The following is a 72,089-nucleotide window of genomic DNA, read 5'->3' on the forward strand; positions in this document are numbered from 1 at the left end:
CATAAAGCTGTTGTGTTATGCCATTATGGTTTGCTTAAGTTGAGACAGCATCTATGACACTATAACCGTTGTTCAACATGATTGCAAATCGTAGAAAAATCCAAACTTTATCGTTTACCCTTTCATACAGTTATATCTACTTACACGAAACTATTGTTATTTTCCCTTAACGATCGCGCGCACATCAAATACAATGCAAAGTCAATATTGAACTAATTTTGAAAATCAACATGATTGAACAACGTCTGTGGGTTACATTTGGATGATGTGAGGGAATTCACATTGATTGTCATAGTTGAAAGCAAACGTTGTCAATAGATATAACAAGCTAAATTGCATCCTTTTATGATTTCTTTGAAATAAATATTTGAATTCAATAGCCACATAAGAAGTTATTAAACATTATCGAGTTCCATGGTACAAATCAATGAACAAGTTGAGTCAGGCGTGTTTGAGAAATGTAAATGGCAACACTTGTGGAAAGTGTGTGGGTTTTCATATTCGTCGAGTGACATGACGGAATCAAATGACACGGTTCTTTCATAAGCAGGGACATCACCAGTTCTTGACTCTTCTGTTTGTGAACACCATGTGGTATGATGACTTCGCTCCCCTTTCTAATAATTACGAAGAAGCATTTTTCAGCTAACAAATGTACCCGTGATATTCACGGGTTAGAATAAATCTTCAGCAACCCATGCTTGTCATGAGAGGCGACTAACGGGGTGTGGTGGCCAGGTTGATGAATGTCATCGTATTCCAATTGCGTAGATCGATGTTCATGATGTCAGTCTCTGGATTGACTGGTCTAGACTCGGTCATTTACAGACCTCCGTAATATAGCTGGAATAATGCGGAGTGTGGCGTTAAACAACAAACATAAAGCAAGGATTCAAAGCTATGATTTTTAATCTATTAACAAATGAGTGAGTGAGTTGGGTTTAACGCCGCTTTTAACAATATCGCGGCGTGTCAGCTTAATGTGGGAGGAAAGCCCGAAGTGATGCAGGTCTAAGACGTTTACAATTTCGGTGAAACCCACGAGCACGGTATGGTGCGGACAAACCTCGAAACATAATCGGTGCGAACCGGGATTCGAACCCACAATCATAGGTTTCTGGCGTGCCCAAGGTACGCAACTCTGCACATCGAATCGCGGCGCCTTAGACGAGTGGGCCACCCGTGCCCCCTATTAACAAATGCAAAAGGAATTTTATTGGTTGTTAATTTCAGGCTCGTTAGAATGACGTCACTTCCGGAACGTAGCTATCTTATTGATATATCAAAATATAATGTGCCTTTATTACTTACCCATTGAAGATACCACTGTTAAGAATTATACAGCTGTATTACAAATTGTATAAGAACATCACGTGCGTAACCTAAACAATCCGTAACTTCTTTCTTAAATAAGCAAACGATCATATCAGTGAATCCGGTGAAATGAACAAAGCGAACTGTATATTGCAAAGTGGTTTTGTAAGATTGCGTATCTTTTAGGCAAGAATCTTACAATGGAACATTCAATCTCTTTGATTTTCGCCTTTCTTTTTTTGTCAGTTAGTACCGGCAAATTAATACTGGAAGCAAGTGCTGAATATATAAAATTTAAACTAAAGTATCAAATATTTATAAGTAAATTATTTTTTGACACCAAAGCCTCATAACACCACTGTTGCTGAAGTGATGTATGTTTGAATCACGAACATAAAACCTCAGTCTGAACGAAGACATATGGAACCTTTTAAGTCCAGTGGCGTTCACTATAGGCATCCAAGATAGTAATGACTTTTGTTTGTTTGCTTGTTGTTTAACGGCGCACTAAGCAATATTCAAGCTGCATAACGGCGGTCTGTAAATAATATGTATGGGCCAGACAATCCAGTGATGAACATCTGGAACATGTTCATTTTTTGTTTATTTTTTGTTTAACGCTGCACCCAGCAATATTCCAGCTATATGCGGCTGTCTTTAAATAATCGAGTCTGACCAGACAATCCAGTGATTGAGATCATGAGAATCTATCCACGCATTTGGGATCGGTGACATGCATCAACCAAGTTTTTTACCTTCGGTGGTGACCACTGCAAATTCATCTTAACTAGTAGCAGGCAGCCCTTGACAAACCGTTATCTCCATTACTTATCCCATACAGCGATTTCTAACCAACTATTAAAAGTTGTACTCGGGATCTCATGCAAAAGAGGTGGGACACCCAGGTAGGAAGCAATAAACTTCACGAATTAAAACAAACAATCGGTCAGACCTACTTAGGTTGTCATGTCATTGTTATTATAAACTGACTTTATTGAAGATTCTGTCCAGGCGGGTTAAAGTACTGTAAAATTATTGTCCCCCCGTGTCACACGTAATCCTATCATAATCGATGTAACTATCATCAACCAGTGTTTTTAAGCCAACTCATTGCTGAGTATTTTTTCATATTAGCTAGCATTGTGCACCAGTGGCTAAAGTGATGACGTAAATCCTGCTGGGGTATCATGAATTAATTAACTTGATCTCGTTGCTATATGCCTGGAATAATGCCGATGCGACCTTAAGTTTTAACTCACTCACTCACTAACTAGTATCTGTAATAAAGAATCTGAAACTCAAATTGAAATGGCAAAATTTGTCGAAATATCAAGTCTACGTCCAAGAAATCCATTTGAATATTTGCTGGAATAAATAACATTTACATTATGATCGTTTTGTAGGAACAGCTTTATGGTTGCCATCTTGAATATGTATCACATAGGTCCATACCATTCAAAGTTCTAAAATCGACTTGACCATTATACTGTGAATCTCTTAAAAAAGTGAGTGTTATCAGAGTTGTATTCTATGTGATTGTGGACAGGGAGATCAATAATCAGCCTACATCAAATTAATATGTTTATATATGTTTTTCAATGGTATATAACACATCGAGGTCAGTGAATAACACACATGGTGAGAAACCAAATCCTGAGAAACCGCATACATCTAAGCGTTGTTCCGATGAAGCTAAGCCGAAAACGAAATATTGGGTATCCTACTCTGATATTATAAGAGTAAATTTGTTCCAAATTTTGCAAAAGATTTTCAACCGGTAACATCGCATGGTAAGAAGTACTTCTAGAGATGTACTGGAACATGTGTTAGAAGATTATAGTGGAATCCGGCACATGTACCTAGAACATATACCGGATTAAAGGTTTCCGCAAGAACAATTTGGTTTTGTCTGGAAATAGGACGTTTGATTTCCCATAGGCTGGTCCATATTCACCCAATACCAAATATTGATACATCATTGGAGAGACACTTATATATGGCTTCCATTAGTATATCACCCTTGATGATCAGTGGATCACTAGTGAGATGACAACCCCAAAGTTAATCATAAATATACTAGTCTATACAAAGTTTAAAAAGGTGACCGCCTAAAAGACGCTTGGATTCAAAAGGGTATCTGGAGAGAATGTGTTCTTGTTTTCAAGACCTGCACTTCTGAAATTTAGTCTCATATGATTGTGGCCTAGCCATTCAATTAAATAATGTATAACCATCTCAGGAATATTTTCATTACAGTCATTGCAAAATGGAGAGATCTTATTAACAATGATGCTGTGATAAGAATCTTAACAATGACCAAGATGGAGTCTTGTAATACCGACTTCCAAATAGTACAAATGTCAGCCAGACGACCAGCATTCCATAACCATATCTTGTGGTAAACGAATGTGTTATAATAGATTCAAAATATCATGGTATGTGTCTGAATTCGGACAGTGTTATTTCAGGATGTTATAAACACATTTTGCATGTGTATCTGCAATTTCATTTCTCTGCAAATAGAGAGATGTATTAAATAAGCCTGAAATAGAAAATCATAAATCTAATACACCCAGATTGGACATGGAAGAAAATGCGGATGACGTTTGCATAATGTTCAAACAGAGAATCCTGAAAACCAGCTTTTATTATTTTTGGACTCTTTCTTCTGCTGACTAATGAATTCTGATCACAACATAGTCCAGGTTTCTGAAGAAGCCATAGAGAAGTATCTGTAGGTGCTGAGGAATCAATTCTATGCCGTCAAAGGCGTTTCTGAACACTGAGACCAATCATAAATGACATATTCACACACAATCATCAGCAACATCAACATTTGAATTGTTTCATCTTGAGATAAATTTCGAGAGACGTTTCATCAATTGGATTCCGAGAGATGTCAGAGCATTCAATAGGGAAAGCTGAAACTGGCGTTGTTACATAGTTACAAAGCCTTCACATGAATGCTGCCAAGTTTCCATATATGAAATTTTGATGCAGACATAAAAGCTGGCAACCGTAATGCACCAAACTTTGGGGGTCAAAGTGGACTGTTTCCTTAGTGTTTTGTTTGAAATGGTAGCCAGGATATGTCAATAATATGTCTAATTATTTTAGTTGCTCACAGAGAGAAGAAAGCGTGCATTTTAAAATTGCCATTTATGAATATGCTGATTAGAAAACTTGGTTTGAATTTCAGTGAAGACTGGGAAGTGATCCCTACCTGAAGCATCGTCTTGGAACACGCCCAGTTACATTTAATGTTAATGAGGAGGATATCATCGAAATGTGTTTAAGTGAGAACACACCCATAGCCATTAATATCATATAATCGTTCACATGAGACTTTCCAGTGCTGTATGCATTGATGACTATGATTGAATAAGTTTCGTCAAAGTAAACCTTATAAGAGATTTATAGAATAGCCTACGAGTCAAATGTCAAATCATGTTTGTTTACAAACGCAGACGTAGATCTTGTTTTACGTGAATAAATGAAAAAAATATAATGTGAAATCATGTTGTTGATATGAAACTATGTTTCGTGTCTTAAAAATGTCCACTCAGTGAGATTGTAGCTGAATGAATGGCGTGGATTCGTGAATGAATGGGATGAGAAAAAATAGTTCCGTTGTCCAATAAAAAATGATCTTTGTTAAACTGACCAATGAGCTTCGAGAATCACTAACTGCACACTGTTCAAATATCAAAAAGTTATAACACTGCATATTTGAGCCCATATGGGTAATAATTGGGATTAAGTCATTTATAAAGCATATAATAAAGTATCGTGAAGGAAGCAATATTTCAAAGTCAGCATTAGAAGCCACACACACAGTGTAGATTAATAGGTTCGACAAGGCATCATCAGACAATGGCACCGATGGCAACGCAAAATTTTAGCTCGGTAACCTAAGCCATATTCGTCCATATCACTATGAGTGTGTGAGTGAGTGAGTTGGGTTTAACGCCGCTTTTAACAGTATTCCAGTTATATCGCGGCGTGTCAGCTTAATGTGGGAAGAAAGCCAGAAGTGATGCAGGTCGCAGACGTTTACCACTTCGGTGAACATATCACTATGAACCTGTGGTTAGTCTAAATAGTCTTTGACAGCAGCGAGGAGAGCGAGGTAGATCTATCGAGTTCACACGGAAAGACAGGGAACACAAACTGGTATTAAACGCTATACATGTACGTGGTGGCATTTAGCTCACTTACGCCTTCTCCTCGTCTTGAGATTTATTGGAGAGAGACACAAACGGAATGAAACTGATAAAGACAATTTTATTTACAACATATAAATAAAATAAAACTGACAATATTACACTAAACAAATACCTGCCACTTTCACCATTTTTCTTTCTTGAAACAGCTTTTTGTCACAGAACAACACAGAGCGTGACTGAAGAAAACTTACTCCCTCCCTATCGAGTGTTACCTTGAATCAGATCAGCAATGTGGGCGCCATAATTGGTGCCCATGGTTGTACTTTGCCTAAATGTTTGTCCCCAAATGTCATATAGATGTTATGTATAAGAGTGACTGAGAGCGTGGTTTGTCCTGAACTACTGAATGCAGATCCAACTTTACCTATGGTCTCCACGTTAGTGACAAATGCCCAGTGGTCCAAGGAATAACGCTTCTCCTTAAGTTTGCCTTGTAGGATAGTAGTGTATAAAGTTGGAAAGTCTAGTGTTTTGACATAATTGATTTTAGTTCTTCTCTGAGAATGCAATATTCAGGCACATTCTCTGAGTTTAAGAGAATCCACATGGTATAAATTCCACTTGTCTCAAATACTTTCTTTGAATGCAAAGAATGAAAGTCATTCCTTGCATGTATTAAGGATTATGGTCATTCCTTAGACAGGTATTTGGGGGTATTTGCTGGGCCCGGCAATATAGCTCTTGTACGGATTATATAATTAGTTTCTCAGAAATCTGAAAAAAATAGATTTACATCCTATTTGAAATATAAAATTAGTTCACACCAAGACCACACGCATACTATATCAATAAAATCCAAATGATTTAAATGCAACTAGAACAGACTTGTGGTGTAAACACAACAGACATACCTAATGTATATGGAATAACTAATACGAGAATAAGTTACATTGTCGTTGAGAATTGAATACGAGACAAGATTAATGGTCAAATTGCAAGTACAAAGTTCAAAATATTAACAAACCACACTAAAGTTACCACATACTCACTGTCGGGTAAGGTACATGCTACATACATAAATAGCTGAAAAATAAGTTCTAATGATAAGATCTTTGACCATTCCCGAAATTGGACTTAATACTGCGAATACTTCGACTCTGACATTTACCAGACTGACTGTATGCAACCTTACATGACGATACATGTATGAACAGGCGAATAATGAGTGAGTGAGTGAATTATTATTTAAAGTCACAGGGGCAATATTTCAGCCATATCGTGAACAAGTTATAGCATATATAAAAACTGTCGTCAAAGGACAGTACAACAACTAGCAGGAGAATAATGAGTTAAAATGACAATACTGCTGGCTAGTTGAAATAAATGATAAAATTCAATGTGTACAAGTGTGCGTTGAGTGCCTAATGGAATGCAATAATTGTAACATCTGAAAGGTACTCAAAAGGTACCTACTATATTATATAGATCATGTGATACTTCTACCCTCCAACGAAGGCTGTTCAAAGTACAGAAGGCTATGCTGTGTATATGGAACAACAAAAGTTCCTGTGACATTGAATAAGATTTAATGCAAAGTTATGTTTTTTACTTAATCTGAAACAATTTCGGTTTGCTACAGATAAAAGACTCCTGTAAGTGTTCAAACGGTTTAACTTGCCATACTGACTTCAGAAAATGCGTGATTTCATAAACAAAACCATGAAGATGCCAAAATGTCAATTTACAAATAAATAGCGTGTGTGTCCACATCTTCGTCTCATGGAATGGACCAGGCGTCGCAAAAAGTCCCGTGTGATATCTGTCCACATCTGCTGGAGCATGTTTCGAAGTCCTTGGAGTGTCTGTGGAACACGTGGTTGGCGATACATCTCATCCCACATGTGCTCAATTGGTGAGAGATCAGGGGAGCGAGCCGGCATTCACGTTGTTTTGTTGAAGAGAATCCTGAACAAGTCAAGCAATATTAGGCCGGGCGTTGTCATGTTAAAAGATAATGCCTGGACCATGACGACGCAAAAACGGTAGAACAACTGGGCCGATGATCTCGTCGCGGTAGCGCTGCCCATTGAAATTTCCCTCTACCACTATCAAACGGGTCCTCTGTCTTTCTTGCCGCCCCCGAACCGATCTTCTTCCATGACACAATGAATGACGTAACTTTCACCTCGACGTCGGTACACTCGATTCCGTCCATCGCTGTGGCTGAGGTGAAAACGAGACTCGAATAGAACTTGTCCCCATTGCATGGCCGTCCAGTGTAGACGCTGTCTGCACCACTGTAGACGTGCTTGACGGTGGTTTCCTGTCCCCATGGGACGTCAGGCGGCTCTTCTGGCGACAATTCCTGCACATCTGAGGCGACGACGTTCGGTTTGTGAAGATATTCGTCGAAGGCCAGGGATGCTTCTTGCAGTCACTGTTGCTGTCTGGAATCGATTTCGTAGGTGTGCTGTTCGAATCCAGTTGTCTTGTCGATTATTGGATACGCATGGCCTGACATTCCGAGGATGGTCTCTGTTTGCATTCGTCTGTTGCCAACGTTGCCATGAACACCAAATGGTGTTTCTATGGACGTTGAATTGTCTTGCAACATCCAATTGACTCGATCCTGCTTCAAGCATACCAATGGCTCGCAAACGCTCATTTTCGGACAGACATGGCATTTCGTAATGTTGAATAATTGCGTAATTTTGTCGTTTTTCTGGGGTAGTTGTTGTCAGCACGATGATAAACAATGCATATGGAATCCCGTTAACGCACATGTTTTTATACACATTCTTGGGTAGTGAAATGCATGGGGCTTGCATAAAAGTCAACTTTTGCATGGAATGCATGCTTTTCTGTAGCAGTTGCGTTTAATTCCATACATGTACTACAATATTGAAAATCAAACTTTACTTGTTTGAAAAATACACTTAAATATTGGTGTCACAGTGACTTTTGTTTGGTATATTTCGAAGCATATATCATCATGTGAAGGTATGTATTCTTTGATAGTAATCCGTCAGATACTTTGCATGTGACATTGGTGTTCTTCAGGTGCGTATCATATGCCTCCTTCTCTTTACTCTTTTATAAACGAACTACAAACTGAACTACAGACATGTTGAGTATATATTTGATGAGTGGGTGTAATAAGAACTGCAACAACTTTTCGCAGATACCCTAGCCTCATTGGTGTGTAAGTGAGTAATGTATTATGCCCCATTCAACAATATATCAACACATATCTAGTGAGTGAGTGAGTTAATATTTAACGTCACATCGGCAGTATTTCAGCCATATCGTGACGACACATATCTAGGAACGAATTGCCACTCTGTTTGCTGTTTGTCCCATCAGGATTGTACTGTTCTGCGATATCAAAAGCAATCATATTAGTGTGTATTCCATCACACTTCGGTTCTTTTCGGCAAACACAAACATACCAAAACCGATAGAGCTGTAGTTTAGTGAGTGAGGCCAGGACAGTTGAGTCGGGTCCGATGTCTTGTACTGAACTGATGCAGGTTGCGGCTGCCCTGTAGGGTTGTATCCGTCACATGTGGTAAACCACCACCCTGACTGGTGTATATTGGCACAGTTGCCATTGTTGTCGTTGTCGTTGTCAACATCATAAGTGGAAAATCTAGCTCCTAGAAACGCAGACAGCCCATCAATCGCTGGATTGTTGTTGCCACCGGGTAATACAGAGGACGAGAACGTGAAGTTATAACCATATTTCTCACTGCTCACCTGAAATTAAACATTTTCCGTTTCATACAAGGATCAGTATTGATTAATGTTTTGCGCCGCACTCAGCATGACAAGACAATCCAGTGATTGACACCATGAGCATCGATCTACGTAATTGGTATACCACCCGAGTCTGACCACCCGATCCCGTTAGTCGCCTCTTAAGACAAGTATAGCAAGCACGGGTTGCTGAAGACCTATTCTACGTCGAATCTTCACGGGTATCTGACGACTAGTAATAGAGTGCACTTAATATAGATGTTCCCTGGACTACCAAGGGTATGTTAAAGATATACGTCGTCAGGCGTCATCGTATGTGTATTCAAGTAAATTCCCGTGTGATCAGTTTCTGTTTCAAGCTATATTACTTGAGCAGCTCCGGCAATATAAACGTTAGCCCTAGTGACCTATGCAGCCACCAACAGCACAAGCGTCTTGCTTTGTCTGCCTTTTAGAGCTTCTTATTATGTAAGTCAACGTTTCTTCTGTTAAACTGAGTTTGCTAAAGTAGTTGGTAAGATACATTTGAAGCCATTCCGTTCCATATTTATCTCCAACTACCGGATGGTTGGTGTTGTGTTTTCCTGGAAGCCAGTGTTGTGCTCAGGATTACCATAATAAGGTTAGTTTGTGTTTGGTTCATATTTATGTATCTTGTAGATGTGCCTGTGTATTTATTTTTTATAAATGAGATGCATTAACTTCAGCTGGAGTAATGCTGGAACATTTTCAATTTCATGGGTATCAAACTTGCTGTGTTGAAAACCTCCTAATTTGAAGATTATCTTCAAAGTCGTATCTGTTTAGAACCCTGCTTTAAGTACCTGAAAACCAGTGTAGAAATACTTCCTCCACACAAGTATCCCATCTTCTTGAAATAATATAAAAACCCGCATGCTGTGTGGGCGATTGTTAGTCACATGATACATCATATCCAGTCCTGTCCAAAAGTTGCCTGAAACATAAACAAGACAAGTATAACTTGATGAACGGTGAATATCACTTGATCACAACTATGACAACACCAGTCAACTGAAATAGCCGACAGTATCGCCGATGTATTGCCACTTTATAGGATAATATATATATATATATATATAAGGTCAGGAGGGTGAGATTTCTTTTTTTATCCAATACCATTCAGAAAAATTCATAATGGCAACATGTTTCTAAAGCTAGTTTATGTCTGAAATGATCTTCAAATTACATGTCATAGTTTTGCTATATCATGATGTCCTTTTGAGACATAATTTTGAACTTAATTTATCTCAGATTTCCCTGATCAAAGCGTTTGAATAATTGATATTTAATTCTTAAGAATTGCACAAATTGTTCTCAAGTAGTTGATTATATAAAATAGAATCATTTAGGTTACACTCTGACATTTACACATCGTTCTAATGCTTAAATTAACCAACCATTCAGTGATAAGTTAAGCCATATCTCCTTCGTAGATATCACTTGATCACATACGAGGTATGCTTCATGCTGAAGCCTGTGTAATGCACGTTACGGACTAGTAACACAGTATTTACCAGTTTTACTGAAGTTTCCAAATCCATTTTTGTAGTCTTCCCATGGACGGGTGAAGTTAACGTAGTCACTGTTAAAACGTCGCTTAAGGAGCTGTGTCTGACCTTGTGGCATCCTACAAACAACCTTAAAGGCCCGTTGAGAATTGTTAGGATGGATGTGAAACACTTGAGACTCTGTAAAGTCTCTGTAATGATCCGTTGACGAACCCTCAGAGCAATCTGTATTGAAGGAATAAGAATTGACTGGGACTAAATAATAAACATTCCTGAAAAAACATGCTTATGCATTTGGGAAAAACATGCTTGACAACTGCCAACAGACTTGATAAAAACATACATCGGCACATAGCCATGCTTTGTTCGGTTTTGATCTTCAACTTTGCGCCAGTGTTTTCACCAGCTGACTCGCCACTGTACGTGTAGATTTGTCAATCTAGCGCACAATAACAACAAACCATTACTCCCGGTAAATAATTAATATTTGTACCGTCGATTACGAACAACAAAACAAATTCTCTTGACCTTCAGCTTTGAGTTAGTGTCAATCCAAATAAGAAACAATTGCTAACACCACAAAAATGGATAAAATACCTTGCATTAGTCGTTCACACCAAGCACCAATATAACCACCATAGCATCTGCAGCCATAGCTGTCATTCAGAAAGATTCCGTGGTAATGACAACTTGAGTGGTACCCCTGGTGCATAAAAAATGTCCACATTCAGAAAAAGGAACCTTAGAATACTTGTTTACACTCAGTTTGTGAATGGGTTGCAAAGAAAATAATTACAATATTTTGTTACTTAATTCACTGATTAACTGAAATAATTTGGCATGTCATGTCATGTTACTTAATCGCAAGTGTAATCGAATGGATATCAATGTACTTACATTGAAATGTCTGTACTGGTTGTCGCATCCTGTACTCAACAGTCTCCTCTCACTGTTGTGATAGCATGTTACATTGTTCCCGTCACCTGTAATGCTAATCGACTTGCATCTCTTATCCCTGGCGCACATGACTCCACATAGAAGAACGCTGATACCGGTAATGGTGTGGTATATTTCGTGTGCTTCTGTTGGGTCGTAACAAGATTCAACACGGAAGAATTTCATGTGTGGACGACAGACCGTCAAGAATGTAAATATTAGAATAATCAAAACGTATATTATTTCTGACATTTTGACCAATCTCAGTACACGAAACTTCTGTTATTTGTCCTCGAATTCCACTCGCACTATAATCCAGATGAGAGTTCTGCAAAATAACAGCTGCATGTCACTTGGCTGATTTCTTTCAAAACACTATCTCACGATCTTGCAAAAATAAAAGCGACAAACATTATCCATAATTATTAAAAATATCTGCGAAAAGCAGAGTCGATTGTACGCTTCCGACGACGTGTATCATGAACATGTGTTTCTGAATCACTATCAAATAGTGATGAAAGCATGTTTTCGCGAGAAGGCGAGCGTATCATGCCCCACCGGTAGCACCCTTATCCAACATCGTTGTATCTATTGTAGCTACAGTGTTTTGGCGCTATCTATTATGGATTGCTGATGGATATCAAGAAGGTTACATATCAGTACTTTTAACTGATTCTGTGTTGGCGTAGTCATTGATTGTCAGAGAAGATTACAAACTTTGAGTCTGGCATCAATATTTACTTATTTTAAGACAATCGGGGAATACTGGAGATCTATTTGCCAAATTGTAAGGGAGGGGTTAAAAATATCAAAATCTTCTCTCAATCAATTTTACTGCCTACAACAAACTACAATCGGTCTTCAGGTGGGAGGCATATTCTGAAATAGGCTACTTAATATTTCTATATACATGTACTTACAGACGAACTTAACAGAAAGGCACAATTCTGAGGCCCATGTATCCTATGCTTCTTGTAGGAGCCAACTGATGAGGATGGGGTAGTAACATGTGTGATCTGGCCAGTTGCAATTGTGCCCCAGCGGCAACACTCGTCGCTCATGATTCCACCTACTGATCTTTCTTGCCAAGACTCGAATATATAAAAGACACATGATATAAAATTATCGTGGATTTTGCCTTTGATCATTTGATCTCTTATTTTAACAGAATAATCTCACAGGCGGTTTTACTGAGAGAAAAACAGAACCGTCTTTGAAACTAAAACCCAATCTGATGCCTGGAGGTTTTACCATTTTTATTGTTAAACCCCTTTAAGAGTAAATTACGTAAGACACATCTTGATACCACTGCTCTCACCAATGTCGTTCTTCATTTGACTGTGACGGAACTTGATTCTTACACACATATACTGTATCACAACCTGGGAGAAGCTGCTAATTTACAAGCAGCACTGACCTTGGGTTTCCTTTCAATCATCATTTAAATAAACGTTTAAGGTATTAGAGATTTATTGTACAGTTTTGAATGGTTTGTTTTGCATTATAGATCTTTGAATGCATGATATGAATACAATAACACGTCAACAGTTGAAATTGCTGACTCACAGTCTAGAATAAACAATTGAAGCTTTGATGAAAATAAATCATATGTTTTCTTTTTACAAACTTTAAATTCAACATTCATCAATCTGCAGAAATAAACTTTTTGTGTTTTCAGAGGATTACTGAGCTATACATGTACAACTACATGCATATGTATTAACAAAGATTAGTGTAATTTACCCTTTCCTGAACATGATTCCTGATTTGCAGGTTTTCTTTAGTATTTGATTTTCGGAAGAAATTTGGAGCAGAAAAATTACATTCACAAAGCACGAAAATAATTCATAGTTGTCAGGGACGTTAATATATAGTTGATATAATCTATTTTAGTAGGTTAATATTTATAATGACCAATGAAAATCCAGGGTAACATAGATCTTCAGAAATCCGGTGATTGACATCATGAGCATCGATCCACGCGTTTGGGAAACAATGACATGCATGAACCAAGTCAGCGAGTCCGACCACCTCTTACGACAAGCACTGTCGCCTTTTACGGCAAGCATGGGTTGCTGAAGACCTATTCTACCCCGGATCTTCACGGGTCCCATCGTTATGTGATCGGATTATCGAACATGTTACATTATAGTTGTAGCTTCTCCATACCAAACCATCCGAGTCACCTTCCACTCACAACAGGGCTTCATACGAATGAAAACTATCTTCATTGATATTTGTATGGAATGGGGCAAGACTGATTCATTGACCAGATTACATCTCAAACAAATTTTATTAGATATGATTTACTTAGATATGTTGAAGTGAGTGACAGCAATTTCTTTACACAAGCGTTGATGATAGTATTAATCTTATTACTACATGAAAGGCAGTAGATAATAAGAAAGGGTTGCTTGGTATAGCAGGATATAGACAACATGTGATTGGCCTTGAAGGCCAAAGATGTAAACATAAGGACAAAAGTTCATAATCAGCTACAAAGAGATTAGAAACACGTGCAAGGAAACTTGTAGGCCAAGGAGAACGGTTTACTGCAGGCAAAAGCAGAATTCAAAACGATGTTGGGCCACGTTTAAAAATTAACCACTGCTGAATATATTTTCGGAATCTTTTCCAATCAGCTAACAACGTTGATTGTGTTACCGGACGTGACCACCGTCAACGCAACATAGTATGAACCAGGAGACACGGAATTTAAGACAATTAACTTGGGTATACTCGACTCTCCTATCACAAGAGTGTAAAAATATTAGATAGCATTAAAGTCCAAAATAGCTGACGGATATCATAACGTAATTACAGAATCTTTACAAATACTTTACCATAAAATACCTCTATATAAGCTGGGGGCAAGAAATAACTGTAGGGATAAACCTTTACTCAACATACATGTATGTACTGTCTTTTTACTTAGATTATCAACAAAAGATGAATCATTTTGGTTAGAAGATTTCTCTAACACTGACGAAACACAATCGCGCTTCAGACAGGCATATCAAACCTTGGACAATATTTTAATTCTAAATTCTCTAATTCAGCGAAACCTACAGCCAATCACGGAAAAACACTATATATATTGCAAGAAATAAAAAAGATTAATGGGTGTACGGAAACTTTTCACCATTAAGATTTGCGTTATGTTATGCTGAATGGATGTACAGATTTTCTATGGGAGTACATCAATTAGGAGATAAATATTTCGTTTTGAAATTTCCGTTCATCCATTCAGCATAACATCACGCAAATCCCATAAAACGAAATATTTATCTCCTAATTGACGTACTCAATTTAAAGTGGTTGTCGCATCCTGTACAAGATGGCAGTTTACATTGTTCCCGTCACATTTAATGCTTATAGACTGACAGCTCTTATTCCTTCCTCACATAATTCGACATTGTGGAGCGCTGATACCTGTAATGGTGCGTAAAGTTTCGGGGGTTTGAGTCGGGTCGTAACAAGATTCCATACGGGAGAATTTCATGTGTGAACGACAGCGTGGCATCAAAGCCAATAATAAAATAATCCAAACGTACATTATTTCAGACATTTTGACTCCTTTACACACACGAAACAATGGTTATCGGAGTTGACGTGCACCACACTAACAAATGTGTGTCTATATACCTTACTGGAAACTTGAGCTCACACGTACGAATCACTCGGCTGGTACTAAATCAAATCGCCTTAGATTACAACATCTAACAAACTGGCAACTATGCAAGGGACGGTACTAAAGTACGGAGTTTGTATCTTTAGTTGTCACCGTGATTATGACGTTGCATGGAAACTTAAACACCATAAATACGTTTGTTGAAATCTGTAAGGGTTATTCCACATGTTTGCAAATGATACAACAATCTAAACGTTATGGTGTTTTCTTTACGACAGTTGGCCTACATACACGAAACTATGGTCGTTCACTCTTCAAGTTCGCGTGAACCATCATGCTAAGTTAGTTATTGGGAACAAACAGTGTTACTCGGATGGCACTATCATGATTCACGTGACCTTCCCATGATCTAACAAACAACATTGTGGGGTATGTTTTGCTGAGAGCAGCATATCAGCTACATGTCATGAAGGTCACATTATTGATATTGTGAGTGCATTGTCATAGATTTGTCTGTATCAATATATAAAGCAAATTAAAATACATCTTTTTCTCGTTTTCTTAAATATCAATACTTGAATTCAAATACCATATTAGAATTTAAGAAACATAATCAGGTTGCCTGGTACAAATCAATGAACATGTCTGAAAAGGAGTGTTTTGGAAATGTAATGCAAATATATGTGATTTTTTATATTCCAAGACCTCATATTCTCCCGATAATTGTTTAAAGGGAATCAAGATGTATTTTACGTGTTTTGACATTCTTCAATTGAGTGACATGATGCAAAGAAATTATGTTGTTCGTTCATGGCTTTAAGACAAGCCGCGATATCACCAGTACGTGACTCTCGTTTTTTATCACCGTCTAAAATATAAATTAGGGAACGCCATGTTGTATGAGGACACGCACGACGCTTGCCCTTGGTAATCTCCTCCATCTCGCCTGAAGAGTTACACAAAGCTAGGCCACGTTGGCCGGTGTTGTGCAATTAATGTAATGAGACGACATTACCTTAATGTCGATTTTAGGCCTGCCAAGCCAAAGTTTCATTGCATACCCACCCATTCAACGGTACTTGTGCCACAGTCAGTAATTACACTTTTTGATTTGCCAAACATTCGGGCAATGTGGGATATTGATGTAAATCATGTTAGTCAGAGTGTTTGAAATGTGAACAGATATTCCGTGACAATTAAAGATTTTTTTCAAAGGAATGTAACATAGTGGTAATACACAATAAAATAGGGTTAGACGGGAACATTTAGACATCATGCTAACGCTTAACTCCATCAAACAATAAGTGATAAGTAAATCAATATTCTCAGCTGAATTGCATTAGTGAATGAGAGTTCCCCTACACACACACTCTTTGACTTCTGTGCGCACGTGTTCATGCATTATGTGTAATTTCATTGTGATTAGATGTTGCGTTAAGATACAACGATAACGCAACGGTGTGGTAAAAGTACATATCAATGATAGTTGCATTCAAATCAGAAAATGTACAGAGAAAAGTTGTAATTTTTTATGAACATTATTTGTAACCTCGTAACTGTCCTGATAAGTAATTATATCCAAAGATATTTTCTTGTTCATCCACATGATTCCTATTTGAGGTTTCTCTTGTTCAAAATCCTTTTTTTCAGTTTCGTTTAGTTTCTGTGGAGTCAAGTTTGATATGGATGTGATGTTGCTATCCCTGTCTGTGTTGAGGAGCTTCGGCCTGGTTCCAAACAAGAAAGATGAAATATCCCCCCCCCCCACCGGCAGCTGTCTGTAAAGTAACCACAAGTAAATGTGCAATTCTGTATGTAATGAGTCAACAGTTGAATGTTCTTGAAGAAGCATACATTGTTTACCCACAAAAGATCCACCATGGTCGCATCCATATGAAATGGAAAGTAAAACAAGTATGTTTCTGTGGGGTTTATTATGGAACAAATGACAAATTACAAGAAACAATAACGAAATGAGATACAATTCTTTTCAAACTTTGAAAATACCTGCAAGTTACTCTGGTCAGTCTGGAAACACCAATAGGACTTGGTTCAATGGTCTTGAACAAAAGGATTGTTTTGAACACATGAAATATCACAATATCACTGTGTAATTGTCAGTGGTAGAGTCCTCTGCGTTGTCGATAATCTTGAATACAATGACAATGGCAAGGAGTTCATTAAACATGTCACTTCACAGATAGCCAGATTACTTTTTGATCTGACCAATATGTCTCCAACGTTCCACTTGTTACTCTGTGAAGATTTGTGTATATGTGGTCAATGCACGTCATACTGTCTGTTGTTGGACCCTTAATTAGTTGATGATAGTCAGGTGGCAAAGCTAATGGTTCATGTTTGTTTAAATCATGGTTCATATCACCAATGACAACTGCATATCTGGTAGATAGCTGAAGGATATTGTCAGGAGTACCTTAAGTGTAGTTTAAACTGTTGGTGGCTTGTAAACACCTACAACTGTTACGTAAGGCGGGTCTCCTGGTTCAAGATTCATTATTTCAATGCCTCTCTGGTTGTAGTCTATCACAGTTGTTGGTTTGGTAGCAAAGGCAGCCATTCTATGTGGTGGCCATACTTCAGTTGATGTAGCTTTGTCATCATTCCTGTAGAGGTTGAAGCCTGGAAATAGGTAACTCTCATTAGCTTCTGTGGGTCTGATTCTGGTTTCTAACAAGAGAAAGATATCTGTTGACTTGAAGTTTCTATCGTGCAAATAATCTGGGTAGTGACAGTGAAATGACCTTGCGTTGAGGTAGGCGATGACACACCCACCTGACAGGGAGTTTATTGGTGTGCTTGAAAGTGTGTATAACGCAGAGGTCCTAAGCCTTTCCATTTCTTGCTTGACATCTTCATTAACTGACATCATTGTTTTGAGGTTACGAATATGCAGACCTTCTAGGGATGTCACGCTGCTCAATCCAACAAAGTGTGCATGTTGAAAGAATGGCTTCTTAATTTTGGAACTACACACGGCAAAGTCAACAACAACTGAAGACAGAGATTCTCCCTGAGCCCTATGGAGTGTCTTGGCAGCAGATGGTCTTAATGGAAACTGTGTTCTCATAACATCTCCATTACGTCCAACCTTGAACTGTCTTGAGACTGGTGCAATGGGTGTCCAGGTGTTGTTTACATGACGTGTGTACAGATGACGATTTTCTTGTCTTGTCTGTCGTCCTACTTTCTCTTCTGGAAACTCTGTCCAAGTTATTCCTCGATTGGCTTTACCAGATGGTGGAAGATTCAAATGTTTGATGACTCCGCTTGCTCCATTTGTCAGTCCATCTGATGTATTTATGTTGAGACAAATGTCAAACTTTAGGTCAACACCCAGCTTTAGTTGACTATGTAGTTGCATTGTCTTGGCAGGGTTATCTGGAAAATGCTGCATTATCTGCAACTTCTCGTCTAACATCACCCATCACTACATCATGAGATCCACAGATTTGCTTGGGCTTTGCTGACCTTGCATATGCATCATCATTCCATACAGCAACCCTGGAGTTTTCCATAAACAAATGTGGGGCAAACAATGGATAGCTTTCGTCAAACTCATTGCTGAGTCGGGATTCCAGAACAGTGATATCTTCAGGTGTTTGGTTTCCTTCTCGTAGCCTGTTTAGTAGTTCAGCAAAATGTCGAATGTCTTTCTGACGCATGATTTCTGTTAACTTATAAAGTTTAAAGTGTTTCTTCCATAAGTTAGTTGCAAGGACATTTGTGCCATTTGGATCATTAGTGAACAGGGAGCAGTCAAAAACTGGTTTAAATTGGAAGAGATCACCAAAACAAATGACAGAAACACCAGCAAAATATTCTGATGAGCCCTTGATGTCTTGAAAACGTCTGTGTATCAAGGTGAAGAGTCGCAAGCCAACCATGGAAATTTCATCAATAATTATGAGTTTTGTTTCACCAAGATCACAACGCTCAGTGTTCAGTTTCTCAAAATTTGGGGTATCCATATTAAACCTTTGGTTTGGTAGTACCTTAAGTGCTGACTGGATCGTATTGCCTGAAATGTTGAATGCTGCCTTTCCAGTAGGAGCCATGATGAGAACATGACGTGTGTTGTAGTCAGTGCCAGGGAGCGAGTTGTAGTACGTCATGGCTGTCCGGTATGTCTGGTAGATTGCTGTGAGAAGTCGACTGTTACCTACCCCAGCACCACGACTGAGGAATGTATAGAATGGCTTTTTTGACATTTTTATTTGAAGATGAATGTCATTGAAGAACTCCCGCTGCTTCTCATTCAATGATCTTATCAAAGCCCTGTGATCTTTGTGACATTTCATCAAAGGGCATCATGTCCCTTTTGTCAGCTGTCTTGATCACACCAAGATCTTGTCTCATGTCATACTGTGCCATATTTGCTGGGGGGTTAATGAACATATGATCATCACTTGGTAGTAATTCACTCTCTTGATCTATTTGGTTTTCATGTTCAGTACTTGGGGCCAGGTTGTTTCACTATTCTTCTATTGCTTCAGTAGCTTGAACTTCTGCCAGGTCAGCTTGAGCTGCATGGGGCTCATAATTTTGTAGCTGAAGAGCAATCTGTTCTTGAAGTTCTTTGTATCGTTCTTGGAAAGAGTTACAAGAGCCTATTAGAGAGTCCTCATTACGCCAGTTGGTGTAAAGCATGATGTGTTCTCTTGAGAATTCTTCACGGTGAGTGTCTTGATTGTATCAGACAGATCTCAATACTCTTGGGACCTTCCGTGTAGAGGGTAATTTCTGCCCTCTCTGACTTGCATGGTTCTGCCTAGTAGTATCTTCAATGGTCTCATCAAATACTTGCTGGTCTTCTGTAGACTGGTCTTCAGTGGAAACATCTTCTGCTGTTACAGTTGATGCTGGTTTGTTTGACTGTGCTGGCGTGTCATACGATGATGATCAATCAGCTAGTGTGATTTCTTCAAGACTCTGATAGGTCTTCTACAGACTTCAAAAAGCATGTCCTTTCCTGATGTGGAGAAGTCTGAACAAAGACAACTTGCCTTTGAGACTGTCGTAGAGGAACTTGTAAACAGGTGTCCACAGGTACAGCTTCTTGAGCAGAGATTTCTACATTATTGGTGAATTTATTCCCAACGAAGCTGACGTGCTCTCGAATGTTACTTGCTTTGTCTCTGGCTTCCCTACATGCACTGTCGAGCAGTAGACTCATTCCTCGATGTGCTGTTGAGATATAGCCAACGATGTACATCGCACAAGCATAGATGTCTAGGATGAACTGTGCATCCATGTTGGCACGCCATGCAGACACACATGATGATATATATGGATTCATGCGAATTTGATTTGGAGTTCGTTGCAGAAATACTGTTGCAGATAAAAATTGATGATCTAACTGCCAAAATATATTGTTCCTTTGTAATGCTTAACCTTGCACGGAGCAGTTCTATTGTAATGTCCTCCCATATTTAATGGCGTTCAAGGTTTTGTGTATTGCTGTGTAGGTTTTTTTTGTGGAATTCAGCATCTGGTATTTCACCAAGTGGCACTAAGACAACAGTTTTTTTCATTGGTGGTTGAGGGTAGTTGAATCTGTATGTATGGCGGGTTTGGTTGCAGGTTCTGGAATGTCTGTGTGACTGAAGGTCTGTTTGAGGATGGTCTGCAGAACAAGATATGATCTTGTCAATGAAGTCTGTTACAAGTTTTGCAGATTCTTCATTATGTTCATCATACTGTGGTGCACCTTCTATCCATACCAACATATGGATATGTGGTGATTCACGGTGTTGGTACTCCACTCTGTAGAAGTAGTCCTGTACCTTTCCACCAAGAGGATGGAGGTTGCTCTGCATGAATTTCAAGAGTGCTTGCACGGAGAAATGGAAGTACCTTGATGCTGTAGCAGGATCACTCTGAATCAGCCTGCACTTGTTAGGCCAAGTCAAGGATCTTAATTCCTTATCAGTTGTTTCTTTTTGATCTACAGTTTTGGACAAGATTTTCAAAAGGTGAAGCCAGCGGGTTTCAGCGGGAAGCTCATGAAGAAAGTTGCTGGTCCCAAAAAACGAATCATGGCAAAAAGATCTTTTTTGGGTTTCTCGAAGTATGGTGGTGGGCTTCTCACTGTTCTTAGCACTCTGTATCCTTCATGAAGATGCATTAGACGGGATATTGCTCCTTCCTTCTTGAGATTTCTGATTTTTGCCCTTACATTTCCTCAGTGCAACTTGCATTTTTCCAAAAATGTGCTGCATTTGTCGTTTCTTGGTTCTAAAGAAAATATTGTCCACACATGTGGCAGCTCTACGGTCAGATCGTCTTAGTTCTGATTTGACAATTTCACTGTAGTGTATTTTCACTTCTCTTTCTTTGTCAGTTCTTGGCTGGCCACAACAAATTGATGGAAATGCCATCTCTTCACAGTAAGTATCTTTGAAGACAGATACAGGATGATTGTTTTGTCCAGGTGCAATTGACCAGATCAAGTTTTTCTCATCTTCCTCAATAAAACTGGGATCTGAGAACGTAGTGTCAATACTCCCACCATGCACTTCTGTCTCTTCAATCTCATTCCATTCATCACCTGTTGCTTCAGGTATATTCTGACCTACATGGGGGCGGTCGGGTAGCCTAGTGGTTAAAGCGTTCGCTAGTCACGCCGAAGACCCGGGTTTGATTCCCGACATGGGTACAATGTGTGAAGCCCATTTCTGGTGTCCCCCGCCGCGATATTGCTGGAATATTGCTAAAAGCGGCGTAAAACCACACTCACTCACTCTGACCTACATGAGGTGTTGCATTAGAAATCTCTGCAGGTCTTGCATGAGTGTGATCCTGTGCTACAGTGTTGGGATGATCTTGATTTGAAGCATTGGGACAATCCTGATGTTCTGGTGATTTCTGAGTTCCAGTGTTTTCTATGGTTTCATCAAAATCATGATTTTCTGCAAGTTCACTGTATGTCCAATTGTTGTCAAACTCAATGTTCTCACGCTTGTAGAGTTTCCCATTTTCTGTAAGCCACTTTGCTGCTTCTTTCACTTTATCTGGTCAAATATTTTGATTCCTTTAAGAGGATTTGAAAGTCAACCTCCTCTTGAAATTAACTTTGATGGTGCCATCATTATTCTGAAGACAGGGCAGTGTTGTAACAGTCTGCACAACATTGCAAGGAAAATTAACATTGTTTCCTTGGATTTTCAACTTCTGTCCACGGGGAGCCTGGTAGATTTTCATGAACACAATTCTTGGAGCAAGCAGCTGAAATTCAAGAGAATGTAATCCTTCCAGTTGTCGAGGGATAGGTGGTAACTCCAGTCGTTTGATAATGGCACATGGTGGAATTTTCTCTGATTTCAAGTATCTGTGACATGTGTTACACAACCACTCCTTGCCACCTTCAGATATCACATTTCTTAAACACAGCGTAGCTGTAGCAGTTTTACATGTTTTTGACTGTACCACTGAATGTCTATACCAAAGCTGTTTACAACAGCTGCAAATGTAAGTTGGACCTTCTGAGACATTATTATGAAAGAATGAGATGAGGTCATTTGTTGACTGTGGGGATGACTGTTACCTGCTTTCAGCTCTTCTTTCTCTATCATTCAACCACTCTTGCTGTCTCATACTCTCATCTTCTCTCTCCTTCTGCTTTGTACTCTTATTCCTAACCTTTTCCGCCTTGTTTGACAGGCATTACTTAGAAGTTGACGGTTGTCAAGATAGACACAATTTTATGGATAACAACTTCTTTAATACTGTGAAAAGCTTTTCACAATATTAAAAAAGTTGTAATACATAAAATTGTGTCTATCTTGACCTTTTCTGCCTTACGAAAATTAGAATCCAAATTCCTCTTTACCCTCATAGGAGTCCCTCTCTCACTTTCTTTTTGAGAATATTCTGGATCATTTTGCTTTTCCTTCCTAGACGTTGTCTCCCTCACAGTTTCTTTCCAAGAATATTCTGGATCATTTCGCTTTCGCTTCCTAGACATTGTCTCTCGCATAGTTTCTTTTCGAGAATATTCTGGATCTTTTTGCTTTTCCTTCCAAGAAGTTGTCTCTCGCACAGTTTCTTTCCGAGAATATTCTGGATCATTTCGCTTTTCCTTCCTAGAAGTTGTCTCTCGCTCAGTTTCTTTCCGAGAATATTCTGGATCATTTCACTTTTCCTTCCTAGAAGTCCTATCTTTCACCCTTTGATTATCTCTGTAATTTGTGTCAAATCTCTTCAACTTTCTTGATGCAGTCTCTCTTAAAATATTTCTCTCTCTGTTCTGATTCGGTCTTTTCTTATATTTACTAGTTCTTTCTTTTTCTCTTATATTCTGTCTAAAGTGTGGGTCAAATCTCTTGCGTTTGACAGCTTCACAAACCTGTTTACTTCTTAGTTTTACTCTACAGTCACTTGAATTCATTTGCTTCTGTTCTTGAAAGTATTTCTAATCACTGAAGTATTTGTCCATGCTCGAAGTGTGTTGTGATGAAGCAAATGATTGTCGCTGTGTCTTATATTCAGTGTCTTCTGGAAAGTCAATAATCTGTCCTTCTCTAAGGCAGTTCCATAGATGCAAACGCATCTTGCTTTTATCAAACTGTTTACACCAGGAGTCTGACTGGATAACAATGCCAGTGTGTTAGCAGTGGCAAACAGTGCAAACAAATTTGTATTGCCTTGTATCTGTATTCAATGTCAGATGGGTTGTCACAGTAATAGAGTAGTTGTAGCTGTTGGAACACAGTTTGAACACGATTAGAAATTGAAAGACTATCATACAGGAATATTCGTCTACTGTGTTGAGCTGATACAACACAATGACCAGTACAATAATGTATCTGAACACATGCCTCTTCTCTTGGCAGCTTGGTGGGAAGCTGCTCATTGGTACAACTCAGGGAGTAGAGATATGATGCAGTATAGAATCCAAGTGAAGTGATGAACTGTGCCTTGAGGACTTGAGTAACATAGTCCATCGTTTCTATGCTGATAAGTCCTTCCAAAACATCATCTGGATTGAAGTCATGAAAGGATTCTTCACGAAGTCCAACATCCTAGAAACAAAGAGGCATATCACATGAATAATATATCCTCAACACCTATCATCTACAAATGCAAAACAAAGTGAATATTGCCATTATACATGAATTTAGATCACCTGTACAATTTCCAAGAATGAGACTAATCTGTGGATGTGAATGAAATGTGTGCATGTATGTTTATATGATCATTCGTCTCCTGACAGAAAATGTTTGAAAATTCTGATCAAAGAGTATTTTCTTGGACATCTGAAAATAATTTTGGAAATCAAATTAAGAAAATGACATCAGGCCATACAAGGATTTCAAATATGGGAATCACAATGATTAGTACATCAGCTGGCCATCAGCTGTCTGGCAAGACGTATGTCAATATTCTTGATGGATCAAATTGAATATGATATAGCATGATTACACACCGGAAATTCAACAATACATTTTTATCAGAACTTTGAACTTTGTTCTGGGACATGAAGTGTAAGTTAAACTGAGCAAGTTGAGTGCTCTACCTGGTATGCTAGCACGTATCTTATAGAGTAATGGAAATGATCAAAGACAAAAGGCCTTTCTGTCTTACATTCTAGTTAGGTTTGCAGCATTTATTTTGACAACAACAAATATAATTACCTGCATGCTGCTGCCATGGTGCGTTGTGATCTTTTTCGTCACAATAGGACAATCTGCTAACTCCTTGAAAGAAATATGTGAATGTAAACTATAAATGAAAACGCCTTTTGAATGATGGCTAAATGTACGGTATTACAGTCTGAATGCAAAATATACATTTTAGGGAGATCATAGGACATAGAGCCATTGGTATGAATTTGGCAAGCCAATATTTGAACTACGTGGCATCATAGCATAAGATACACATTCTATCTGTATCACAAAGAAGAGAACAAGAGAAGATGTTAAAAAATAGTGCGTGCTAGTAAGCTAAACGAATATTGAAACTTAAATTCAGCCACCCAACACCACAGTCACATTAGAAAATTCCTTGATGAATACATTAAAAAGCTTGATACATGAAAATCATAGTCTTCTTTGGAATGTCTTTAATTGTGATTATCCTGTCATTTGGCGTCTGATACTGCGAATCCTTTTCAGGAGCAATGAACATGATCACATTGTTATATGGTACATTCTACCGAAATGTAACACATCAAAAAGTGCAAAAGAAATAATGATAAAACGTGACATACATGTACTTTGAACATGAAAACATTAAAAAAGTTATCTTTGGCAGTCATATTAAACAAAATTTAAGCCAAGATCAACCCATTTAGTTGGTTTCTGATACTCAGAATCCTTGCTCCTTGATGGTGGATGAAGGTGTTGAAGTGTTAGAAGCACTGGCCATTTGTTCCTGATCCTTTGAGTCCTGGGCACATCTAGCTTTAGTAGATGAATCATCAAACTCTGTGTCATCAGTTAGCCAGGATAGTTGAGAATTGGCTATCTCCTGTCGTAAGAATGAGATGGTCTGGTCTTTTGCAGCAAGGCTTTGAGCGACTCCACTAATGGCAGGTTTCAGTTCAGCAATCTGACATCTAAGAACATTATCTCCTCTGGCAATTAACAGCTGCCTTGGTCTGGGGAGGCTGAAGGTCTAATAATGTCCATGCACCCTACACATACTGTGCATAAGAGCATTTGATCTCTTCAGACAGATCTTCCATTTTTTAAATGATGCAATGATGAGGTGACTTCATTTGGTTTTCATCACCAAAACTCAGACGAGGCACTTTGGTCGGGGTAGAAAATGGACTTGGAGTTGACATCTTGTTATTCTGCCACACAAGACATTACATTTTTTTAAGTGAGCTTATAACTGTAATATGAAACCAAGGTCTGCCTTACGAAGCAGATATTATGCTGCTGACTAACTTGCAAATACCTGACAACAGATGCTAGCTGAAACGGTAATAAAAGTGAGAAATCTATTTGCCCAATTACAAATACTTCCTGTACACAAGTTTTCCTTCTTCTTGAAACCGAAGAAATATCTTCAACTTGTGTAGGCGATTGTTAGTGACATGGTACATCCTATCCAGGCCTGACCAAAAGTTTTCTGAAACATAGACATTTTAGCAATATATGTACAACTTTATGAATTGTGAATGTCACCAGAATGTCTTTTGAACGTCAAATATATCAATCTTGTTGAGAGTTTACTGCTTGTGTAGTCACCAAATTAATGTATTTGTTTATATATTTTAGGACAAACAAAATGGTGAGAAACTAACAGTGGCACATCTGAGCCAATTTTCATCATAACAATGTCACATAGATTTGTTATTTTGAACTTAATCTAACTCCGATTACCCTCAGAGTGTTTGAAATTGGAGCGAATATATCGTAACATTTTTTGTTATATAAAAGCTGTTCTTTTGTAGTGGTTAAATAGAAAACACGAGGGTTAGACATTTAGACATCAACGTTTAAGTCAGTCAACAAATCAGTGATAAGGAAATCTATATCTCCTCGGTGATCTCTTACAAGTGATATCACCTGTTGAAGCTTGTAGTTGGATAAGTTGTGGACGAGTAACGTAGTATTTACCACTTCCAAATCATTTTTGTAGTTATTCTACACGGCGAGAAAAGCTAAAATTGCTATCTTTAATTGATGAGAAACATGATCTGAGCAAATACCATCCTGTCATTACATTTCCAATAACTTAAATTTGAATAAATACCTCCTCCAGTGTTGAAGATTCCAAATCCATTTTTATATTCTGCCCATGAACGTGAAAAGTTAACGTATGCACGACTAAAACGTCGCCTAAGGAAGAATGTCCACCCAGGTGACCATTTATTCATACTACAAAGAACCTTATAGGTCCGTGGAGCATTGTTGGGCTGGATGTGAAAAACACTGGACTCTGTAAAATCTCTGTAATGATCAGTTGTGGCACCCTCAGTGCAATCTGTTTTGAAGGAAAAGGAAAGAGCACATATTAAATAATAACAATTCCTAATATACCATACACATTGCTGTGAGTGAACCCACCTTAACTTCCAACAGTCTTGATGCAAAAAAGATGCAAACATAGATTGCACTTATTCTAATCCAGGATTCAGTGAGGATATTCCCCTATTACGCAACATTTATTTTCAACCTGCGTCACATTGTCAGTCGCCCCACGCCCCGTTGTAGATAACATTAGGCAAACTAAGATTAATATGACAGATAGAGAGCTTAAACGAGGGTTAATTAGAAAACATTAATTTCCCATGAATGATTAATGATGTAAAATGTTTATCCCTGGAACTACGAGTGTCAGCCTGGTATTATCCAAACAAATCTGACACAGATTCTAACGGCATCATGCAAAAAGTAATAAAATACCTTGCATTAGTCGTCCACACCAAGCACCAATATAACCACCATAGCATCTGCAGCCGTAGCTTTCATTCAGAAAGACTCCATGGTAATGACAACTTGAGTGGTAGCCCTGGTACATATCAAATGCCGTTTACAGAAAATGGAACCATATAATACTTGTCAACTCTCGGTTTGCGGTTATTTTGTAGGGAATCTTGAAATAGTTAACATATTGGTTAGGTAAGTTTGATTTATTCACGCATCAACTCAATATTTTGTCATATCATGATATTTAATCCTAAATCCAATCTTGACACAATTGATTGATATACTCACATTGAAATGTCTGTACTGGCTGGCGCATCCTGTACTCAACAGCCTCCTCTCACTGTTATGACTCTGAATTAGAAAGATGTGCATCTGCAACACTGGAATATAATTGTAAAATCTTAATTGATGATATAACGACTGAAGAAATTATAAAGGCTGCAAAGAAACTGAAAAGAAATAAGGCTTCTGGGCTAGATTTTGTCGAGAATGATCATATAATAGATAGCATTGGAGTACTTGCCCCACTATATTCGGAATTTTTCAATCTTGTACTCTCATGCGGTGTAATCCCTGAAACGTGGCTCTCGGGAAATATAAAACCTATCTTCAAAAATAAAGGCGACCCATCTTATCCAAACTGGTATAGACCCATTACGATATTAAGCTGTTTCGGAAAACTATTCACCAGTATTCTCAACGAACGACTGACAAAGTTTCTAGATGCCAATAATATCCTAACTGATAATATATTCGTTATCCATTCGTTGATGCATATTTTGAAACTGTTAAAAAAAAACACTTTATTGTGCGTGCATAGATTTTACAAAAGCATTTGATACTGTCTGGAGAGTAGGATTGTTGTCTAAAATGCAAAACAGTGGAATTGAGGGCCGATTCCTAACTTTAGTTAAAAATATGTACAGTAATATTAAATAAATGGTACAATCAAATAATGCAGAATAGGAGTACTTCCCTTGTCAATCAGGTGTTAGACAGGGCGAAAATCTATCACCACTACTGTTTTCAATATTTTTAAATGATCTTGAATCGTATCTTACAAAACAAGGATGCCAAGGGATCTCATTTGATTGTATATCAGGAAATGACATCACAGTTTGGTTACACATTTTAGTATTAATCTACGCAGACGATACAGTCATATTTAGCGATACCCAGCCTGGATTGCAAAAATCGTTAGATTCCTTTAACCAATATTGCTTACAATGGAATCTAAACGTAAATATCTCAAAAACAAAAATAATAATCTTTGGAGGGGGTCCAGCCAAATCAACCAAATCAATATTTCATTTTGGGGGAAAGATACTGGAGATTGTTGATAATTATACATATTTAGGTATACATCTTCACAGAAATAGACAACTTGTATTTTGTATGAAATCACTAAGAGCAAACGCGACAAAAGCAATGTACTGCCTAATAAAAAGAGCGCGAAATGTTAACCTACCATTAGATTGTTTATTGAAGGCATTTGATGTGATGGTAGTGCCAGTCCTTCTCTACTGCTCCGAAATATGGGGTTTTGAAAATTTAGAAATTATAGAGAAAATGCAATTGAAATTTTTTTAAATAGTAACTGGTCTGAGGAATTCAACACCCAATTTTATGGTTAATGGGGAATTGGCAGGGAACCCCTCAAAATTAAAGTATTTAAACGGATGATTTCCTTCTGGCATAAACTATCGAATTATACCAAACCCACAAAGTTATCTAATATTTTATATAACTATTTGATAAAAGACTATGATTCAAACGCAAAATCGTTTAAGTGGATAGCTACAGTAAAAAAATTACTAAATGATGTCGGACTGTCAGCAATATTCATAAACCCGTCTATTTGTTCTACTTCATGGCTGGTTTCAAAGGTCGAGAGAACTCGTAAAGACCAATTTATTCAACAGTGGCGAGAATGTATCTTATCAAGTTCAAAAGGTTTATACTACCAACATTTAAAAGAATTACCAAAATTCGAAAAATTTCTATTACTTCCCAAAACTATCTACTTGCCAAATTTACAATTTCGCACATTTAATCATCATTTGCCCATTGAAACCGGCCGATGGAGAGGGTTACTGAGAGAAGACCGTGTCTGCACACTGTGCAATTTATCTGCTGTTGGAGACGAATTTCACTATCTTTTTAGGTGTGAAGCACTTCTCCAACAACGACTTCTTTACATCCCACAGAATTGTTATATCTGGCCAAATATGTGTAAATTGCGTAAAACGTTATCACCTAAAAATATATCCACTTTGAAACATCTGTCCAGATTCATCGTACATTTGAACTCATTATTGCGTTAAGGTGTCTAATTTTATTTCTTTTGATTATTATTATTATAATTATTATTATTATTATATATATATACTCTTGTTGGTGGTTTTTCAGAGAAATAAAAACGGAACTGATAGCATGTTACATTGTTCCCGTCACCAGTAATGCTAATCGACTTACATCTCTTATCCCTTGTGCACATGACTCCACATAGAGGAACGCTGACACCAGTAAGGGTGTGGTATGTTTCGGGTTTTTGAGCCGGGTCATAACAAGATTCAACACGAGAGAGTTTCATATGTGAACGACAGTGGTTACAAATAAAAATACAATCCAAACGTATATTATTCCAGTCATTTTGACTTATTTACACACACTGAACTATGGTTGTTGCAGTCCACGCGCAGCACACTCGCAAATGAGATTCTAGATACCTGATTGGAATCTAGCAGTTTACAATTGACAGTCAATCTGCTTGCACTGAATTTAACTTGACACACGTCAACAACATGATCGAACAAACAACCTATCATCCGTACAAAGGACGGGACCAAAGTACAGGGTTTGTTTCTGTAGTTGCTACAGTGACTAAGCCATTGCATAAAGCTGTTTTGGCATGCCATTATGGTTGTGCTTAAGTTTAGACAGCATCTATGACACTATAACCATTGTTCAACATGATTGCAAATCATAGAAAAATCCAAACTTTATCGTTAACCATTTCATACAGTTTTATCTACTTACACGAAACTATTGTTTTTTCCCCTTAACGATCACGCGCACATCAAAAACAATGCCATGGTTATATTGAACTAATTTTGAAAACCAACATAATCGAACAACGTCTGTGGGTTACATTTGGATGAAGTGAGTGAATTCACATTGATTGTCATAGTTGGTGACAAACGGTATCATTAAATATAACAAACTAAACTGCACCCTTTTATGTTTTCTCTGAAATAGATATTTGAATTCAATATCCACATTAGAAGTTACTAAACATTATCGAGTTGCATGGTACAAATCAATGAACAAGTTGAGTCAGGCGTGTTTGAGAAATGTAAATGGCAACAATTGTGGAAAGAGTGTGGGTTTTTATATTCGTCGAGTGACACGACGCATTCAAATGACACGGTTCTTTCATAAGCAGGGACATCACCAGTTCTTGACTCTTCTGTTTGTGTGTCGTCTGAAATATAAACTTGTGAACGCCATGTGGTACGATGACTTCGCTCCCCTTTTATTAATAACTATGAAGAAGCATGTTTCCGCAAACAAATGTACCCGTGATAATCACGAGTTAGAATAAATCTTCAGTAACCCATGATTGTCATAAGAGGCGACTAACGCGATGTGGTGGTCAGGTTGATGCATGTCATCGTATTCCAATAGCGTAGATCGATGCTCATGATGTATCCCTGATGTTTGCATGTTGGAGATCCGGTGCAATAAAACATTGCTCTTTATGGAACTCCATGGTGGATGGGGAGCAGGGGTGTTGAATAATTATTTTCTTTCATCATGTCTCACCAATAAATACGCTGATTCAAACCGTTCAAAACGACGACATGTCGATCTAGATGAAACCTATCAAACCGACAATTCATCTCTTGTTTCAATTCATCTCTTGTTTTAGATTCATGTACCCGATTTGTTGTCATAGAAGCAGCTGATAAACAACCAATTAAACTTAATCCCTTTGCCATTTCCAAAGCTGTATCTGGGATTTGTGGAGAAGTTAAGAATGTAGCTCTCTTCTTGTTGAGTGTTCACGGAGACAGCAATCTCTCAAACTGCTATCTTTAACTACATTTACAAATATTGAGGTTGCTGTGTACGTTCACAAAACCTTGAATTCTTGCCGATGCATTGTTCGAGACAGAGCTCGTTGCCTGTCCGATATGTCTGAGCAAGACATTACAGAAGAATTAAAAACTCAAGAAGTGACAGCAGTGAAGCGTTTCACTGTGAAATCTAAAGACGGTGACATCATCCCGTCCAACACATATCTGTTAACCTTTGCACTTTCAATGATTCCTAAATCTATTAAAGCTTGTTATCTCAACATCAGATTGGAGGTCTATGTCCCCAATCCACTCCAATGTTTCAAGTGCCAAAAGTTTGGTCCTGGCTCCAAATATTGTGACCACTGTGTGATATGTCAGCTTTGCGGCAGTGGACATCAGAACACCGATTGAGATAAAATGTGCAAATTGTAAAGGACAACATCTGTCTTCTTCAAGGTTATGTCGTGTGTGGAAAACCAAATCATAAAATTCTGAAGGTCAAACATGAAAATAACATTTCATTTCATGAGGCAAAAAAACTTGTTGAGAACAAATCTCCTCCAACGTCACTAAATAAAACATATTCTGCAGCTGTTGCTCTGGAAACTACAGCTCACACGTAAGAATCACTCGGCTGGTACTAAATCAAATTGCCTTAAATCACAAGATCTAACTAACTGGCAACTATGCAAAGGACAGTACTGAAGTACGGAGTTTGTATCTTTAGTTGCCACCGTGATTATGACGTTGCATGGAAACTTAAACACCATAAATGCGGGTTTTTTTAAAATCTGTAAGGGTTATTCCACATGTTTGCAAATGATACAACAATCTAAATGTTATGGTGTATTCTTTACGACAGTTGGCCTACATACACGAAACTATGGTTATTCTCTCGCGTGAACCATAATCAATATGTTAAGTTAAGTTTTGGGAACAAACAGTGTTACTCGGATGGCACTATCATAATTCACGTGACCTTCCAAAGATCAAACAAACAACATTGTGTGGTATGTTTTGCTGAGAGCAGCATATCAGCTACATGTCATGAAGGTTACATTAATGATATTGTGGGTGCATTGTCATTGATTTGTCTGTATCAATATATAAATCAAATTAATATACATCTTTTTCTCGTATTCTTTAATATCAATACTTGAATTCAATTACCATATTAGAATTTATGATCCATAATCAGGTTGCCTGGTACATGGACATGTCTGATAAGGAGTATTTTGTTTTGGAAATGTAATGCAAACATATGTGATTCTTTTATATTCTAAGATATTCCAAGATATTCTCCCGATAATTGTTTAAAAGGAATCAACATGTGTTTTACGTGAACATGTTTTGACATTCTTCAATTGAGTGACACGATGCAATCAAATTACATCGTTCTTTCATGGCTTTCATACAAGCCGCAATATCACGAGTACTTGACTTTTTGGTCACCGTCTAAAATATAAACTTGGGAACGCCATGTAGTATGGGGACTTTGCTCCCATCTTTTGTAATATTCATGAAGAAGTTTTCTTCAACAAAAAGGTATTTTTCACTTCCGGTATTCGATATCGTTATACTGTTACAAAAAAACAAAGGTTCGCTCATACGCAGCTATAACATGGAATCGTTGTGATTTCGAATCTATGAAATCTATGACGAAGTCCTGTTCATTGATTGTTGACTTCAAGCTCATTTTGAATGACGTAACTTCCGGAAAGAAATAATCTTATTGAAGGGTTCTAAAGTACTGCAAGTGAAAGTAAAGGAAGTGATGACATGAAAGTGAATGTGTAACGACGATAAATATCTGTTACGTTAATTACGTGCATGTAGATCAATACGTATCTATCATATTGAGTGCATTGCATCTGTAAAATCATCGGATAGTTATTGTTGCCCAGTTAGAAGGCATAGAGATTGTTTCGGGGATGGCCTTGCGGACTATTTTCTCGATTCATTGAGTGTTAAACATAGAATAGATTTAGAATTACACAATTATGAAATAATGTGGTTCCAAATATATCTGCCTCAAAAGAGTTTGTTATTGTGTTTTACTTATCGCCCGCCCAACACCCCTACATCATACTGGGATTATCTTGACCATTCAATAGAAACAGCCCTGGACATTTCATCAAATGTAATACTAGTTGGGGTGTTCTCTTTTTGCCGGCACGTATTGTTTCGGGATTAAAATCAGTGGCCCGTACTAAATCCCTAGAACAATGGGGATGACGGCTATGGTCTGTATTTAAGTATGCAGGCAAATAAGGGGAAAAAGTAAAGTTTATCACATTTTGTTTTTATTGCATATAACACATTTTTCATTTTTAATTTACTAAATATACATGAATATGAATTAATACACATCACATAATACACAAATTTACAATCCCACAAGTTGAGAAACAGCGTCACCATAAACAAGTGATGGGATGGAACCGAGTCTATGTTTTTGAATGTCAATTCTTTCCTCCAGGTTTCTATATTTTCTTCGTTTTGGTCTCAGGGAACCACCGGCCTTCAGCTGAAGAATAGTCACTTCATTGTAGCATTGTTCTGATTTGATGATGTTAATCCATTTGAACATGTTTGGGTGGCTCTCCAGTGAACAAATCCTACACGCTGGCGTCCCTCAGGGGTCAGTTCTTGGCCCACTAATATTTTTTATTTATATTAATGATATATGTTATGAAATGAGAAATTTGACACGTTTGTGCGCAGATGATACTAGTATTGGTATCTCCTCTCCTGATATTAAGCATACTGAAAACTCCATAAATAAAGATCTATGCAAACTACATAACTGGGCACAATAGGGGTTAGCAACAATTAAATCCCAACAAAACCAATTATATATTATTCGCGCTTAAAATCCCAGATGCAATACCATCAATAGTCTTTAATAACACATGTATAGAAAGGGTAGACTGTCACACGCACCTTGGTGTTACATTAGCACAAGACAATAAATGGAACGATCATATCAATAACACTCTTTCATGTGCATCAAAATTGGTTTCATCGATGAGAAAACTTAAATATCGGTTAAGTAGATGTTTTTCATTATTACAGTTCATGTATACTCGTCTAGATTTCACTTTTCTGTTTTAACTTATTTGTACTGTGTCTGTGATATTCTGTTGGCTTTGTTACTTAATAAAGTGATAACTTGTCCTTACGACCTTTACTCTTCACCCGCGTATTAACACATTCACATCTTCCATGTTATCCATGTACCAATTTACAAAGAAAAAAGTTCTGTGTTGTTGTACCTTAAAAGATATTGCTAACAAAACATACTTCTTCCTTACTCGCTTGTGTGTGGTTTCATACAATAAAGATAAGCCAATCTGAAACAGCTTTTTGTTGAATTATTATTATGTACAGATTAAAATAAAAAATGCAGCAAAGAGGGTTTGTTTGTCTGTTTGTTGTTTAACGCCGCACTCAGCAATATTCCAACTATATGACGGTGGTCTGTAATTAAACGAGTCTGGACCAGACAATCCAGTGATTGACATCATGAGAATCGATCCACGCAATCGGGATACGATGACATGCATCAACCAAGTCAGCGAGCCTGACCACCCGATCCCGTTAGTCGCCTTTTACGACAAGCATAGTCGCCTTTTACGGCAAGTATGGGTTGCTGTAGACCTATTCTACCCCGGATCTCAGAATTGAAACTTCTGCATTAGGGTTGACTGGAATCGAACCGCCTGATCAGTCGTGAGGCACTCTTACCATTAGACAAGCGAACTCGTTAAGAGTCGGTGGTTAGATTTTACGAGCGTTTCTTTAGACTGTCGTAATGCATTTTAGCACATAGTATTAAAGGATGTTTCAAAACGTTACTACCTAAACAAGCTTTATATTCGATATTAATGGATACTTGGGTATATATGATAAACACTCAAGACAGTTTGAAACAAAACACTTTATACACAGCTTGACTTGGTAATCTAGAACGCACGTCCCTCTAAAGCCTTTGATGATAAAGTGAGATAGTGAGGTAGCCGGTCACGTGATCGCGTGACGTCAAATCAGAGTGTCGTAGCACGAAACCGCACAATAAGCACCGGTACCGCGCCGGTATCGCTTTCTGAAACCTGCTTTAATTCGATCCACAAGGTCAAAAATGGATTGAATGGTTTTCCCGATACAGAGAATTACAGAGCTACAACTATTTCATCTCTAACCTATTTCTGGTCGCAAGAACGAGAGGAATATTGACAACGATTCCAGCAGTTGACAGGAAAACAATGACGATCCCGTTGCAGACGATGTTTCGTTTGTTTATTTGTTTGTTTGTTTGTTGTTTAACACCGCACTCAGCAATATTCCAGCTATGTGATGGCGGTCTGTAAAAAATCAAGTATGGATCAGACAATCCAGTGATTGATATCAGAAGCATCGACCCAAGCATTTGGGATACGATGACATGCATCAACCAAGTCAACGAGTCTGACCACCCGATTCCGTCAGTCGCTTCGTCATTTGACTACTATATTTTAACGAAAAGCGATTACATATTGCAGTAATGTTTCAGCTGTCATGGCAACATTTGCAGTCATAATCACCTTAAGGTTATACCAATAGTTTGGTTTGTTTGTTGTTTAACGCCGCGCTCGCTGACTTGGTTGATGCATGTCATCGATCCAAATTGCGTGGTTCGATGCTCGTGATATCAATCAGTGGATTGACTATACTCACATCACAAAAACATGCTGTCATAATGGCAATCGAAAAAAAAACGGCCTAGAGAAATCCGAAAAAACGCCCACTGGTCCAGAGAAAACGGCTAACAGGGTTAGTGAAACGAGCACAGGGGTCAGAGAAAACGACTAACAGGGTTAGTGAAACGAGCACAGGGGTCAGAGGAAACGACTAACAGGGTTAGTGAAACGAGCACAGGGGTCAGAGAAAACGGCTAACAGGGTTAGTGAAAACGAGCACAGGGGTCAGAGAAAACGGCTAACAGGGTTAGTGAAAACGACCACAGGGGTCAGAGAAAACGGCCATTTCAGGAAAGGGAAGTCATTCATACTTTGTACACATAAATGCTAATTGATGCCATTATATCACTTAATGATTTGGATACACGAAGAAACTTGCTTGCTTGCTTTTTACAGTAAAATAGGATTAAAGAGAGATGAAAGAATTCGATAATAAAGTTTAAAAGCAACTCGGGGTTATTATTTCATTATTTAAGGATGACAGTATTTGTTTCCGGTTCATTGAGGTATGAATCGAAAAACCAATGTGCAAACTGTATGAATCCGAAAAAAATACACAGCCAATCCTTATGATTAAATTCGACAACGAAAACATGTGTTATCTACAATAGTAATAGTATAGTTGGTCAAGTGTCAAGTAAAGACATCTGGATGTATGCAAAATATATGCTGGCTATAAAACCGCTATGGTATAGTTGGTATTTAACTGAAGAAACTGTGGGGGAATAACAGAGTCCCTTACAGGTTTAATAAGCCATTAATAACATCTCTGAATAATTCGTTTTCAATATCGTGATTAAATATTTTGGGGACATTATATATAATATAATTGGACAAACAGAGTTTGCCTTCGTGTTGAGACATCGCATCAAATGTTTTCTTGTTATAATAATGGGAATTCATTTTTAACAAAAAGAGTTATTGTGGTAGCAAATATAATAACACTGTATTTCTGTTACAAAATGTCATGTAACGCATTCAGTGTAAATTGTATTCACACAGTGTGCTCAATTCTTGCTCATGCAAGTGTGGAGAGAAGAAACAAGTTTCCTTCCTACAAACTGGCAGCAAATGCCTGTGGAAGACTGGAAGTTGATTTTCCAAGATTTCGCACAGACAGTTTTGTAAAAACAAGTACACAGGAATGGGTGAATTCATTGACATCAGGATACAAACTGAAATCACAAGTGACTGATTTATAAACTGAAATCATACGTGTCTGGTGTAACTGAAATCGTCTACACCGCGGTTGTTGATGTAGGCTGTCTGTGAAATGCATTTCAATATCATATTATACGTTTTAAAAAGTTATATACAGCGATTTATTTAAGCGATAAAATATGCATATAGATACTACAAATGAAGATATATTTATACACCTACCGACAAACTAAATTCTTGGCCTTTTCTTCAGATAACTTTGGTCAGATGAAATAGGCAACCACGTATTCGGACATTTGGCATTACGAGGCGAAGAGCATCCCAGGTAGCTGTTCAAAGTCCAGTACGATAGACTGGACAAGAGGACGTCTTGGTAGTACATCCAGCAATGTCTTGAAGCATGCCATATAATTAACTTTCTTCCATATAGGCATTAGAATGAAGACGATAGGAACCATTTTCCTCTGCCCCATAGCTGATAAAATGGACGTTTAACTACTTTGAACGTACCATCGAGGAACCACTGTTTAAAATGTTTTTTAACTGACGGTCGCTTGCAAAACGTAAATGCCGCGCATCCTTTGTTCACACACAAGAAAAAAATGGAACTGTTCTTCTGCAAGCTGAATATATAAAAAATACGATTTAATTCGTGTCATGTGAAATGTAAAATATAAAATATGACAGTTGGTAATTGACAAATATTACTATTTTACTCACCCACAACTGAAATAGATTAAAATAGATTATCAGCATTAACAGTGATATGTGTATACATATGTGCTTCCTCATTCGCACATATGTCCAAATACCGGGAGTCGCTGTGTGATTATGCGTCTGCTTCACGGGGATGAAAGCGTCATCACTGTGTTTAATCGAAAGGCCACAGCCAGACATGCGATGTTTTTATTTCGGACATCGCGTCTCCAGTACGTTTTCTTCGAGTCTTAAAGAATTATTAAATCAAATATACACACACTGATAATGTATTATGCAATTAAATATGTGTTTAAAGTGGTTTCAGTTCATTATGTTATGAGAAAACAGTTACAGGTTTACCATAACGAAGACAGTGTATCCAGCTGAAAAACTAATATTTTCTCATCTTTCTGGCTGCTGTCGTTCAAAACTTCAACCCTTAGTTTAGTCTTCCGTCGTCTCACTGAACTACCACCCGAGGGCAAAACTATATTCTTGGATTCGGGATTAATTTCTAACCAGTCTTTAACAATGTTTTCTCATTCTCAGGGAACTAATATTAATGTTTGAATCTGACTGTAACTGACCATATCATATAAAACAGCCGCCTCCTGGCCCAGATGACTCTAAAGTCATTTGCGCCTAAGCCCATATGACTCTAGAGTCAAATTTAGGGGGAGTCGTTTAAGCCTACTACACTGGTTCGTTACAGTATGACCCGTGAAGATTCCAGGGTAGAATAGGTCTTCAGCAACCCACACTTGCCGTAAAAGGCGACTATGCTTGTCGTAAAATGCGACTAACGTGATCGGGTGGTCAGGCTCGCTGACTTGGTTGATGCATGTCATCGATCCCAATTGCGTGGATCGATGCTCATGCTGTCAATCACCGGATTGTCTGGTCCAGACTCGATTATTTACAGACCGCCGTCATATAGCTGGAACATTGCTGAGTGCGGCGTTAAACAACAAACCAAACCAGTATGACTGTTGCAGTTCTTTTTGCCTCTTGCCTTGATTGACAGGCACGTGGAAATTTGATCCTACTCTCTATTGATTGGCGGCTACTGACATTGAGGGCGTGTCAACCTTAAATTAAACAATCACCTGATTCGTGTGACGCGAGAATATGTATTCCTACACCTGGAATGTTTATCAATCTCGTCATTTTGTCTGCTTTGATATGTGCAGCGGTTTTTGGTTAAACTATTGTAGATGACATGTTTTAGTTTGCGAATTTAATCAAAAGGATTGGCTGTGTATTTTTTTCGGATTCATACAGTTTGCACATCGGTTTTTCGATTCATACCTCAATGAACCGAAATAAGATACTGTCATCCTTAAAAAATAAAATAATAACCCCGACTTGCTTTCAAACTTTATTATCGAATTCTTTCATCTCTCTTTAATCCTATTTTACTATAAAAGCAAGCAAGCAAGTTTCTTCGTGTATCCAAATCATCAAGTGATATAATGGCATCAATTAACATTTATGTGAATGACTTCCCTTTCCTGAAATGGCCGTTTTCTCTGACCCCTGTGGTCGTTTTCACTAACCCTGTTAGCCGTTTTCTCTGACCCCTATGGTCGTTTTCACTAACCCTGTTAGCCGTTTTCTCTGGACCAGTGGGCGTTTTTTCGAATCTCTCTAGGCCGGGTTTGTTTTCGATTGCCATTATGCCAGCATGTCTTTGTGATGTGAGTATAGACAATCCAGTGATTGATATCACGAGCATCGATCTACGCAATTGGGATCGATGACATGCATCAACCAAGTAAGCGAGCGTGGCGTTAAACAACAAACAAACCAAACTACTGGTATAACATTAAGGTGATTATGACTGTAAATGTTGCCATGACAGCTGAAACATTACTGCAATATGTGATCACTTTTCGTGAAAACATGGTAGTCAAATGACTGGCATATCAGTCAGTATAAGGCCTATTCAAAATACGGGACCGGGTGTTCAGGCTCGCTGACTTGGTTGATGCATGTCATCGTATCCCAAATGATTGGGTCGATGCTTATGATATCAATCACTGGATTGTCTGATCCAGACTTGATTATTTACAGACCGCCATCACATAGCTGATATATTGCTGAGTGCGGTGTTAAACAACAAACAAACAAACAAATAAACAAACGAAACATCGTCTACAACGGGATCGTCACTGTTTTCCTGTGAACTGCTGGAATCGTCGTAAATATTCCTCTCGTTCTTGCGGCAAGAAATAGGTTAAAGTTGAAATAGTTGTAGTTCTGTCATTCTCTGTATCGGGTATACCATTCAATCCATTTTTGACCTTGTGGATCGAATTAAAGCAGATTTCAGAAAGCGATACCGGCGCGGTACCGGTGCTTATTGTGCGGTTTCGTGCTACGACTCTCTGATTTGACGTCACGCGATCACGTGACCGGCTACCTCACTATCTCACGTTATCGTCAAAGGTTTTAGAGGGACGTGCGTTCTAGATTATCAAGTCAAGCTGTGTAATGAAGTGTTTTATTTCAAACTGTCTTGAGTGTTTATCACATATACCAAAGTATCCATTAATATCGAATATAAAGCTTGTGTAGGAAGTAACGTTTTGAAACATCCTTTAATACTATGTGCTAAAATGCATTGCGACAGTCTAAAGAAACGCTCGTAAAATCTAACCACCGACTCTTAAAGAGTTCGCTTGTCTAATGGTAAGAGTGCCTCACGACTGATCAGGCGGTTCGATTCCAGTCAATCCTAATGAAGAAGTTTCAATTCTGAGATCCGGGGTAGAATAGGTCTACAGCAACCCATACTTGCCATAAAAGGCGACTATGCTTGTCGTAAAAGGCGACTAACGGGATCGGGTGGGCAAGCTCGCTGACTTGGTTGATGCATGTCATCGTATCCCGATTGCCTGGATCGATTCTCATGATGTCAATCACTGGATTGTCTGGTCCAGACTCGATTACTTACAGACCGCCATCATATAGCTGGAATATTGCTGAGTGTGGCGTAAAACACCAAACAAAAAATGAAAAACTTGTCTTCCGTTTCTAAACATTGGATGTTTGAAACACAAAGTACATACTTCATGTTGCAAGAAGAACCTCATATCAGCGATGAGGTCTTACGAGGAAAAGTAAAATTTCATCCCAGGTTTTTCTGCTAAAAAGAGAAGAATTTGGTTCAAAGTACCAGCATGGACATTTCTACTTCATACGTTACCGGGGCACGGGTGGCCCGGTCGTCTGGGCACGCCAGAAACCTATGATTGTGGGTTCGAATCCTGGTTCGCCCCGATTAGTTTCTAGGTTTTTCAGCACCATACGCGTGCTCGTGGGTTTCACCGAAGTGGTAAACGTCTGAGACCTGCATCCCTTTGGGCTTTCCTCCAACATTAAGCTTACACGCCGTGATATAAGTGGAATACTGTGGAAAGCGGCGTTAAACCCAACACACTCACTCATACGTTACCAAAGTAATATCAGAGAAAAAACTCTCATCGGGTTTCACTTCTTTGAAATCAAAACCGCAGAGGCTCTGTGGTTTTACTTTTTCAACGTAAAGCCTCACCACAGGTTAAATCTGTGAAGGCTAATCTGTTGAAACAAGACATATCCTTCTACAATGAATATGCACGCGTTTCCACGTTACTGGAAGTTTCACTATGGCACAGGGCCACATATAGCCATACTATACTGACTGTACTGATTACATTAAAAAAAGAATGTAATCAGTACAGTCAGTATAGTATGGCTATACGTGGCCCTGTGCACTATAGTGTCGTTCTCCGTTTCACGGTCAGGTTCGTCAGTTGTGATTCTTCCATCGAGTTACCCCGGCTAGACGATATGTCAATCTGCAAAGATGCAAACTGTACAAGCAATTTTTGTTTGTGGTTTTCTTTCAGGCATGGACAACATCATGCCGGAAACTGCAACTTCAGTGACCTACAGCGTCACTTCGATAACCTGAAAGACAATCCGTGTGATTGATGTTACAACATAACATGACACAGATATTCCCTTATTTGTCCCAAGTTATTGAAAATGTTCACATATTTTAAAGCTGACTGCAGCACCAATTCATGAAACCCCTTCACCCAAACCCTAACCCCTACAAAAACACAGGACACCTCCACAATGGAAAAAAGAAATATTACTTTATGATATGGTTTCAAACAGGTTAATGTAGTGTTATCGGTAGAGAAGGGCATGCTTACCCTTTTCGCGAACCTCCAGAGCACATGTTCAGCACTATTACACAGCAGTCTTTGCTGCGCGCACGTCACTTAGCCAAGATACCCGAACCAGTTTTGTCATTTCTTGCAACAAGCAATAAGGGGGAGAATCTACATGTACATGTAACCTAACCTGGGTCATCACGGATAAAAACGGTTCACTTACTCACCATTTTGCTTCTGCTTAAGAATAGGGTCACGGTGTGCTTCTTAAAGCAGGATCATTGTACGTTTCCGGGTCAGAACGAATCCCCATTGCATGTTACAGATCAATATGAGAATCGAGTTGCTTGGCTCTGTGACTTATCTGATCCCACTGATAAGCTTTTCATAGCAACGTTAGACCACAAGTACTCAAGACCTTATGAAATCAAATATGACATACGATGGCCATAGACACTCGACAATGATAAACAATCACTGATTGTTAGCCGTTCTACCATGACATTGATGAATACTTGATTCTGATTGGTTACAAGGAGGTTTCCTTTCTGCTATGGAAACCCCTTTCAAATATATTAAGCTTTTCACAAAAAACGTGCGTATGAATACATAGATATCCTATATATCGATTCATAAAAAATGGCGCAGGTTCGATCACCCCATATGAACTGTTAAACGTATCTATATTTCCTCTAATACACGCTGGGTCTCTAATACCAGCCAGGTCTCTAAGACCAGCCAGGCCTCTAATACCAGGTCTCAGTCAAGGGCTCTCGCGAAATTAATAGACGGCATAGCGTCAAATAGCTTGAAACTGTTAGGGAAATGTTCTATGAAGACCAGAATCGGAACAATTTAAGCTATTTCCTCAATGAAACAACCGACAATAAAAGTAAATTATAACATATAAAAATTGTTTGAAAAAACTTTTGTGATCATATTCTTTGCCATCTCCGTCAACCACCATCGTAAGGATTTGACAGAAGAGGATTTGAAAGTCCATCACTCAGAAAACACTCGTCCATTCGAAAAGCCACGAAAACAATGTCCCGACATCATTATAGTCAAACTTGATGAAATTCATTTCATAACACGCACAATTAAGGAAATCAAACACGACCCACTATTTCTGGGCCACAAATGTTTCATTCCATTCACACTCTGGCTTGGATTCCACGAAATTTTGAAATTGACAGGTCACATCATGCAGATACTGAGATAGGCTCTACCTCGTGTCAAAATGTCAGGCTCGTCTGTAGGCTAAAAAGCGGCTGTTCAGTCATACTCAGTTCCAAGGGTAATCATATTGTACCTGTAGACTCGATCATTCCCAGTAAATCTACAGGTTAATGTTGAACCACATCATACATCGGGGTTGTCATCTTGCTTCATTTAACTAGCAACGGAGAATGTAAACACAAGATTGTCAACCACTGACAGATACAAGGTGGGAGTAGCCGTCATGTAGGTCAAGTTCTGCCGCATCAAAGTTCGGGGTGGAGTGGCATTTATTTTGATGTTATTACTGTTTACTGGGGGTAATTTCTAACCAACTAATAACACTTACACAATGTTCAACAGAATGTTAATTCAAAAAGAAATATATTCGTTTAGCAATTTAAGACTTTTTTTGTTCAAGCTGTCTCCCCTACGATGGAAATGGCATGTTCGATTTCTTTTGCATAATTGCAAGAATTGACATCGCTAGTCCAAACAGTGCAGAATGGGGTGGTAGAAATTAAAACACCTGTCTTTGGACTAAGTTTGGAGTGGTTTTTGTCAACCTCTTTTTGAAAAACTATGTTTTTTTAACACTTATTTTGAACTACTTAAGACTATGGTGTTTTTAATCTTGAACTTTAGTAATAATTGTAACATGTGACCATATTCCTAACTTTGTTACACATCACATGTAAATACTACTACTAATAAAAACAATAAAACCGTGGATTCCAGTAAAAGGTTTTTTTCAAACATTAGCGGTCTATACCCGGCAACTTTAACATATCGCCCACTGCATCGCGTTTATATGCAGTGTGTTGAGAAAGTCAGGAATCCTGCAGAGGCTTTCGTTTGGATAAAGTCGACTGGCCTGAAAAGTGAAACCGAAGGCTTTCTGTTTGTTGCTCCCCACTAGAAACCGCCAATGTGTGATTTTGCATCTAAATGTCATTATATGACAATATGAAATGTAGATTGTGTAATGAATTTAATGAGACTGTCCAACGCATTGTCTTAAACGACATGATGGAGTGGCTCGATCATTTTATTACCGTCTTCGCCATGCTTGTGGTTTTGACACAGAGGTCGATCCATGGCACGACCCAGGATATGAAGAGGGCGTCGTGGACAATGATAAATACAATATTTTTTTGAATAGACCCGTACACAGCCTCAGACCTATCCAGAACATCAAACCAGATCTTTTCCTTTTTGATAAATCCAATGAAATCATTTATATTAATGAATTTTCTGTACCTTTTGACAGTAATGGTGATTGACAAAATTCAGGAAAAACATGGCAAATATGCAGACCACACTTTCAAAATGTCACCCGAGTACCAAGTTGTCCGACTCCCCATTGTTCTTGCCTTAGCTTTGGTACCTCCCAATCTGTTGACTGACATTAGGAGAGTACCCTGATTTGCTGATTTGCTCTGGGTAACGCAGAAGGCTGCACTGTTGGGGAGCCTAGACATTCTCGATAACGTTCTCGGTTGGTACGACAAGGCAGCTCTTCCAGGGAGAAGTCCCATTCGCTATCTGGGCTGCGCGTAGAGGGGACAAAACCCTGAGCTTATGATGAGCCTAATCAGCCTGACAGTGAAAGGATCACCCAAACCTCCTTTGGGCCCATATATATCCGGGGTAGAAAAGGTCTTCAGCGACCCATGCTTGCTATAAAAGGCATTGTTGTAAGAGGCGACTAACGGAATCGGGTGGTCAGGCTCGCTGACTTGGTTGATGCATGTCATCGTATCACAATTGAGTGGATTGATGCTCATGATATCAATCACTGGATTGTCTGTTCCAGACTCGTTTAATTACATACCACCGTCATATAGTTGGAATATTGCTGAGTGTGGCGTTAAACAACAAACAGACAAACAAACCCTCTTTGCTGCTTTTTTGAAATTTTAATCTGTACATAATAAAAAGTCAACAAAAAGCTGTTTCAGATTGGCTTATCTTTATTGTATGAAACCACCCACAAGCGAGTAAGGAAGAAGTATGTTTTGTTTCCAATGTCTTTTAAGGTACAACAACACAGAACTTTTTTCTTTGTAAATTGGTACATGGATAACATGGAAGATGTGAATGTGTTAATACGCGGGTGAAGAGTAAAGGTCGTAAGGACAAGTTATCACTTTATTAATTAACAAAGCCAACAGAATATCACAGACACAGTACAAATAAGTTAAAAAAGAAAGGTGAAATCTAGACGAGTATACATGATCTGTAATAACATAATGAAAACATCTCAAATGTATTGTTGAGTGGAGAGGAATACAATTACCAACGTACCTTTCTTAAGCTAAAAATACGTTATGGATGCCTCTTACGACCAGCTGGGAACTTTTTCTACCTTTAAATCCCCACGGAGAACTGCTGGTATTCATCTATAGCATATGGATGAAAGATAATATAACATTCAGCAATGATTATTTTCTGACTCTGAAAGTATGTCACAAATGACATAAGATCCTCTCAAAGACTTAATATAGTGCTTATACAGACGTAAGAAGTCAGTCTTATAAGAACAAATTGTTCAAATCCGGTCGCCATATTTATGCCGAAATAGTATTGAAGTATAGTGCCTTTAAGGATGCCACAGATTATCACTATTTATGCATATTTCAGCCCCATTATGACCACTAACATCTGCAAAATCAACTTAAGATATTGGCGAACATTATCCACAACAACCGAAGTTTATTTTAACTTATATTCAGGAACAAACCTATGGTCGTTATCAATCACAAGTTGTAGGTTTCGTAGCCTCAATTATTTTAAAATATTTTTAATTTTCTAAACAAGCTGTTTCTTTTTATGTGTTTTGATAAGGCACCTAAGTCTGCTTATGGTCTGGAGCACCTCGATAAACAGTTGTTCTGCACAATAGGTTGGGAATGTGGAAATGTTTTAGGCCACGGAAGCGGGAGAACACCAACGCCATAATGTCCAGATAAGCGATGAAAACCGCTTGAAAACAGATTGTTCCAGTTTTAAATTCACACATATAACCTGTACCAATTTGAAAGCGATTTTTCGCGAACACTTGGTTGGTATCATCACTCTTTGATAGTGATTCATAAACACATGCACATATTTTTATTTATCATTAAGAGTCTTTTTAAGTAACCGATAAAAAATATCCATTCATTACATTTGAGCCTGAACATTGAACATCGATAAAAAAGGCTTGTAGATTTTGAACGATGTTATGCAAAGGATGGTCTGAACCTGATGACTGCAATAATGACGTCCACGATGACCAAGTTTAGTAGAAATAGAGAGACGAGGCTCCGTAACAGAAAATGAATGATCCGGGACATTTGGAAATATGAAAAAAGGTCACAAAGTATTTGTAAATCAAAATTATCTGTGGAATGTTACATTTGTTGACTATATCTAGGCCACGCACACAATATAATTTTAAGTGAAGAGGAAATCAAAGGACACTTTCAATTTCGAAAGATCAATAACATCTAAAATAGTTAAATGCACAAAGAAATACACCACATGTGAAACACAATAGACTCACTGTATGTTGGATTACTAATATGTGAATAAATCAGCTCATAGATGGAGCTCGGGATTTGAATAAACAGGACAAAAAGACCAGTTGCCAGTGCGGCGACAAAACATCTAAACAGTTAATAAAACCTTTATGTGATACCACATACTGATTGAATGTACATTCTGGTGCAGAAGCAGCTGAATCAGTACAAATGATGATATTTATGGGCATTCGTGAAGGTCAAAGTACAATCTAAACAGACCAGAAAACAGTACAAGGTTGTTCACAAACAACAGACTGAACAACACCACATTACATCATGATACATGTAGAAATATTAAAATGAATAATAAGTTAAAATGAAAATATAATTGCCAAAAAGGAAATTCCTTTGTAACATATTTAGTGGATTGTTACACAATGTACACATATTTGCAACCGACCCTGATACTTTAGCCTGAGGAGCCAACGCTTATCACAATATGAATCAAGAATTTGATCGGTCCTAAGAGAGATTTTGCTGTAGATGTTTGTTTTGTCCCTTTGTTGATAGACGCTGAGGTTCGTTTTTTAACATTCCAGGTTTATCAGGGCGGCCTGAAAATCATCGTGTCCGAATCTAACCAGTGGTTGATAGTACGACACTGGGAATTATTCTGACCCGAAATCCTTTGTTATGCGATATTAAAAACGAGCTTGTTAATGTGAAATACATCACACTTCAATTATCTTCAGCAAACAGAAACATATTAATTTTCACAGGGCTGTAGTTCAGTGAGTGAGGCCAGGACATTTGAGTCGGGTCCGATGTCTTGTATTGAACTGATGGAGGTTGTGGCTGCCCTGTGGGGTTGTAGCCGTCACATGTGGTGAACCACCACCCAGACTGGTGGACGTTTGCACAGCTGTCATTGCTGTCGTTGTCGTTGTCGACATCAGAAGTAGAAAACCTAGCTCCCAGAAACGCAGAGAGCCCATCAATCGCGGCACTGTCGACATCGTGTGATTTAGCGGACGAAAACGTAAAATTATAACCATATTTCTCACTGCTCACCTGAAATTAAACAATCCGTTTCATGCGTTACAACTCACCTTCAGTAAATATGATTTATAGAATTGCATGTACATCGAAAAGAACATATGATGAATTAACTGAGTAAGTAAGTGACGGAGTTGGATGCCACGAACCTTTGGTCAGTTTATCGCAAAGTTTAGGCTTCTTGTGTTAAGAAAACTCAAAGTGACTCAGAAAAACTCCTTAACCATTTCGTTCTGCATTAATGTACAAGGTGTTAAAACACGATCTGCAATATTTTAGTCATATGAAAATGCATTTTGTTTGTTTGTTAATCTTAGCCGCATTCAGCAATTTTCAAGTTATATAAGTTATAATGCTTTTTAAAATCTGAGAACAAGAAATGATTGTGATAACTATAGAGATGTACTTTCACTAAGCGCATTTTCGCTTTTTTATAGGGACATTCAACCATGGACAATATTTTTATTCTCAACGAGGTAATTCAGTGATTTATATGAATAAAAGGTGGAACGTTTTGTACATTGTCAGCTGACTTTGAGAGGACATTTTGGCACTTCCTAGATTTCTTAGGTGTAAGTTGGGTTCTCTATAACGTAGTATCTATCATTATGTTAATGTTAATTCACAGTAATAGGGCAGATACAATTGACTGTGACATTATCGTTCGTCAAGGGTGTATCATAAGCCCACTTCTCTTTTCAGTTCTTTTGTTTGCAGATGATATCATGTTCTCCGGCCTCCAAGTAACATCTTTAAACTTTGATATCCAATACGATGTATTTCGCAACTAACATAATGAAGAAAAGAGGACATATTTGGGAAACTGTTAAAAACCTTTCAAATTGCCAAATGCGATTCAAGGACCGGGTAAGAGGTGTTTGCTGAATCTGCAGCAGGATAGACTTTTACTCCAAAATATCAATTACATGTTGACATTTAATCATTCGGAATAAGCTTGGTATAACCTTCGGTATTTTAATTTGGAGTAAAAATAAAGTTGTTGTCTTAAAAGTATTATGTTAATATATCGAGGACAATTAAACAATTACATGTAACTAAATTACCAGAATGTTTCTTCATGTGCAAAAAATACTGCAACACTAGCTGTCTACCATTGCACATGGTTTAAGAAAGCTTACATTAATGCGTTTACCTATGATATGTTCAAGATGTGCGTCGCCAGACTTCATAATATGTGTGCGCTTCAACAGTATACTCTCTTGGGTACAGAGATTTGGTTGAACAGATTGACATACGGTGGGGAACCATATTTTATGACTAAGTATAAATTCGTCATCTTAATTTCAAACTGGTTATTTCACAATGAAGATGGAACATCTTTTTCAATGATAGGAAAACTCGAGTTTTAAAAAAAACTTGCAGATGTAGCTGGTATTATGCTGAAACTTTTTAAATTAATGGGTATCGAACCTACTATGTACAGAACCTCTAACATTGCTGATGTGCTGCGTTAAACAACAAACAAAAACAACCCTTCATCGAATTCGTATTCGTTTAGAACCCTTGCTTTGAGTACCTGAAAATCAAAGTAGGAATGCTTCCTCCACAACAGTGTCCCATCTTCTTGAAACATAACAAATATACGCATTGTGTGTGGGCGATTGTTAGTTACATGGTGTATCATTTCCAGACCTGACCAAAAGCTTTCTGAAACATATACATTGTAGCAATATAAGTACATCTTTATGAACAGTGAAATATACCTTTAAAGAACAAGGTGGAAAATTTCTTCTTTTTTATCCATTCAGAATAAGTAATAATGGCACTCAATTTAAAGTCAAGGCCGATCTTCACATTACACGCTGTGGGATTGCTATATTATGATGTCACATAGATGTGTGAATTTGAAGTTAATCAAACTCAGCTTCACCTCAGTCAGATTGTTTGAAATTTGGACGAATAGTTGGAAACATTTGAAGAGTATTGTTAAAAAACTTTTAAAATGTTGATTGGTCAAACAGAACAACCATATTTGTTTCCTAATTTTACATTTGGGATTGCACTTTATTAGTAAAGTAGAAATCCTTGTATTTTCATGGGTAGAATCCCTTCCGGGATACGAGCCTTCACATTCAGCACACAAAGTCAGCGGTCAACCCCAATAAGTACTGGAATACTAAGAAAGTGTAATCTCAAATATAACATTTGTTTTTTAATATACTATTCATCACTGATAATGTACTTTCCAAATTCTGTTTTGTTGTCTTCTCATAGGTGTGAAATTTGGCAGTGGCTATCTATATCAAAAATAAGAAACGCAATCTCAGCAGTCCCATCCGATCATAACAATTCAAAAAACTTAATTTGAATATATACCTGCAATAATGACATTTCCAAATCCATTTTTGTACTCTTGCCATGGGCGTGAAAAGTTCACGTAGGCACTGTCAAAACGTCGCTTGAACAAAAATGTCGATTTGAGTACCATCCGACAAACAACCTTAAAGGCCCGAGGAGAATTGTTGGGTTGGATGTAAAACACAGAGTCTGGGACATCTCTGTAATGATCCGTTGAGGAACCCTCAGAGCAATCTGTATTGGAATAGGAATGGACAAATATCAAATAATAAAAAATCTTGAGATACCACGCACGTGCATTTGAGTGAAACGTGCTTAAGTTGACATAATGCAAACCTTTAATCTAAACCAGGATCAAATAAAGAAATTCCCAGATTATGGGGGGCAGTGGGGTAACCTAGAGGTTAAAGCGTTCGCTCGTCACGCCGAAGATCCGGGTTCGATTTCCCAGATTGATACAATGTGTGAAGCCTATTTCGTGCGTGACATTCCTGGAATATTGCCCAAAGCGGCGGCTTGTACTAGTCCGGACTGATGCTGATTTATAGTGCTATCTCACTGAGATACCATGAATACCCCTCTCAGTGTACTGACTCCAAGCCGACCAATCCTTGTTTTAGCCTCTTAATGCCGAGCGCCAGACAGGGTAACAACAAGTACCATCTTTTAACGTCTTTTGGTATGACAGGGCCGGGGACGTTCTACAACTAGACAATGGAGGCGGTCTAATGTACATGTTCACTGGAAATCAGGGTGAAGAAAAAAGCGACGCAAAAAAGCGAAAGTTGAAGATAATCTGGGAGTGAGTGAGTATTGTTTTACGTCGTTTTTTTTCAATATTCCAGCAATATGAAGAAGGAGATAACATAAGCTTTCTCGATCTGCAGGTGGGACTTTGAGATATTAATATCAGAAACAAATACGAAACAAATGATAATAGTATTATACAAACATTGATAAAATACCTTGCATTAGTCGTTCACACCAAGCACCAATATAACCACCATAGCATCTGCAGCCGTAGCTGTCATTCAGAAAGACTCCGTGGTAATGACAATTTGAGTGGTATCCCTGGAGCATAAAAAATGTCATTAAAAAAATAGAACCATATGACTCATATAATCACACAGTTTTCTTTGTAAAGAATCTTCAAATAGTTATAATATGAGTAAATTAGGTCTTGTTAAATCAGTCATCAACTAATTTGCCATATCATGTTACATAATCTTAATACACTCGTGTCAGGAGTATTTGAATGGATGTTAATATACTCACATTCAAATGTCTGTACTGGTTTTCGCATCCTGTACTCAACAGTCTCCTCTCAGTGTTGTGATAGCATGTTACATTGTTCCCGTCACGTGTAATGCTTATCGACTTACATCTCTTATCCCTGGCGCACATGACACCACATAGAAGAACGCTGATACCGGTAATGGTGTGGTATGTCTCGGGGAGTTGAGTCGGGTCATAACAAGATTCAACTCGGGAGAATTTCATGTGTGAACGACAGTCCGGTATGATTCCAAATACTAGAACAATCCAAACGTATACCATTTCAGACATTTTGACTTATCTGAACACACGAAGCTATGGTTATTGTAGTTCACACGCAGCACACTCACAAATGAGAGTCCAGATATCAGTGCCTCATGCATTGGAAACAAGCAGCTTACAAGTGAAAGGCTGGCACGTGAGCAAACAAATAACGTGGCAGTTAAACAAAGGACGAGACCAAAGTACGGAGTTTGTATCTCTAGTTGCTACAGAGAGTATTTTGTTGCAATGTTTGGTGATGCCATTGTGGTTTGCCTAGACAGCATGGTTTGTTGAAACCTCGACTGGTTGATCCAGATGTAACGCTGATACCGGTAATCGCGCGATATATATACTCTTAAAAAAAAGAAACTTAACACTGACTTTCAAAATGTAATATAATGCGATTGTTTCAAAATAGGACACAGAAACCATAATTGAAACACTGTTTGAAGATCAATGTACACAATGTACTAAACATTAATCGTGTCACCTAGACAGACACACGTACATGATACAGTTAATGTCACAGGGGTACAGAAAATGTCAGTATCGGTTGTGCCCACCACGTGCATCAATCACCGCTTGACACCGACGACCCATAGATGCAATCAAGTCGTCAATAACACGCTGTTGGATGTGCTGCCATTCATGCTGAAGTGCATCAAGAAGCGCCGGAAGTATTTGGGACGCTGGATTCCTTCTGCGAACGCGTCGATCCAACCCGTCCAACAGATGCTCAATCGGGGACAAATCTGGTGACCGGGCTGGCCAAGGTAATGTCTGGATGTTGTTGTACTGTAAGAAGTCCTGCTGGAACTGTCTGCCATGAACGTTGACGTTAGGAAGAACGTAAGGCTGTAGCATCAAGTCTCTGTAACGCACACCTGTCAATGCACCGGCCACATGCATGAGAGGCGTCCTACCACCGTGATGAATTCCGGCCCATACCATGACATTCCCGCCGCAAAATGGGACAACCTGCTGCACACAGTTGGGGCCGTAACGTTCACCCCGACGTCTGTAGACACGTGCGCGCCAATGAGCACGTGTGAGTAGGAAACGGGACTCGTCAGTAAACAGTACATTTCTCCACCTTGCACGTGCCCATCTAACCGTTGAGCTGCATTCAGTCTTGGCATTCTGTCACCGCCTCTACTGCCGTTGTAAGGACTGTATGAACAGCCGTTGATATGGATTATTTATACCCATTCAGCAGGGGGCCTGCATGCCTAAATGCAGGATCCTGTGCTGCACGTTTTTTACAGGCGGTTGCGTTTGGATGAAGCTGTAAAATTGATCCCCAAACGCTACGTTTACGTGCGTTGCATGTGTTTTCGCGAATTATAGACACATCATCTTTCTGTTTGACTTATTTGGTTCTCATTTAATGTAATTATTTTAGATATTTGGCAAGAAGTGGTTTTACATCTATGTCAAGTTTCTTTTTTTGAAGAGTATATTTTGTTGGTTTGAGATGGGTCAGCGCAATATTCCACACGGGTGATTTTCATTTTCTCCCTTAAAGTTCGACAGCGTCACCCGGCTTGCACTAACTTACTCCACGTGACTATCACATGATCTACCAGATAACAATGACTGTTGTAGCTACAGGAATGTTTTGCTGAGGGCACCATATAAGCTTCCTGTTATCAAGGTCACATCGCATTACTTCATATTCATGCCGTGAGTGCATTGTCATTGATTATCACAGTTGATGATAAACTAAGATTCTGGTATCAATATATACAGCAAACTAAAATGCATCCTTTTCTTGTTTTCCTTTAAAAGAATACGGTTAAATCAATATTTGAGTTTAATTACCATATTAGAATTTATAAAACATAATCAGGTTGCCTGGTGTAAGTCAATGAACATTTTGGATAAGGAGTGTTTTGGAAATGTAATGCAAACATATGTTGATTTATATTTTATTCTAAGAGATCATATTCCACCGGTAATTGCCTAAAGGGAATTAACATGTGTTTTTCGTAAACATGTTTGGACATTCTTCATTCGCGTGACACGTCGCAATCAAATGACTCTGTACTTTCATGAATTTCAAACAAGCTGGGATATCACCAGCTCATGACTCATCTTTGTGTTCATCGTCTAGGGAGCGCCATGTAGTATAAGGACTTCACTCCCCAATTTGTAATACTCATGTAGAATCGGCAAGAATAATCTCCGGTCTATAACAGAATCCTATATCGATTACAAATAACAGGGATTCGCTCATACGTGGCTATGATCTGGAATCTATTAAATCTATGACGAAGGCATTTTCATTGGCTGTAAATTTCAAGCTCATTAGAATGACGTTATTTCCGAAACGAAGCTATCTTGATGTTGGGTAACAGGGTACATACTAGTATAATAGTATGAGTCTTTATTTCTCACCCATTAAATATATCACTGATTAGTAAGCATGCAGCTGTATTACACATTGTAATTTGTTTGACAGTGACAATGTTCAGATTTGGGATGTTGTTAGTGCTGTACAACTGTAAATTCTAATTTTCATGAAACACAGAGCTGCATCGACGTAAATATACATGCATCTCAAACTTGGCATAATTCTTTACATATTTTACTCAAAATTGTTTAGTCCGTCAGTTTTTGTAGATGCCTATGATCTATCGCAGACGAATAAATACGTTTGAAATAGAAGCAGTATACAGACTCTCACTTTTTCTATCGTAGTAATGCAAGCATCGCTACATTATTACGGTTCGGGGCATCACTAATATAGAAAACATTATATCGAAGCAACGTACACCATTCATCTCCACAGTCGACTTAGAATGTTTTTTCATGAACTGTTCTGGTTGGTTGGTGTCAGGGAGATTTGGAGCCTATAAAATGTATAAAAAATATAAGTGTCCAAAACATCAACTAATTTCCAGATAAATTGGTGAACCAATCTGCTTCATAAATTGATTTATTATTGAAAACCTCAGCTACCAAATTCGTGAAGTTTTACAGTTTCTAGAAGGCTGGCTGTATCAGGCAAGGGCGAATCGACGCCTTCCTCGACCTGACTGGTAGTTTATCTATTGTTTCCGAACACTGTTTCCTTGACTCCAGAACGAAGCACATGTCACATACTCTAGACATGCAACTGTGACAAATTCTGGACGTTCAAGAGAACACAAGTTCAATTGTGACAGTTATTGTACGGCATTTCCTATATTGCTACTGCCACATATTTGCCATTTCTATTGAATATTGTGATTATAAACCTACTCATGTGTGTTTCATATTAGCTTGGTAATTACTCATTGATCTTGTGTGGTTATTTACTGATTGTAAAGAATAGTGCATGTGCGCTCAGGGCTGCTTATGCATGGATTACAAAATGGACTATCATTATTATTAATATTTTTTACATATCAAAATAAAATGCAGCAAAGAGGGTTTGGGTGATCCTGGAACAGTCCTGGTAAGGCTCTTCATCAGTTCAGGGCCCTTGCCCACTCTACACGCAGCCAAAACAGCGAATGGGACTTCTCCCGGTAAGCTCTGTCCAGTCAAACCTTCTGCATTACCCAGATTGTCAGAAGGGCTGTATTCCTGGTAGCAAACCTGTGTTCTCTCCCATTGTCAGTCAACAAATTGGGAGGTACCAAAACTAAGGCACCGAGAACAATGGGGAGTCGGACAACTTGGGATACAAGCGTAACATTTCCAAAGCCACGATTGCATATTTGCCATTTTTTTCCCGAATCTTGTCATTAACATTAGTGTCAAATGGGACAGAAAATTCAATAATATAAATGATATCATTGGATTTATCAAAAAGGTCAAGATCAGGTTTGTTGTCCTGGAAACGTCTGAGGCTGAATACGGGTAAAGTCAAAAGAAATTTCTTTTTATCATTTTCCATGACGCCCTCTCCATATCCTGGGTACCATGGATGGACCATCGTGTTGCTTAGGATACTATGTTTGTGCCAAAGATGGAAATCACTGACTCTGTATTGGACAGTTTCAATAAAATCATTGCATGTTCTACATTTCATATTTACATTTTGATGCAAAATCACACATCGACGGTTTCGAGCGGGAAGTGACCAGTCCTGAGCAGCAAACAGAAAGCCCTCTTTTTCACTTTTCAGGGCAGCCAACTTCATCCAAGCAAAGGTCTCCTTGGGGCTGCTGATCTTCCCAACACACTGTACATAAACTCGATGCAGTGGTCGTTCAGATAGCCTCTCCTTGAAAAACTGTGTCTGAGAAGATTTGATATGGCACTTCGCTTGGTTGACACTCATTTCTGTGACGTCCAGCAGTACAGAATCATCAACATTGAAATTGAGATTATGTCCCACATCCTTGGCTCGTTTACGAAAACTGTTGACTGCCTTGTTTTCATCATAAATCTTGAATTGCTGTACGTACTAATGTGTGGGTTAACCTTTGCGTTTCAACTCATAACAATAGCAAGAAGTTCAGCTGCAAATACTGAGATGTAGTCAATTAGCCTAAACACATTTTAAACAGAAACATCAGGTATACAATATGCCCCAACAGTATCATATGACGTAGCAAGAAAGTCCTGGGGAACAACTGGGGACATTTGCTGATTATTGAATTGAGATCACAAGGAAGTCGAGGTTTTGGAAGAAGCAAAGGAGCAGTATCTGAAGATGAGGAAAAATCAACTGGGATGAACTCCATGATATGAAGCAAGTGTCTGAACACTAAGACCAAAAGACCAAAATGTATTTTGACATGAGACCAAATGTCATAAATGTCAAATAACCCAATCATTAACCACAGCAAAAGTTGAATCATACTTGTTTTAGCCTTCATTCCGTCATGAAAGACATGAGATCACAGCGTATATCCAGAGGCATTTCCGAGCATTCAACCTGGAGAGTTGAAACTGGGGTACGAAGTTACATAAACGCCCGTGCATATTCGCCTTTTACAATTGTAAATTTACCGCTCATCTGGTGTAGAAGTGCTATTGGTATTTTAGTTCTAGGCCAAACAGTGTGAATCTCCTTGTACCAGCAATAACGTCTAGCCCAACTGACCATACCTTCAAACTCAAGCATGATTCCTTCCTAAATACTGCCAAACCATATGTAAAAGATGTTTACCAAACTTTAATGTAGGCTTGTTTCCTTCGAGGTCAAAGTAGACCGCTTCTTTGATGTTTTGTTTTCCAATGGTAGCATAGTCTGTCTCAATAATTTATTTAGTAATGTTATCATTTGAAACATCAACATATTTTATTAATTCACATTAATATGCTGCTCACAGAACATTCAGAGCAGTTTGCACAGAAACGAATATTGTCATGAACATGTATAGTGCCATGAACACGACCGATGTATGTTATGGTTTTCTGTTTATTAATTTTATCTCTGGTAATAACTGTCTTTAACTATAACACAGGGAACAACTGTAATGAGGAATAGTCTGTTATAACAAACTTTTACTTTTAACAATTATTTTCTGGTTCTGGTAGGCACTTTCCACAACTCGAACTCCAGCACGAACTGTCAAGGAATTATATTACAACCCTTTAGTTGTACTCGGGATTTGCTAATATGATTGATTTCCACCGCACGTTGATTGAAAAATACCCGTTGTTTGACTACATAACGTGTTTTTTTGAGCGGCCATGATGTTTATTGAAAAATGTCCAAGTGTGTCTAAATTATCGAAAACATGTTGATTCCAACATATGTTTGCACAACAAATATTACAAATACTCTTAATCTAATATCTTCATTGATATGTACCAGGCAACCTGATCAAATTTCATGATTAGTAATACAGTAATTGAATCCAAATATTTGGTTCAACCATATTTTTTCAGAGAAGATGAAGATATTTTCAGTACAATATTTGTTGTCAGACTCAGAGTTTGTCTTCAACTAAGAGGATCAATGATTATGCACTTAGATATAACAAATCGATGAGAAGACCATACATATAATGTGGCCTTCGTGATTGTGTAAATGTTCCACAAACCAACGTAGGTTTAGAATAAATTGCTAATTGTATGACATTACCGCTGTACGTTTTGACAAACAACTGTAGGTATCGAGTTGAGGTAGGGTGAAATGGGGCTTAAGGTCGCGTCCAAGAAGATTGCATTTCGCAACTTTTGAGATGCAATCGAGCATGCTCTTTCTATCAAGATTTCAAAGAGTCTTTCTGAGAAGGTGTTTGATCAAGATTACAACATTCAAGGCCTCAGTAAAGCTTTCAAAAACGTTCATGGTAGACACGTGGAGGACATTTCCAAATTTGTCGCATTTCCAAATTTGTGACAAAAATTATGTCCGATGCAATTCCCCATGTTGACTTGTACCATATCTTCCCGTGTATTTTCAGGTGAACATTTGACTTGCCTTTGCATGTGTTTTTGAAGGGTACCACGCCTCGCGAAAACCTGGTATCATTACTATTTGATAGTGATTCAAAAACACTTGCTCATGATATAATCGGAATTGTACAATCGACTCTGCTTTATGCAGAGATTTCTATTGGATATGGAAATGGTTTTGTCGCTTTATTTATTTAGCGAGGTGCATGCACCACGCGTGCGTGCGTGTGTGCGTGCGTGTGTGTGTTTGGAGGAAGAAGGGGGGAGGCATTTTCAGTGACTTGACTGATTGCGTGTCTTTGTACCCCGACGGTGTGGGTTTTCTGGTCCATGTTCAATTCTGTACACGCTGCCTCATTATATTACCTGAAATCTCCTGAATGCGGCTAAAATGAACAAACAAACAAAACCAAAATGCATTTTCATATGGCTAAAATATTGCAGGTCATGATTTAACACCCTTATACATTAATGCGGAACGAAATTGTCAAGGAGTTTTTCTGAGTCGTTATCATCCAAGTGACCGAGGCTGACCACCCAATCCCCTTATTATTCGACTACCGGGGACTTATTGTACCCGGCAATTCCCGCATCGCTCTGAGTATCGTTACACATTCCATGAGTCGTCAATATATCTGTACACAAAAAGTAGAGATGAGGTGAGAATGGGGTTTAACGTCACGTTCAAGATCATTGCACTCACATAACGCGCGTATGCATGCGTGCGTGTGTGCGTGTGTGCGCGTGTGTGGCTACTTGTACAATTGCCGATTTTATAGTGTTAGCCCGCTGCGATACAATGCCGCAGTTCAACATGGACACCCCAATCAGACACACAGTATACTGACTCCAAGCCGACCAGTGCATGTTTTATCCTCTTGATGTCGAGTGCCGGGCAGATTGAGAACAAATATCATATTTTAACGTCTTCGGTATGACGCAGCCTGGTATCAAACCCCCGACCTTCCGCTCTCCAGGCAGGCGATCTATCCACAGTGAGGGGCCAGGGCACTGACAAAGCACTAAACTTAGTATAGGTAAATCACAAAATATATCATCAAACAGTTGTAGGTCTCAATAAGCCACTTTACGTACCAAAAACCACTGTATGTAAAACAACCATACTACAAATAAAACAATCAAGCATCAATAACATTATACGATTCAAAGAACCACTTTTCGAGTGAAACCACTGCACACAAACAAACCCGGTGGCACTGTATATATCAATAAACAACTGTACTTAACATCAAACAACTGTACTTAACATCAACAACCGGTACGGAACATCAAACAACTGTATGTAACATCAAACAACTTACGGAACATCAAACAACGGTACGTAACATCAAAAGCCGGTACGGAACATCAAACAACTGTATGTAACATCAAACAACTGTACGGAACATCAAACAACTGTACGGAACATCAAACTACTTAACGTAACATACAAAACCGGTATGGAACATCAAACAACTGTACGGAACATCAAAAAACGGTACGTAACATCAAACAACTGTACGTAACATCAAACAACTGTATGTAACAAAACTAATTGTATGTATATTAAGGCATAGGCAAATATATGTAGCCACAAACATCTATCTGCATGAAAAGGCAACGCGTAGCAAAAGAAACATTGTAGATATCAACAAAGTTGGGCTAGGACCAGTCCAATTAGTACCGGCTACGAAGATATCTCCGTCCACAACGTACATTGTCCACATACCGATCATAAAGAGATGCTGTATTTCGTGTGTGTATATGCGCACAGAAAAACAGCTGTGAGGAGGGGGTTTGATCGGTAGATCGAACCACCTAACCGTTGTTTATAGCAGGTACGGCCAGATTACACTTAACGACGCCTTGAAACAAACCCTAGTTGCTAGAGAATGGATATATACATCATATATGCCATACCTTGACTTGCGGGAAACTTTCATGATGCAATCGCTGATTGGTTGATCTCAAAAGGTGTTTCGCCAAAACTTTTCCACATCACGGTATGGAAACGCTGATTGGTTGATCTCAAACGGTGATTCACCAAAACTGTTCCACATCACGGTATGCAATCGCTGATTGGTTGATCTCAAACGGTGATTAACCAAAACTGTTACACATCACGGTATGGAATCGCTGAAGGGCATTTTTGAATTACATCCTCTATTTTGAACGGATTATACCAGAAAAGAAGCAAACACGTGCACATAGCAAGAGAAAATTTCATAGTTTTAGTAAATAAATTAGCAGAATATACCCATATATAGGGACACTGGATGCATATATGCGTAATGTATCACCACGCCAAAGTTTGAACACATATAAGTGTTAATACCGGTAATTCTCTGTGTTGTTTAATGCGATAAATGTTGTTTTGATATTATCACGGTCCAATTACATTTTTGAGAAGTAGACATCAGACATCAGAGACACCATCATAATTTTGTATCTTGATTATCCTTAACGTTGAACGAAGGGACACTGAAAGTCAGCATTCATGGTCCTGTTGAATGGATAAGGAGTGAGTGAGTGAGTGAGTGAGTTGAGTTTAACGCCGCTTTTAACAGTATTCCAGTTATATCGCGGCGTGTCAGCTTAATGTGGGAGGAAATCCAAAAGTAACGCAGGTCTCAGACGTTTACCACTTCGGTGAAACCCACGGGCACGGGTATGGTGCTGACAAACCTATAAACATAATCGGGGCGAACCGGGATTCGAACCCACAATCATAGGTTTCTGGCGTGCCCAAGGGACGCAACTCTGCACAGCGAATCGCAGCGCCTTAGGCGACTGGGCCACCCGTGCCCCCTGAACGGATTAGGCTAAGAGCATTGAACGAATCATAAATCGTTCAATTGCTTAGAAGGTAAATGATGTTGAACACATTTTAGAGGAACTAGAACTAGAGCCACTAGGGGGCATGGGTTGGCCAGTCGTCTAAGTCGGCGCGATTCGTTTTGCAGAGTTGCGTCTCTTGGGCACGCCAGAAACCTTGTGGTTTCGAATCCCGGTTCGCCCCGATTATGTTTCTAGGATTGTCAGCACCATATCCATGCTCGTGGGTTTCATCGAAGTGGTAAACGTCTGAGACCTGCATCACTTCGGGCTTTCCTCCCACATTAAGCTGACACAACGTGATATAACTGGAATACTGTTAAAAGCGGCGTTAACCACAACTCACTCACCATAGCCAGTTCTTGAGAACAAATTGAGTTTTCTTACTTCAAGATGTCTGTCAGTCTGTCAGTCTTGAATGAGGATTGTTTTATTTAGCTAATATAATTATGTTTATACGCAAAACCATTCTCTTTTTCTGTTGGTAAAATGATTATGTCAAAATTCAGTGTGTGTTTTGCCAATTGTGTTTGGACTATTAAATTACACAGAATTAATAGATAGTGCCGTTCAGCGATTCTATTCCGTGAAAAAGTTTAAAAAATAACTGTGCAACGGCACAATCTCTGTAGCAACTGAAGATACTAACTCCGTACTTTGGTCACGTCCTCTGTACAGGTGCCACGTTACGTGTCAGACTCTCACTAAGTCTTGTGAGCTGGAGTTTTCCAATCAGGTATCTGGACTCTTATTTGTGAGTGTGCTGCGTGTAAACTACAATAACCATAGCTTCGTGTGTTAAGATAAGTCAAAATGTCTGAAATGGTATACGTTTGGATTGTTCTAGTATTTGGAATCATACCGGACTGTCGTTCACACATGAAATTCTCCCGTGTTGAATCTTGTTATGACCCGACTCAAACCCCCGACACATACCACACCATTACCGGTATCAGCGTTCTTCTATGTGGAGTCATGTGCGCCAGGGATAAGAGATGTAAGTCGATAAGCATTAAACGTGACGGGAACAATGTAACATGCTACCACAACACTGAGAGGAGACTGTTGAGTACAGGATGCGACAACCAGTACAGACATTTCAATGTGAGTACTTCAATATCAATATCCATTCGAATACCCGTGTCAAGATTGTATTTAAGTTTAGATATAAAGACATATTCTTAAGGAAAAAGTAACGTTCAATTAAAATAAATATATCCTGCGATTGAATATTTTGTTCAACAGTAACTACCGCTTACGCAATGCCACGGTTAGGTAAAAATCAAAGTCTACACGCAAGGGGTATGCTCCAAACAGGAATGGCGCAATATTAATTTGGCGGACATTTCAATGTTTATGGAAACACAATTCTACCTCATTGGAGACGTTATCAACAGCAGGGCAAATCTTATAACTAGTCACGGGCCGGTCTTACATGTGTGACGTAACATGACAACCTTATTCGGTTGGTGCATTTACCAAACTGCCATATTAACATCTTTATTCGTGGATTGAAAACAATTAGTGGCATATCCGTACGCAACCGGATGAGGGCGCACAACATCTGGCGTTCAGAAGGCAACACTGGGACAGTATATTGTTTACAGGATAGTCCAGGTTTCATCTGAACAGCTCTGATGGTCGTCCAAGAGTTTACATGCGTCAATGACAACGTTCTAGTAACGCGTACGTTTACTCAACGCCATCAGTGTAGGGTGGGTGGGGAGTGTAACGGTATGACGTGGCATCACAACTTATGAAAGAACTCAACTCATCATTGTTCAACTTGAATTGCGTACGCTACCGTGAAGACGTCGTGCGAGATTATGGTCTACCCTTTGTGCAAATGCAGAGACCTAACGTCACGTTGCAGCAGGAAAATGCCCGCCCACACGTTGCACGTGTTCCACTAGACGTTTTGAAGCAGCATATCATGGCCGAGCATGTCTAGGAGGAGATGATATTAACATTTACATTTTTGTATGAAGCATCGTTAATATTTTCCGATAGCATATATTTCATTTTGTGAGTATATCAAGCAGTCCTCAGACAACAATTTCAAGGCTCCTTACTAAAACCATAAGCTGATACGTTGAAGTTTGGTTCGATTTTCTGCAAATATTTATTTTATTTACCAGGGCTACCACTCAAGTTGTCATTACCACGGAGTCTTCCTGAATGACAGCTACGGCTGCAGATGCTATGGTGGTTATATTGGTGCTTGGTGTGAACGACTCATGCAAGGTATGGTATCAATGTTTGCGTAAGGTCATATGTGTTTCATATTTGGTTTGATAATATCCCCGGGCGGTCGGGGTTTTCTGTGGTTAAAGTGTTCGTTCGTCACGTTGAAGGCCCGGGTTCGATACCGCACGTGGGTACAATGTATGAAGCCCATTTCTGGCGTTCCCTGCCTAAAACCATACTCACCCACTCACTGACAATATCTCTAGATCTCGCCTGAAAGATTGTGTTAGGTAAGCTTTTATAACCTTGTTCGTTAGCGGCGGCGGAATACACATTAATAATTTTTATTATTGACGGGGAGTCATTTTTGTCATTTAACACTGGCTTAAATAATAAACTGACGTCCAAAAGAAACTTTACCAACTGAAAAAATAAATTTCAGACAAAGTATATATTTTTTTTCGATGAAGTCTACCTAAAACACATAACCTAAATACAACAATAGAGTATGCAGAAAATGTTAATCGTCTGTTGCATGTTTGCGATATAACACGCGAAAAAGGGAAAAAACACGTGCACCACGGACAACTGCAAATGCACGTGCGGGTAAGGGTATAAAACGATTGCAACGGCAAGTCACACATCTACAGTGATAAAAAAACACAAAAGAAATGCCATGACTCACAGTCGGACAACGTGAACGAGCCGTGGGTATGGTACAGATGGGAGTCACCCACGCCCATATTGCACGAACCTTCGGTTTCTCCCGTGTTGCCGTTACCAACTTGATGCAACGTTACAGACAGACAGGGCGGACCGCTGACAGGCCAAGAACAGGCAGAACCAGGGTGACCACGCCCCATGATGACCGGTACTTGCGTACCTTGCACCTCCGAAATCGCTTCCTGACAGTGACGTCATCGGCGACAAATGCCTAAGGTCACAGCGTTAGTCGACAGACAGTGGCCGGGAGACTCCGGGCTCATGGAATCAGGGCTTTTAGACCATACAGAGGACAGCTATTGACAGCGCAACATCGTCGTCTGCGATTGAGATGGGTCCGGACTGTACGACGTTGGCAACGACGTGACTGGCAGAGGGTTGTCTTCACTGACGAAAGTCGATTCTGTATGTTTAGGGCTGATGGAAGACAACGTGTTTACCGCCGAAGGGGTGAACGAACGAATGGCGGCGTGTTGCGTGCAGGAGGTCGTACCATATGGTTGAGGGAGTGTCATGGTGTGGGGAGGGATCTGTTGGCAGGAGAGGACATCGCTGGTCATCGTTGACGGAAGCTTGACAGCTCAGCGTTTCATGGATAATATTCTTCGTCCAGTTGTCCTACCATTTCTCCAACAGCAGCCACGTGGTGTCATTTATCAGCATGACAACGCTAGAGCCCATACAGCCAGAATTGTCACTGACTTCCTCGCAGCCAACAACGTCAACGACCTGCCGTGGCCTGCACGCTCACCCGACATGTCCCCCATAGAACACCACTGGGACTTAATGGATCGTCGTGTTCGACAACGACCACACTCTCGAGCTAACCGGCAAGAACTGATCTTGGCCCTAGGAGAAGAATGGCGTCAAATCCCACGTGACCTCATCAGACGACTGACTTTTTCTGTGCGTTGAAGAGCTTTTGCGTGTATTGAGGCATTTGGTGGTCACACACGCTACTAATGACTTGGTATTGAACGTGAGCGATTGTTTATGTATTCTGCCTATTGTCCAGGATTCTGAAAGCTCGAGTTTTGTACCACACCAAACTTTGGGGGGCTCTGACGTCATTCTCGGTCGCGGTATGATTGTCATTTTCAGTGTTGATTATGTTGATATTTTGATCTTCTCTATACACTTTACTTCATGCATGTATGTTTTGTTGTTTTGGAGCAAGGGTGATTTAAAAATCTGGTAAAGTTTCTTTTGGACGTCAGTTTATTTAAGTCATATTCATGTCAGTTTGACTAATGTATATGTACAGTAGCGTTGGGTAGGGAGTCCAAATTGACGCATGTTATAGATCTTATGATCGGAGACAGTGGTGGATTCGATCCAGCGATCAGCAGTTACTAGCAACTTGGCAATGCCCTAATGAGCGAATGTGGCACCTTAGCCCGCTTAGCCATCAATGTCCACTTGTCACATATAACCATTCTAGGCGCAGTTGGGTAGCCTAGTGGTTAAAGATCTCGTCACGCCGAAGACCCGGGTTCGATTCCCGACGTGGGTACAATGTGTGAAGCCTATTTTCTGGTGTCCCCCGCCGTAATATTGCTTTAATATTGCTCAAACCGGCGTAAAACTATTACACGAATGGTTTTTTTTATCTTTATATATGCCCGTGTTTCTGTGAAATATAAGCCACCATAGTCTGTTGAGGTAGTAAAATCTGGTAAGAAAATAATCGTCAAATAGTCCAGGATTCGCTTGTCAGTGAAAAGTGGCCCAAGCGTACCATACTTGTCGGAAGAGGCAACTAAATAGATTGGGCGGTCACTCCGTGACGTGTTTGCCATTGTAGCCTAACGACGTGGATCGTTGCTCATCATATCAATCCCTGTACTGCCTTGTCTAGAGTAGATTACGGAGGCACGGGTGACCCAGTCGTCTAAGGCGCTGCGATTCGCTGTGCAGAGTTGTGTCCCTTGGGCACGCCAGAAACCTATGATTGTAAGTTCGAATCAAAATTCGCCCCGATTATGTTTCTAGGTTTGTCAGCACCATACCCGTGCTCGTCTGTTTCACCGAAGCGGTAAACGTCTGAGACCTGCATCACTTCGGGCTTTCCTCCCACATTAAGCTGACACGCCGCGATATAAGTGGAATACTGTTAAAAGCGGCGTTAAAACCCAACTCACTCACTCACTAGAGTAGATTACGGCGATAAACGTTGATAGAAACATTTCTGTCCTTCACTTCAAACAGATTGCTCAGACGGTTCCACAACGGACCATTACAGTGATGAGTTTGGCGTGTTTCACATCCATCCCAACAATGCTCCTCGGGCCTTTAAGGTTGTGTGTGCCATGCACTGGGGACGAACCTATTTGGTTTTTCGACAGTTTGATAGTGTCTACGTTAACTTTTCACGCCCATGGGAAGATTATAGAAATGGATTTGGAAACTTTGATAAGGACGGTATGTATTCATGATTAAGTCATTGTAATTGTAATGAGAAGATAAGATCGTGTTTCTTATTTAGAGATGGATAGAGCAACTAACGAACGCTAAGTGTTCACGGTGTGGTATTGTGATCTTCACGAGATTCGTATGAATGAAGTGATAGTAGGTACACTGTCACATTGTTGGAATGTACAGTACATACAATGCACACATATTACCATTTCATTGCATATCAACATATTATATATCATAATTATATCCCCACGTGGGTACAATGTGCGAAGCCCATTTCTGGTGATATTGCCAGAATAATGCTGAAGGCTGCACAAATCCATGCTCAATTCATTCACTCACTCATGATTATAAGTAGAAGGAAAATGTCGACACGGCTTCGGAGTTTTGCTACTTTAATCATCTATTGATATTCTCTCTATTTGTCAAGTTGTACTTACAGTACTACAGACCGCCTTCGTGGTCCAGTGGTAGAGCGTCTGGGAGAGTGGAAACTCGGAGGTTGGATCCCCGGCCGCGTCATACCAAAAGACGTTAAAAGATGGTACTTGTTGTAACCCTACTGCCGCTCGGCATTGAGGGGCTAAAAAAGAACTGGTCGGCTCCGAGTAGATGTATTCATGTTAAACTGCGACGGGGCATCTCAGTGACAGCACTCTAAAATCAGCATCAGTCAGGACTAGTACAAGCAGAGACTCACACACATTATGACATGTGCAAGCACGTCACTATTTTATTCAATAATCTTTAACGCGACGTTAGACTCGCCTCACTCACCTCATAGTGCTGCAATGTCTATGTTGTAGAAAACTTTTGGACAGGTTTGGATATGCTGCATTACGTAACTAACAACCGTCGACATACCATGAAGGCAAGGACGGAGCTTGAGGAGGATGGGAACACTGTTAGGAAAGGACATCACTACATCGATTTTAAGGTACTCGACGATTAGAGTTACAATCTACAGAGGAAATCATATAGTTGGCTAAGTAAAATACTCAGTAACGTGCTGACCCCGAGCTCAGTATAACATAACCACACAGTGTAGTGTGACAAATAACAAGTGACTCTCTCCAGCTATCGTGTTAACGCGAGATCTAATTATTAGAGAGAAGAACCAAGGAATTTAACCAGTTTCTCCCATGTCAAGCGCCAGTGAGAGATCCGGATCAGTAGTGGTGCGGATCTTCCGTGGGAACTGACTTATGGAAGGACCGCATCACTATTTATTACCCTGGTTCGGACCTCGTAGGAAACAATGGCAGGAAGTTTGAATTTGAAATATAGCCTCTTTGTGTCACACTGTGTTTGTGTAAATTACATTTATGAAATTTAAACGATTTATATTTAAATTGTTGTATTTTTAAAACAAATATGAAGTGCTGATTTTGACTAACATAAACAACTGCTAATTATTACCATACCAGAACAACTGATGAACTGATGAACACATTCTGAGAAGGAATTATCATTTCAAAATAGTGAAACAAAACTAAAGCTCTTGAAATTTATAAAACATCCAGTTCACGTGTTGTAAGCGTATTGTGAATGGCACTTATAAGATTTCAAACTTTACAGCCAAAGTCAATTTTACACAAACAATATTGATTAAACTTCTGGAGTCTTGTCTCGACTCCTTATGCAACACTTCGCTCACAGTTATATTTGTGAACAACCATAACACGGCCAGTTGCGTATTGGTGGTAACTTCATTTTACATCAATGTGCTCTATAATTGGCTTATCAAATATACTGAAGGTGGCTTATATCCTATATAAAACTGCAGAATAATTAATTTCAGGTTAGCAGTGAGAATGAAGGTTATAACTTCACGTTTACGTCCACTGGAACACCCCTAGAAAATGCTTCACAAGCGCTTGATGGGCTCTCTGCGTTTGTGGGAGCTAGGTTTTCTACTTATGATGTCGACAACGACATCGACAACAATACGAACTGTGCAAACGTCCACCAGTCTGGGTGGTGGTTCACCACATGTGACGGCTACAACCCCACAGGGCAGCCACAACCTCCATCAGTTCAATACAAGACATCGGACCCGACTCAACTGTCCTGGCCTCACCCACTGAACTACAGTCCAGTGCGTTTTAGTATGTATTTGGTGGGAAATAGAATTGATATATGATGGATGTAATGCAAACTTCCTCTCTTGTATAGCACTGCATTTCAATCTTGTGGGATTTCGGATCAGAAAAGGTTCTAGTTTCTTATGATAGTCGTTAGGGTCTACAAGTATGGGAATCGGACTTGACTGATTGTGAGTCATCTTACCCCAACAGCACGGAATGTTGAGCAGCCACTGGTATGCATGTCTAACACTATATACAGACCTCCGTGCGTAATCGTCGGCTTAAACACCAAACAAATACAATACCAATCAAACACGCGTCTTTTGACCATTAACTGTCGGATGTATCAAAAATATTTGGTGGCCGTTGTAATAAGGGCACCAGTGGCATTTGGGCAGCTAAATTGTGAAAGTGGTGACTCATCACGCCGAAGAGACCCAGGTTCCTTTCTCCAGTTAGGTACAACGTGTGAAGCCAATTCTTGGTGTCTCCCATCGTGGTATAACTGGAATATTATTAAAAACGCTTGTCAGTCACTTCTGTATTTCTTATACGTGTCGCAACATACACAACATAGTTTACAGTATAACCGGCAGTCTAGACAGGGGGTACTAAAAGAGCAGGTGACCAAAGTATGCGTCAACTAAAGGGACAAAACCCTTTCCATATCCAATAGAAATTGCTGCATAAAGCAGAGTCGATTGTACAATTCCGACTATATCATGAGCATCTGTTTATGAATCACTATCAAATAGTACTATTGGAAAGTTGAAGCCATCCCTCTCGTCATACGTACTTGTGGAGAGTGTTTTGTCACTCTGAATCTTTGTGCATAGACCTAAATATGAAACAGATGAGGTGGTCTCACTGGTCTTCTTTATTTCTACTTCAGGTGGGTAAATCAGTGGAAGGTAATTGGCTATTTGATTGTTTTTGAACGATATCAGATCATCAATGTACCTAAAGCTTAAGTTTAACTTCTTGGCCAAATTACCTTGTTTTGACTTTGCCAATCCTAACAGAAATTTCGATTCATATTCATAAAGAAATTCCCTGTCTGAAACAATCATCAAAATAAGATGTTTCAGTAACAGATAACTTTCTGCGTGGTGAGACGACAAACCAATAGGAGGTCGCGTCAGAGGAACTTCCAAATGGACCAATTAGCGTCAAGGTTTCTAAATACTGGTTACTTGCAAGAGAAGCATTAAGAATATCGCATCTACTTTATGCACTTCGTAAACGAACACAAGCGGTCAGTTCCGAATGGAATTGCATTTATCTTTCATTTGTATGACTTACTAAATATGTATCCGCGCTTGTTGGTTCAATTAATATCTCCTTAGAATCCATGAGCTATTGAAGATCCAACAAATGATAAATCTCATTAGAATCAGATATGTTACTGTCATAAGATATTGTTTACGGAGAGTGCGGTAGATAGCCTCTGTACCTTAATTCATATATTCGTTGTATCAGATATTGGCTAAAAATACTTACTATGCACAAACAGCGACTGCCAAGGAAAGCTTACAATATGTTATACAACTATGATAATCTGGGTTACACAACTTGGGCATCAAATATTCGGGTACTTTTGTTCTCAAATGGCTTTGGCTATGCTTGGATTTATCAAGGAGTTGGTAACACCTGTATGTTTGTAAATATGTTCAAAGAAAGAATTGTAAATACCTTTTATCAAACATGGATTTCTAATTTAAATGCAAGTAGCAGATATGATGTGTATAGATCATTCAAATCCTTACTGGAGCCTGAAAAATATTTAAGTGTTCTTTGTAATTTAAATCTTCGTTCAACATTCACGCGTTTTCGTATGGGACTGAGTGATATTAGAGTAAATACCGGAAGAAGACAAAATACGTTAAAATCCATGCGTTTGTGTCCATTATGTGATATGGGTGTTGAGGACGAATTTCATGTACTTTTTATCTGTGAGTTTTACCAAGATATCCGAAAACGTTTTGTACCCGCTAAATACCTTAAACAGCAATGTACCACATCCCTTATATCACTTATGTCTAATCAATCTTCTGGTGTAATCTACAGTCTAGCTCAATTTCTCCATCAAGCACTCAATATTCGGCAAGAACTTGTAAATACAAATGTCTCCTAGAACGCACATATATGTTGAAAGTATGTATACATTGTGTGTATTTGTATATAGGCCGGAGGCCTTTCATACAATAAACTTCTTGTCTTGTTGTGTCTCCGTGAAGAGACTGCCCCCGTAGTCAAGTGGTAGAGCGTCCGGGGTTCGATTCCCGGCCGCGTCATTCCAAAAGACGTGAAACGATGGTACTTGTTGTTACCTTCCCTGGCGCTCGGTATTGAGAGGTTAAAACAAAGACTGGTCGGCTCGGAGTGTATACTGCGGGGTATTCATGTTAAAGACGTTGGATACAATAGTTCGCGCGCACCTCAGTTCACGCCGTTGCACGCGAGTTTAACGTGACGAATTACCTTCCTTGGCGCGCACTGTCTTCTACATAATTGGTGGTCGAAGCAACGACATGTCCGTTTATGATTGTGGAAACCTGCAACATGTACCTAATATGAGCCGATAAGTAATAAAAAATGCATCTCTGAATTCAGATTCAGTGGGAAAACAGTGTGTAGAGTTCCTACACATTATTTTATTAACTTGGCACATTTTTTCTCCTCCCTGAATTTCTAAAGTATTCTTTCTTTGTGTTTATGATACGAGAAGCATAGCTATTTATGATTAATTAATTGCTAGTAATGGATAAACAGAAAGCATTGTACAACATCAAACCTGCTTATTATGTTATATCTAAACAATACTCAATGACAACCATTATATGTGATTGATTATATCTAGATAATGAGTTATCTCCCTTCTCAGGTATCAGGACTGACACCCCTAGCTTTCTTTGGGCATGCAAATACTCAATAATTTGCGAGGAGACCTACAGATTTTTTTCTAAGTTTATGTTGCTTGGTGGATATTGTACGTTATGCGTGAAAATGGTGACTCTGTAGTGGTTTTTGATCTTCTAAATAACTATTTACATGAGTACTTGTTCCTTTGATACCCGAGCCACATTAAATATGTTGCTATTTTCCCTCAATTGTTTCTATTTTTTATACTTTTTTCACCATACTTGTATGTAGTTAACAAACTTTAATAGTAATAAATACTACAAAGTAAGTTTAAGTACACTATGAGGTTAATGTGTTTCAAGGAGTCAGCTTAAGCAATTTTTATGGTGATGGTTAATCATGTCATTTGAGACCTAC

At 38.9% G+C, this 72,089-nt stretch overlaps 2 protein-coding genes and 1 long non-coding RNA gene across 3 annotated transcripts; 1 reads left to right on the forward strand and 2 right to left on the reverse strand.

Annotated features, from left to right (window-relative positions):
* Positions 1 to 10,779: 10,779 nt before the first annotated feature.
* LOC139469544 (uncharacterized) lies at positions 10,780 to 11,904 on the reverse strand. Its single transcript, XR_011653736.1, has 3 exons — positions 11,663 to 11,904; positions 11,363 to 11,468; positions 10,780 to 10,990 (listed from the first exon to the last, which is right to left on the reverse strand). It is a non-coding gene; the product is annotated as an uncharacterized lncRNA (long non-coding RNA).
* A 13,754-nt stretch (positions 11,905 to 25,658) lies between these two features.
* LOC139467761 (uncharacterized) lies at positions 25,659 to 52,179 on the reverse strand. Its single transcript, XM_071249268.1, has 4 exons — positions 51,955 to 52,179; positions 51,645 to 51,750; positions 50,698 to 50,913; positions 25,659 to 25,777 (listed from the first exon to the last, which is right to left on the reverse strand). Exons 1-4 carry the CDS (start codon positions 52,177 to 52,179, stop codon positions 25,659 to 25,661), a joined length of 666 nt encoding a protein of 221 aa, XP_071105369.1.
* A 10,095-nt stretch (positions 52,180 to 62,274) lies between these two features.
* Positions 62,275 to 68,866, forward strand: LOC139467762 (microfibril-associated glycoprotein 4-like). Its single transcript, XM_071249269.1, has 5 exons — positions 62,275 to 62,499; positions 63,534 to 63,639; positions 66,514 to 66,726; positions 67,545 to 67,660; positions 68,525 to 68,866. Exons 1-5 carry the CDS (start codon positions 62,275 to 62,277, stop codon positions 68,864 to 68,866), a joined length of 1,002 nt encoding a protein of 333 aa, XP_071105370.1.
* The last annotated feature ends 3,223 nt before the right edge of the window (positions 68,867 to 72,089 follow it).

This window comes from Haliotis cracherodii, unplaced genomic scaffold, assembly GCF_022045235.1.
Source record: "Haliotis cracherodii isolate W230 unplaced genomic scaffold, xgHalCrac1.p SCAF_2, whole genome shotgun sequence".
Classification (NCBI taxonomy): Eukaryota; Metazoa; Mollusca; class Gastropoda; order Lepetellida; family Haliotidae; genus Haliotis; species Haliotis cracherodii.

What these genes read in the sequence shown, in the direction of transcription:
- LOC139467761 (XM_071249268.1), bottom strand. Translation starts at nt 52,179, where the DNA reads ATGAAATTCTCCCGAGTTGAATCTTGTTATGACCCGACTCAACTCCCC. An exon ending in GTGTGAACGACTAATGCAAG is followed by an intron (nt 50,914 to 51,644) that starts GTATTTTATCAA and finishes ATTCCAATACAG; the next exon opens with ATTGCTCTGAGGGTTCCTCA. An exon ending in TGGAAATGTCATTATTGCAG is followed by an intron (nt 25,778 to 50,697) that starts GTATATATTCAA and finishes CTGATGACACAG; the next exon opens with AGTTTGATGATTCATCTACT.
- LOC139467762 (XM_071249269.1), top strand. Translation starts at nt 62,275, where the DNA reads ATGAAATTCTCCCGTGTTGAATCTTGTTATGACCCGACTCAAACCCCC. An exon ending in ACCAGTACAGACATTTCAAT is followed by an intron (nt 62,500 to 63,533) that starts GTGAGTACTTCA and finishes TTTATTTACCAG; the next exon opens with GGCTACCACTCAAGTTGTCA. An exon ending in ATCACTACATCGATTTTAAG is followed by an intron (nt 67,661 to 68,524) that starts GTACTCGACGAT and finishes AATTAATTTCAG; the next exon opens with GTTAGCAGTGAGAATGAAGG.